This window comes from Heloderma suspectum, chromosome 2 (assembly GCF_057233095.1).
Source record: "Heloderma suspectum isolate Gila_16-S chromosome 2, 16-S_ref, whole genome shotgun sequence".
Taxonomy (NCBI): domain Eukaryota; kingdom Metazoa; phylum Chordata; class Lepidosauria; order Squamata; family Helodermatidae; genus Heloderma; species Heloderma suspectum.
In genome coordinates this window covers 211,312,030-211,383,424 of record NC_139459.1, presented here as the reverse complement: position 1 = coordinate 211,383,424, position 71,395 = coordinate 211,312,030, and the positions used below count along the sequence as shown (strand labels likewise).

Here is a 71,395-nt window from a genome sequence, read left to right as displayed (position 1 = left end):
GTCGTAGGCCAAAACATCTGGAGGACCACAAGTTGCCCACCCCTGCTTTATTGAGATCCTTTCACCTAGACCTGAGTTCCAAGAGCAGTTAAGCACCAGTCCCTCCAACATTGATCTTGGGTGGTGAGTGCTGTCAGAAATGTTGCCACTGAGAAAGAAGAAGGAGATATCAGCATGGTCAGGGAAGCCCCAAGATTTGCAGAAGGTAATTGTAAAAAAAGACCCTAAGGGTGCAGTTCTCCCCCCAACTCCCCCCACCCCAGTTCAATGAGGATTGAGTATGCTCAATAGCCACAGAATACTGAGTGTCCATTGGAGAAGAAAAATGGAAAACCTTACAGCTTATAGTATTCTGGAGGAAGGCATGAGTGGCGGAACAAGAATGCTCTTGCTAAGAGGTGAGGATACACCACAACATTTTGTTCCAAGTCCCTCCTTGGACACTAATGTCTTCCGTCATCTGGGACTAGTACTTACTAATGCACTTCCAGGGCGAGTGGGGGAATATTCTCCTGTGACCACCTCTGGCCTGGTAAGGCAACAGCAGCAACAAGATGGTTGGGCAGAGAACTTCTTATATTACAGCACCTCCCACAGCAAGCCAGGAGCTGTTGATGCCATCTGCCTGATTTTTTTAAATTTATTTTTGTTTCTATACTGCCCAATAGCGAAGCTGTTTGGGTGGTTCACAATACACAGATAAAAAAAGCATGCAATTAAAATATACAACATTTTAAACAATTTAGGGTGCAATCCTATGCAGATAGGCGGCTGTCTCTGAACTTGGAGGTGACCGCCTATCCAATGCAGGGCAGGAAAAGCACGGAGAGGATCGTTCCCTCCGCGCTCCTCCTGCCCTGCATTTTGGGCTAGACAGGGGGGGCTGAGCGGGGGAGGAGGCTGCTGTATGACACATTGGATGTGTTGTACAGGCATTTCCGCCCTCCCCCCTGGCACAACCCCCAGCATGCCCCATTTTGGCTGCTCTGCGCTCCTCTTGTGAGCGCAGAGCACAGGGCTTTTCCCTGCTGCCTGCGAGGCAGCACGGAAGTGGGGGGGGGGTCAGTTCTCCAGGAACCAATCTCAGAGTGCGGGCTCCGAGGTCAGTTCCCAGAAAACCAGATATCCTATGGCCGTCTAGCCGCTGACTAGCGGCCATAGGATTGCTCCCTCCAATAGTTAAAAACAATTACAACAGAATACTGGACATGTTCAGACACAGATGCCCCATCATATGGCATTAAATGCCGGGGAGTAGAGGACAATCTTAATTTGGTGTCAAAAAGATGACAGTGTTGGCACCAGGCCAGCCTCAATGGGGAGCTCATTCCAAAGTTGGGGGGCCACCACTGATGAGGAAACAAGACTCAAGAAATGCCCTGTTTAAAAGGAAGAGAGCCAAAGATATACTGTAGTGAAAATTTAGAGTAAACAATACTTTCGGATATTTTAACTATTGCCTGATATTACTGGGTAAACCACTTTAAGAGCTTCTTGTTGGAAAGCGGTAGATAGTCTATCCTAAAGAAAGGCTACCTAAAGCTGTGCTTAATAGCTGGACCTGCTGACTTGCTACTACTCCCATCAGCCCTACTAGTCAGAGTAGCCAATAGTGAGGGCTGATAGTAGTTGCAGTGTAACATCATCTGGAGGATCACACATTCCCCATCCCTGTTCTAGATGAAGGGCTCCTAATGCTAACACTTCAAAGGCATGGTGCAGCTTTTTTGTCTTCTCTTTCCAGGTTTTTTTATGGTTAGAAAAATATGGAAGGAACCGTGGGGAAAGCATGAGGTAGGTAACCTAGTGTCCTCTCTATGTTTTAGACTGCAGCTCCCATTATCCCCGACCATTACCCACAGGGCTGGGGCTAATGGGACTTGACCTTTTCTGGGCAAGGTCCTTGAGCACGTGGTGGCCAACCAGCTCCAGATACTCTTGGATGAGACCGATTATCTAGATCCATTTCAGCCAGGGTTCAGGCCAGGATTTGGCACAAACAACCATGACCTAAGGGATGGCAGAGGATGAGATGGCTAGATAGCATCACTGATGCAATGAATATGAACTTGAGCACGCTCTGGGAGAGAGCACAGGACAGGAAGGCCTGGCGTGCTATGGTCCATGGGGTCACGAAGAGTCGGACACGACTGAACAACAATGTCAGGAGAGAGATGGGGGAGTGTGACCTTGTTGATTATCCTTGATCTATTGGTGGCTTTTGATACCAGCGACCATGGTATCCTTATGGGGCAACTGTCTGACCTGGGAGTGGGGGGTACTGCATTGCAGTGATTCCACTCCTACTTGGATGGCTGTCTCCAGAAGGCGGTACTTGTGGAATATTGCTCAGCCCCATGGATTTTCCAGCCCAGGTTCCTCAGTGGTCGGTTTTGTCCCCCATGCTATTCAAAATCTGCATGAAATCGCTGAGTGGAGTCATCCAGAGTTTTGGAGTGCATTTATGCCGACTGTCTTGAACAGGTCTATTCCTGAAATTGTTGATTGAAATTGTTTTAGCTGTTTAAATTGTTTTAAATTTTGTACATTAAATTTTTTGTTATATTATACTGTTGCATTACGTAATGTTTGTATAATGTTGTGGTTTGTAATTTTTCTGTATTATGAACCATCCAGAGAGCTTTGGCTATTGGGCAGTATAGAAATATTATTATTATTATTATTATTATTATTATTATTATTAACAACAACAACAACAACAACAATTAATCCAAAACATCTGGAGGGCACTGGCTTGCTTAAGGATTGTCACTTTCCTGAACAGCTGCTTATAGTTGGGGACTGCTGCTCATCGCTCAGTAGCAGAACAATATTTTGTGTGCAGAAGGTCCCTGGTTGAGTTCCCAACATCTCTGGTTAAAAGGAACTCGGGTAGCGCCAGCAGATGTAAAAGATCTCTGCCTGAGGCCTTAGAGCAGGGGTGGGTAACTTGTAGGGCAAAACATCTGGAGGGCCAAATGCTGCCCATCCCTGCCTTAAGAGAGTTGCTGCCATCAGAACAAGACCATACAGCACTAGATGGCCTAATTCAGGTCACAGCAGCTCCATATATTCATCTGTGTACTGCAACAAAGGGCTTTGGATGTGTTTAGGTGTCAGCTGTTGATTTTGTCATTCTTACGGTCTGGTCGGGTGTGGAGGCTTCCTGCCATAGTGGAGACCCGTCATGGCATTTGTGGAACTCTCCTGGAATGTATAGACCAGTGCCAATAGGTTAAGTGTTAGGTGCAAGCCACGGTCAGGCTCTTAATAAATAAACCAGAGCTGTGGAAAGAAATAATCTCAAGGAAACAGCATGTGTCCTGGTTGCTTTCTGTGATGGGTCAGCATTTCTTGCTTCCAGGAGCTGCAGCCCATGGCCAGACGGCATTGCTGCTGCTGCTCAAGGTCAAATTTTCCCATAGCAGCCACTGCTGCCAAGCTGTCTGGAACCCTCTCTCAACTAAGCTTTAGCACATGGGCTGTTCTCCTGCAAAGTGCAGAATGGGGCTGTGGGGTGTGTGCATGCAGATCTAAGGCAAGTAGATTTTTTCCCATGCCCCCCAACATTTTAGATGAAAATCTGTTCCTGTAATACCCCTGTCTTCCTCTCTCTTCCTCACCCCCATACACATTGCTGGAGGACGTTCTCCCTTTGCTGTATGTCGCTTCCAATTGCTGTATGTCATTTTCCACTGACCATGTCCAGGTTGACACACTGTGGCTCCTCGTGGGCTATTTAACCCACGATGAGCTGTGGTGCCGGTGGGAGCCATGTTGTGTATCCAACCCCCATGCGTGGGTTGCTGTGTCGTGCAAATCCAGTGAGCGTGGCTGAGGCAAGTATTGGTCAAACCTCACATAACCCTAAAACAGACTGTCATATCCCATGCTCACTGGGTTCGCACGACATGACAACCTTGGAGTGGGGGTCGCATATTCAGAATGGCGGCCGCACACACCTCGCCTGTGCCACAGCCTCACTGGGGGTTAAAAAACCTACAGTGGGCTGTTGTGTTCTGAGGACAAGCCCACTGCCTTAAGGGCAAGGAGGGCGTTCCTCTTTTCAGTTGCGGGTAATTATAATTCCACTTACATTGTTGCAAATTCAAAATAAAGGTCACTGGCCATGAAATGGTAGACTACATGGGGCTTTAGTGTTTGCGCATGTGTGCTAGCTTCAGGATGCATCTCCCCACTCCACCCCGGCCTTTGGAGATTTAACTTTAAGAAAACTAGGGTAGGGTAATCGGAAGCCTGAAGGAAGGTAATCTTGCACATATATATATATGCACTAACAACATTTTTTCAAGGCGTGCCTGAAAGATGGTGATCTGCTGATTTTTCAGGGGCTGGTTCTCCTGGTAGATAGAGAGCATGTTTTTGCCCATCTTATGCTGAAGTGACTCATTTCCCACTGAGTGGATCTCTTCTCTTTCAGAAAGGTAGCCACTTAACAGTTGATTCTTGATGCATAGTCCAAAAGCTGTAGAGCTTCTCCTTTAAAGCAGGGATGGGCAACTTGTGACTCTCCAGTTGTTTTGTCCTACAACTCCCAGCAGCCTTAGACAGCATAGCCAATGGTGAGGGATCATGGGGGTTGTAGGCTGAAACAGCTGGAGTGCCACAAGTTGCCCAGCCCTGCTTTAAAGGCTCCCTACATCTCCTTTTACCAGCATTTTTAATTCACCAGGAACATCTCCCTTCATATAAGCAGTGCTTGGTCTAGAAAAATGGTAGCTTCAGAAATGGAAAATATGTGTCCATAGGTGCTTTATCTCAGGGGTGGTCAAAGTTTGGACCTCCAGATGTTGTTGGAGTAAAACTCTCATCCTCTCTCACTGTTGACTGTGCTGGCTTGGGCTGATGGGAGTTGCAGTCTGACAACATCTGGAGGGCCACATGTTCCCTAGCACTGCCTTAACTGGTTCTCTTGGGACAGGAGCTTTTGTAGGCAGCAACCTACAAACACTGGTAGATCTTTAAATCCATTCTGTATGGTTAATAGCAGAAATGGAGGAAACAGACGCTGCCATTCATTACTATCCCGATGGAAGACTTGGGCCCTATTAATGCTACAAATCAGCTTTATATCATATTAGTGGTTTCCTATCCCCCACTCCCCAATTATGGATATTACAATTTGGTGAACTGCTGTAAAAAAACACAATCCTATTACCCCCTACCCCTGCTCTTGCCTTTGAACTACAGTTCCCAAGATATCCTGGGAAGAAGAATTGAGACTGTTTTAAAGTCTGCAATGTGACTCTGCCCTTCATGACTTCGCAAGTCCTTCGAGTTGGGTTATAGCTGCCCTTTGGACCAGTTGTACACCCAAAGCAATCCCTGATCCTACGATCTCTCATGTATTTCAGGACAGCTGCCTCGTTCCCTTCTGGAACCTGCTGTCAGCCACTCATATGGGGTTTGCTATTTTGAGAGATTGAGGCACCTAGAGGGGGAGGATCCAGCTGAAATTTCAACCAAGCAGTAGCAGTTCCCAGTTCTCCCTCTGCTCCCCCACCCCCAACAAAACTAAACTCAAGCTATGGCAGCCAACTTAGAGTGGGACTTCTGTATGTGCTCCTTTCCCTACACGTGCGCCATTCTCTTGTGAGGTATATTCCACCGAAGGACTCCCCCCACCTCCACCCCAAACAGACACACAGCCAAAAGTTGTGCTCTGTTCTCCAGGAAATCTTTTAATCCTTAAGGCTGCATTAGATTGCGAAATGCTTTTTGCTCACCTGCTGTTTGCGCAATGCATTTTTAAGGCAACCTACTTTAACTTTTAAATAAAAACATGTAGTCAAGTAACCCTCAAAGCGGCCAGGTATCAAGGGTTGGGGGAAAGGTTTTATCATGGATAAATACAAGGCAAAATAGCAGACAGGCAGACTCTTAGGTAAAGATTGCGGCTAGTCACCTCATATGCAAAAGAGCCTTTCATGACCATTGTTCGTGACAAAGAGGGGAGCGCTATGGATGAAAGCACTGAGTAGCTTCTGAGGAAAAGGATAAGAATGGTGTGTGTGTGTGTGTGTGTGTGTATATATATATATATATATATGTATATATATATTGGCATTTCCAGTGCTTGCCAAATATTTCAGTAATTCTTACAACCTTGTATAGTGTTGTCTACATACTACTGGGGTGGCTGTGGAAAGCAACGGCTTGTCTAAGGCCTCCCAATGAGTTATTGACTGAAATATATTTGAAATGAGTACTTCCTGTCTCACAGCTCATGCACTTAACCACTATTTAACAACCTCCGCACACAGAAAGGGAAGGCATGTAGCAGAGGGAGGTTTCAATCTAGCAAGCTCTGCATTATGGGAAGGCTCCCACTGTGCCACTCTGCTGATTCTAGAAGCCTGCTAGGTGATTATTAGATGCTGCCTAATTTCTACAAATGACCCTTCCCAGCCAGGGAGCCCTTAGCAGGCCTATTTTCCATTGACTGCATGATCATTTGCTTTGCAGATGCAGGGTGCTTCCAGATGGAGCTGTTGTCATCCAGTTCCTCTGGCTGACTCATGAAATTTTATGGAGGGTCCAGACAATGTCAACTCCAACCTCCCACTGCATCTTCCTTTTTTTTTTTCCCTTTCCACAAAAAGTCTGCTAAGGAAAAATAAACCGAATAGTTACACAATGACTTTTGGGTGCCATCACTAGTAGCCCTCAGGAGGCTATAGAAGCACTGTCAGTAACCGAAGGAGCAGCATTTTCTTTATGTGCTTGAAAGAACATACAGGAGTTGAGGATGGGGGGCAGGTCGAAGAGAATTTTAACTTCCCTGGATTCTCTACCTCTGACGTTATGGTAATCAGTCATTTCAAAGGACAATTGTCATGAAAGGCAGCAGAACTGGGAATTATTAACTGAGCAGATTGTGTTTCTCAGCTCTTAAACAAAGCCTACAGATGATTGGTGTACTACAGAAACTAAATTGGCTTCCGTTTGGATGATTATAGTGCTTGTATATTATACATAGGGTTGATTGCCTTTTATTTTTTGGCAGGGCTCCTGTGCCTTTAACAGCTGAATGAAAAGCTAGTGCCTGTTCAGTCCAAATGGCCAGTTTCTATTGTTAATAACACAAAGGCAATACATTTTCATTTACTTTGCTAGTTACATAGATCTAAAGGCTAATATGTTGATGTTTCAGACAACAGCTGGTTAATTTCTTGCTGCATTGGGCCCAAGACAAAGGGAACCCATACCTCATCCCATTACAAGAAACTGCCCCCCACCACCACATCCACAGCCAACAGTGATCAGCCCATAAAGGCTCACATGTCACCCACCATTTGAGAACCTCTGCTCTGGAACGCTACACTTCCCAGCATTTCTTTGAACTATAACAGGGCGGTTCTGTCCACAGCGATGTGTGATCAGATACCAATCCGTGGCTTGCCAGCTCCTAATGGCATTTCTTCATTCTAGTAGAATCCTGCCTGCATGTATTTCTTTTTAGACCTGGCTTGACATTTTCCCCAGCTTATTGGCTTCTGGTTACACTCTTAAGAGCATTGTCAGATAAGAGGCATGCTCAGCAAAAACTGGCCCCTGTGAACCAAGGTGAGCCGGTGAAATGGTCCGTTCTTTTGGTTTTTTAAAGAAGGATACTCTAATATAACATGTCTGGGGAATGTGTGACCGTCCAGATGTTGTTGGACTGCAACTTCCATCAGCTTTAGCCAGAATAGCTAATAGTGAGGGATAATGGGAGTTGTAGTTCAACAACATCTGGAGTAGGGATGTACAAGAATTTTGTTCTTGTTCGCAAATCATGAGAACATGTCCCGTTTGCAACCCTGAATGTGAATGCAAGCAAAAACACAATTCTCGGGAAATTTTTGCAATTTCCCAAACTTTGCATTCATGTTTGAAAGTGAACACTTGCAGAAGTGCACACTTTCAAAAATGCTAAAATGCATTTTTGCACAGAAATGTGCAAATACACCCTCATGTCCACCTTGGGGGGAAATGTGGATTTTCAATTGAGAAAAATGTGCATTTCTTAACATATGCATTTTTCCAGTTGGGGAAAATGTGCACTTTTTGAAATGTGCATTTTTCCTGATTAAAAAAAAGAGAGAGATGCTTGCATTTGGGAATGTGAACAAGATGAACTGAGCTTTGAGGAGGAATTTGGAGAACCTTAAGCAGCTTGAAAATCACATGTTCACCCATCTTTAATCTGGAGGGATACCCTTGTAATGAATACATCCTTCCCCAACCTGGTAGTCCAAAATATCTGGAGGACACAACTCTTAGCATCTGTTGCTGACCGAGGGATGCTGGGAGTTGTATTCCAGCACATCTGGAAGGCATCAGGTTGGGGAAGGCTAGTCTAGTTGCTGGGGAACATAGGAAGGAGGGTGTTGTTGCACTCATGTCCTGCCTGTGGATTTCCCGTGGACAGCTGGTTGGCCAGTGTGTGAACAGAATGCCAGACTAGATGGGAGTCTTGGTCTGATCCAGCAGGGCTCTTCTTATGTTATGTTCTTATGTATGACACACATGACTCTTCCTTAGGATGGATTGTTGAGGTGGGAGTGGGGATTACAGATAATTAGACGTTGCTTTGCTAGGCTGGTGTTTGTTCAGCTATGTCTGCATTGCAGACTTTCAGTACCAAAGTGCAGGAAGTGGGTTAAAGCAGATATTTAATTACATTACAAAGAGATGATGTCGGGTAAAGGTTCAAGTTACACAAAAGCCAACAGAGAGAGAGAGACATTTATATATATATATATATATATATATATATATATATATATACACACACACACACACACACACACATATATACACATACACATACATATACATACACATACACACACACACACACACACACACACACTTTGGAAACAGCGAAGAATAAGCCGTGCCTGCATCACAGCTGGCATTCTGCCCCTCACAGAGCTTTTAGAAAGCAAAAACTAACAGAGCAATCATTTTGTATCAGCAAAGCTAGAGATACATGATAAAATCACTATCTTTTAAGAGTGTTGATTGAAGTAAAAAGGGACAGTATTTCCTAGTGGTTGGAGGGCTTGGTGGGTGTTATGTTCTGTTAGCAGGGTTGGCCCAGGATGTTTTGCTGCCTAAGGCAAAGGAAAAGATGGCACTGCCTCATCTGTCTCTCTCTCCCCCCCCCCCCCGCCTTTCACTATACAGAAGCAAACTGGACTGGCAGCTGAATTGTGTGTCAACACTAACGACAGGACAGTGTCCTCCATTGCATCTCTGGGCGGCAGGCTAGTTTATCAGATGGAGGACAGGCTGTGTGGCATGCACAGCTCTCTACTCTGAGAGGAACGGGCAGGGAGCTGCCATTGCGGCACCCCAGCATCTGTTCCCTGAGGCAATTGCCTCTTTCACTCTAATGGCAAGGTCAGCCCTGCCCCTTAGAAGAATGTTGCGTTCCCAAAGTTGTGCAGAATTCCGATTGCACAGCTTTCTTTCTGCTGTAGAATTCTCCCACCAGTGCTGGCTTGGCTACATTCGCTCTCATACAGTCCATGCATATTTGTCAGGGACACCAAAGCCCAGTGATCACATGATGAAGACACAAATTCCACCCCCCACATCAGGACCAGAATCTTCCATTCTAGCCATCTGTGCTGAGCTTTGGGGATCCACAAGAGTTTTATAGCAGCTCCCACTGGGATGTTGTGCTTTTTGTGCCAACTAGAGCACAGAGAACTCTTGCTTGAACTAAGAGGCAGTTGCAGAGGAACAGAGACGTTCTGCATATGAATAGTATGGTATAATTCAGTAGCACCAATGCATACACAGATTAAATTTATTCCAGTTTATAGTATTATACTGCCTTTCAGCCAGAGCCACTAAGACAGTGTATAACAATCGCAAACCTTAAAAACAGCAACCAAATAAAACGTTAAAAACAGGGGACCATCATTATGTTGTTAGTCATTTGTTAATTTGGAACATATGAACCATCAATCCTGATCCAAAGGTTTAATCAATGTGTACAAATGGGGAAGTCACTGTGGTTCATAAACATGCCCTTTTGTTCATCAGGAAACCCCTTCAGACTGGAGCAGGCTATGAGGGCCTACACCTACTGTTGAGCCAACAGGACAGAACAGAGATGTTGTTGATGTACCACGCACCCTGCCACCCAACAGTCTCCTTCACTGAACCGGCTGAGGTGGTCTCAGGCATGGTGTTGAAGAATCCCAGGAGGCTGATCCTAGGAAACTTCAACAGTTGTGCATTGGCTGCTTGACTAGGCCAGCTGAGGACCATTGCCTCATGACAACCATTGGGCGTTCTCCATTTGTCATTGGGCCAGTGCATAGGACAGGGCACACCTTCAGTTTAGTTTCTGCCTTTGGGTGTGAGGGGACTGGTCTGGATATTGGTAGGGGTGGAAGCTGTCGTGGTCAGACCACTATCTAGTGAAGTTTGGTTTCATGGCACTTGTCTCCCCCAGCAGGGGTGGGGGACCCATTAAGATGGTCCACCTCTGGAGACACATGGAATCCAATGGATTCCTGAATGCTTTGGGGGAATTTGCAGTAGCCAGAGCCGGTGAGTCTGTTGAGGCTCTGGTTATGGAATGGTGAGACATGATGGGCTGTCCACATGATGGGCTGTCCACATGATAGCTCCTGAATGCCCTCTTGGTTGATGTAGAGCGCAGGTTGCTACCTGGTTTTCTAAAGCACAAGTGCCATAAGACTCATCATGAGGCCAACTGAACATGCTGTTACTGAATGTGCTCCTCTAGACATGTGTCCTAATCTGCACACGTACTCAAGATACACATTCATTAAGGGACCTTTTAACCTTGGCAGTAGGGTGCCGAAAGAAGAGATCTAGTGATTCTCTCACTCACTCACACTCACATACACCTTCAAAATAGGGGAATTAATTAAACACACAGAAGAATTTAAAATATACCCTAATCAGTTGTGGAAATTAACTTGATAGAATGGTTACAGGCATCGAAACAATCACAGCACTCAATGTATTTGGAGTGAAAGAGGTTGTGGGGAAATTAGCTTCGTTCTCTCGGTGGCTGAGCCAAGCGCTACGGTGCATGAGCTGGACATGCATGTAACATCCAGGCAGATCTGGACTGGGCTTCTGAATGCAGAGGTGGTGGGAAGATTGGGGATAGGCAAATGGGGAGCCCTGTTGGGAGAAGTAAAGAAGGGTTTGGGGTGAACTTGCAGAGATTGGGGAAGAAAGGATTTTAAAGAGGCTTGTCTAAGCAGTGAGTGGAGCGATCAGGCTGGTCCTGGGACACAGTTGCAATTAAAAAAGGAGATGGTAGGATGGGGTTACCTATGGCCAGAACACCAAAACACCAATTTCTAGCGCCTTGTTTGCAATCGTCTTCCTCCTGTTACCTCTCGGGGAAAGGGGTGAGCATTAAGCATTAAGGCCTTTATTCCTGACCACAATCACACTCAACCAAATATTTAGGAAGGTTTGGCTAACTGATGTGGGTGTAGAGAAGAAACATGGGGAGGTGACAGGAGTCTCAGTTGCAACCCTGCCTGCTAGATGGCCAGAGAAAAAATGGCTGGGCTCCCAACTGGTATAGTCCAAAATGAGACTGAACTGTATACTTGCCCACCACACACGCGCGCACATACACAGAGGGTGCAGAGTTAGGAACCAACCCTTCATGGATGAAGGTCCTCCTGAGAATACGACAGAGTTGCAAAAGATACCTCTCCTTGGGTTTAAGTAACCTGTTCTTGAAGCTGGAGTTTGGGGTGCACTGAAACACCTAGTATCTCAGCAGAAAAAAAATAGACTTTTTGAAAAAGAGGTTGCAGCAGACCTCTGCCTTGGGAAGGTGAGAACCTAGGTGACCAGACTATAGGGAATCTGGGCAAAAAGGTGGTGGAGCAGAGTAACAGAACAGCAGTGCTTCATGCCTCTGGGCAGGTTCTATCTGAGTTATGAGGGTCAACAGAGGCAACTGGGGGTCTGTCTGGGAGATGCCGGGCCCTGGGCAGCCATGGAACTCCAGAGTTTGCCATGCTCCAAAAAACCAGATGGAATCCTGCTAACCATGGGGAGGCCAGGAGACCAAGGTGGTTTCAGTAGCATGCTTCTAGTTTGATATGCTTGGAACCAATGTAGAGAACCAGCACCTAGCGATTTCAGCAGCATGGTGGGACCAATCTAGTAAATAGGCAGCCTGAGGGTCCAGAGCACAGAGCTCTTAGCCTCTTTTGATAAAAGCTTCAAAGTCACAAAAGGGTGTCATGCCTGACATAATAAAGCCACAAAGAGGTTCCAGGAAGATTTCCAGGTTCTTAAACAGGTGGTATCAATAGCTGTCCTGGGCTGAAACAATAGGGTTGTGACAACTCTTGGCCAGAGTCATCACAAATGCAAATAAGGGTGATTTGGCATGGATAAGCCAATGAAGAAAGTGCTGAGCCTCTACCTATTTAAAAACTGACCTTTCCAAAAGTTTAGAAATTCCTGGTCTAACACCTGAACCAGTGACTGTATTATGCATGCAAATATCACTTCAGGTTTAGCATATGCTTGCATAATTATTTTGCTGTTTGCCCATCCTGGGGATTTTTGAATATGTGTAGTTTTGATAAGCTTGGTACTGTGAGATCTGACCCTGCATATATGACCTAGAGGGTTTTGCACTGTCAGTTTTCCTGCCTCTCCCTAGCTTTGCTCCTGACCCTACAGCGGCTGCCCTACCACTGAGTAGCTTGCTAACAATATGTAAGAGCATGCAGTCATGTCTACTGTGTGGCAGTGAAGAAGGCATACTTTGCTGGCTCCATGGCATCCTCAAGTAGCCTTCCAGCAGAGCTTTTCCAGGTGGTCCAGAATGTGTTGCCATCAAACCCAGTAAAGTCTATGTTAGGATTCTCAGAGGCCTGCTGTGACAATTTTGATAGGGGCTTTGAAGATAAAAGCCTTCTCCTTCATGCCAGATTGTATGCTGCTGTTAGTACAATATGTGGTGAAATGTCCATTTCAGCCTGGGTTCAGGCCTGGTGTTGGGACAGAATCAGCCTTGGTCACCCTGATGGATGACCTGTTGCAGAATAGAGACAGAGGGAGTGTGTTGATCCTGCTGGATCCCTCAGCAGCTTTTGATACTATTGACCACAGGATCCTTCTGGATCATCTCTGTGAGTTGGAAATTGGAAGCACTGTTTTAGTGTCTATGCTCCTATTTGCAGGGACAGTTCCAGAAAGTACTATTTTGTAGCTGCACCTCGGTCTGCTGGCAGCTATGCTGTGGGGCACCATTCTGTCCCCCATGCCATTTAATATCTATATGAAGCCACACTGGGAGTGGTCATTAGGAGATTTGGGGCAAGGTATCATCAGTATGCTGATGAAACCCAGCTCTATTTCTCTGTGACAAATCAGGAGAGGCCATGCATGCTCTGAACCACTGCCAACCAATGGGATGGATGAGGGCCAAGAAACTGAGACTGAATCCTGACAAGACAGAGATTCTGCGGGTGAGTAGTTCCTGGGTATGGGAACAGGGGAGTTTGCCTGTTCTAGGTGGGGTTGCTCTCTCCCAGAAAGAACAGGTACATAGTTGGGGGGGGGGGTGCTCCTGAATTCATCATTGTCAGAAGCCCAAGTGACCTCTGTGGCGAGATGCACTTATTTCCTGCTTCAGTTGGTATGTCAACTTTGCCATTTCCTGGACAGGGATAGCCTGGACACCGCAGTTCATGCATTCGTAACCTCGTGTTTAGATTACTGTAATGTGTTTTATGTGGGGCTACCCTTGTGCTTAGTCTGGAACCTATAGCTGGTGCAGAATGTGGTGGCCAAGATGCTGACTGAGATGCCTGCCCCCCCACATAATTCTGCTGGTGTTGAAGCAACTGTCCTGGCTGCCTCTTAGCTACTGAGCCAAGTTCAAGGCTTTGTTGATGGCACAGAAAGCTCTGAACAACTTGGGACCAGGCTACCCGGTGGTGGATCTCCTTCCCTGATATAGGCCCGCCTTATCGCTAAGATAGTTGGAGGAGTCCATGTTAGTTGTACCACGACTGGGACTGGGAGGCACTGAATGTGGTATGTCTTAGGCGCCTCTTAGAGACCCATTTCTTCACCCAGGCCTTCCCTGACTGATTGTGCCACCCACTTTGTGAGTTGTCGTGTATTGAGTTTCCACATTTTAAATGTTTTTACTGCTGAGGATTTGTACATATGGTCATGATATTTTGTATTTGAAGGTCTGTTTTGCTTTTTCATACTATAAACTGCTTTCAGATTTTTCTTTCTTCCAGATGTGGTAAACAGTCTATACATTGATTAAATTAAATAAATAAATGATGCAGATTAAAACGCTATTGAAATGATTGAAGAGTAATCATAGTAATGGCAATCATAGTAATAATAATATAAACGGAGGTGCGTAAACACACCTACTTCAGGGCAAAATGGTTTCAGTGGTGATCCTTTGTGTGATTGAAAGCTCCCTACCGCTTTTGCATTGAGGCAGGAGTGCATAACGTTATTTTGTTATCATATATCTAGATCTTGGGAGCCAGCCATGCTTCACATGAAGAAACACTCTACAGGAACAGGGTAGGAGTTAACTGGGTATCAGGAGCTGTCCGAGGCAGATGAAGCAGGGAGCCATGGAGTAATATAAGATCAAGGAGCCCACACTGAGAGTCTGGAGGCTGGGGGAGGAGCCACAACGGGTCTGTTCCCCCTGATGCTGTGGGGAGGGACTGCCAAGTGCTTGTGAACATGGTTACCCCTCCCAACCCAGAGGAGGAGAGGCCACCCACAGCCTTTCCACATCCAGGGGGATGAGCCACAAACTGCTCACTCCTACCCTGAGAGTAGAGATGTATGGATTGTATAAAATCCATTCTGTCTGTGTTTTGCGGATTGTCAGGCGCCTTTTGTTCCATTGTCCACCCATTGGAATCAGATTTCCCCCTGGATTTGCGCAAATTTGCATGAGTACAAATGAGCACTTGCACAACTTCGCATGTGTGAATTCACACAATTTCCCCCCAAGTGCACATTTCACGCTTTAGCCTATGGGGGAAATGAGCATTTTTGGCCAGTTTAAAAAAAAATTTTGCATATATTTCTATTAAAAAAATTTGGGAAATTTAGAAAACCAGTGTGCATGTCTGCAGAATCCACCCGACAGGGGGAAAGCAGGTCTGCTGCAGAATCCACAGGTCGGATTCATGAAAATTCAAACTCATTTGGTTCTGTTGCAGATTTCGTCGACATCCCTACCCGAGAGGAAGGGAGCCTCAGCCTACTAGCTCCCTCCAGACAGGGTGGAGGCCAGAGGCAACTCCACGCTGTGAGCAAGCCAAGCATGTTTCCCTCACAGGTGGACATTGATCCCTCTTGGAGATCCCGAGGCAGCTGAGGAGCCAGATGGCTCGGACAGACCCAGAGGATCCACTGCTGCTGCCCACCAGAGGAGCCCAGCCCTGCCCCATTCCCCAACCGGACTCTGTACCAAAGGAGCCGTCTCGTACTTAACCAGTGGGTAACCCCAGAAAAGGACTTACACATGTGACACTCCTAAAGCATTCTACCCAACCTATTTATCCACAGTGTACCATTCTTCTTTCTGCTTTTCAATTGGTGTGTAAACTTGTGCCATTTATCAGGACCGATAAAAACCTTGTCTGGAAGCACCCATGGACCACTGTATCTAATAAGCAGCAGACTGGCACATCTCACACAAAATCAACAATATTGTCAAATCTTCACCCTGTCATCCCCCCCCCCCGGACCCCACCCCAGGCTCTTTCTACACATGCAACCAATTGTGGCAAGTGCCGATGGTATTGTGCCGATGGTATGTTTTTTCTTTGAAATTACTAATTCTGATTAAGCTGGGGGGCAGACTGACACCTGTCTACCTGGTGAGCATATTCTTTCTGACAGTTGCTTTCATGCTGGTAGTAAAGGTGAGCACTTGATAAAGCCACATCTCTCCCACTTCTCCCCAGACTTCTCTCATTTTAGTATGCAGGTGGAGAGGGAGAAAGAGTTCTCATGCCTGTGAGGGGATTATTGTCTGTGTCAAAGGCTGCAATCCTAGACAGCCAGTATGGTGTAGTGGTTAGAGTACTGGACTGGGTCTTGGGAAATCTGAGTTCTAGTCTCCTCTTTGCCATAAAGCTCATTGGGTGACTTTGGGCCAGTCACTGACTCTCAGCTTAGCCTACCTCATAGGGTTGTTTTGTGTATAAAACAGAGAGGAGGAGGAACATGCAAGCCACCTTGGTAGAAAAGTTGGGATATAAATGTAACAAATAAATAAATAAATCCCGCACACACTTATCTGGGAGTAAGCCCCAGCAAACTCAATGGAGGTTACTTGTGAGTATTCAGGTACAGGATTGCACTGTAGGTGACTTGTCAGCAAGCCCAAAGAGTTCCTAATGATAGCAGAATATCAAGGAGACCCAAGGATCCGAAATGGAATCTGTGTTCAATATCAACAATAAATAAATAAATAAATGTGTAACGCTTCTCTGAGAATATGCAGTCCTCCGTCCGCACGGAATGCCCTCACCCCACGCGTTTTTTTGTTAAAATTAAGCAATCGAAGCCACCGCACGTAAATGCGGAAGAGGGTGTGAGGAATCTCCTTTAAGGTTTGTCAGTTATATGGGATTTGTTGTACCTGAACGATCGAGTACAATGAAGAAAGAGGGAAGAGGCGTAGATGAAAAAAGCAGGAGTGCCAGCCGGAAAACCAGGTCTGGAATTGCAGTGCCAGAGAACCTGGGCAGGGATGAGCCGACGAAGGCGGAACTTCGCTCTGGTGCGTAAGGCGCGCTCGGTTACTCGAGAGACACAACGATTCGGCGGGCGAGCGAGCGAGGAGGGGGCGGAGGTGATTTATTAGCCTGCAATCTGGTTGCACAGAGCTGGGCGAGGGCCTGATAAGAGCCCTGAATGGGGCTGATGTCACCGTGATGTCAGGCTCGTAGCTTCCAAGAGCAGCAAGCGAGGGAGCGCCGATCACGGAAAGAAAGAGGCTTCTCACGGCGTCTCCCCCGCCCCCCGGTCCCCAGCGCAGCAGCTCCGCCACCCGGCACGCCCCCTGCGCCTGCGGGCTGCCTCCCCGCGCCTCAACTTTCGGATCCGGATTGTGGGAGGCGCCAGGTGCTGGCCGGAGCACCATTACTTCGGCGTCCCGGGCACCCGGCGGTCGCGCCGCTTGGCTTTGTCCTCCTGGAGGAGAGAGGTTTCCTACCTAAGGCAGCAGGTAAGAGCCCAGGCTGCTCGCTCGCGGGTTTCTGGTCTCCCGTGGAGATCGTCGATGGTGGGGGAGGTGACCAACCTCCCCTCTCGACGGGTCTCTATAAAAGTTTGGAACCTTAAGCATTGCTGACCCCAGAAGATCTATGAGTGAATCAGTGCTCCTCTTCCCTGGCTAAATGGAAGAGAAGGGTGTCTAACAGAAATCCAAGACACCCCCCCCCCCCCGGTCTCCTGTTACAAATTTCCCTTCTTCAGTCTGTGCTCTGAAGGAACTCGTACATTAGTCCTTCAAACTAATATATCTATGTAGCTGTAATATTGAATTTGAGATGGCTGTTTTCCCCCAAGGTGTGTCATCATTATTATTATTTGTTAGTGGTATGCAGTCAGGTTTTGATTTTAAAGACATTCATTTTTAAAATCCAAATGTGATGTTGGAAAGTGAGGGTTTGAGGCTTCAAAACACCAAAGCCTAATGTCAAATGAAAAACGAAAAGCCCTAATATTATCTTTGAGAGTGCTGCTTGCACAGGAAGGGCATGTAGCTCCCTCTGAAACAACCAGCAAACAAGAGGTTGGTAATGTGATTTTGGGTTGGAAATTTGCAAAATAGGGACCTCTCTGTTTAGCTGCTAGTGTTACATTTCTTTTTATACACACACACACACACACACACACACACGACAAAGGGTTTAAGATTTCCAGTCAGTGCATGCTTTGCACTGATTGGACCGATTTGCACTAATTTGCATTAGACCCCCTTGGATCTAATAGTTGGAAGAATAAAAACAAAGTGGATTGTGAGTACAGTAGTGTGAGATAGTATTGAGTTTGGACCAGAAAGACCTGGATTCAAGTCCCTGCTTAACTGTCAAGTGCACTGGCTGATTTGCTGTATGGCTTTCAGTTACTATTTCCACTTCTGCCTTTTTGCTTGCAAAAAAAAGGGTAAATTAATAGGCCAATCTTATATGCACATTTACTAGGGAGTAAGTCCTGCTGAACGCCGTGGTGTTGCTGACATCCAGGTCAAGCTGTTCTCTCCTGAGAAGTCTGTTGGGGGTTTTTAGGCCCCCAAGAGAAGGGGCTGGGATTTCAGAGGAGCTGCTAAGCCGTCCCCTGACATTCCAAGCCATTCTTCTCTGGCGCAGGCCAAAATAAATAGTTGCTCACTGCTTCCTTCTCTTCTTGCCATTTAACCCCCCTCCCTCCTGCCCACACCAGACTCCTAGTTGGAACCATCCAAACCTCTTGAGACGGATCCCGTAACAGCTTCCAGCTACCTTAGTAACGCTGCCTGCTTCCTGGAGAGGGATGAATCATATAGGACAGGACAATCTGGGCCACTGTAATCTAACTGGGGGTTATCCTACGACTTGATTGTTGTTGCCCCGAGAGAGGCTTGTCTACAGTGCAGTGGATTTCCTGACCACTTTTTCTTGATCCCTGTTTTTGAAAAGGGAGCATGCAGTGGGCGCTGGGCACATATGCAAGAGACTTATTTTTGTTGTCTTCAAGTGCCGTGAAAGATGAGCCACCAAAGCCTCTTGATATGTTATCACTTAGTGCAAGAGGGACCCAAGTGGAGAAGTTAAAGCAGAAATGTTTAGTGAAAGCAAATGTTTAGTGCTTCCTGAGCTGGCAGGGAAACCAGGTGTCGGAACTGTACTTTCGCAGCAGCACCTGATCCTTCTCTGCACAAGTGGTGCCTCTGCAAGTTGTTTTTGTGTGTGTGTGTGTGTGTGTGAAAAAGCTAGATATTATTTGCAAGGAGCTCCTGAACAAGGTAGACTTATGAAGCTGTCTTGTACCGAGCCAGACTATTTGTCCATCTAGCATAAGCATTGACTGGGTTTGCACAACACACTAACCCACACTCAGTTGTTGAATGTGGGTTGTTGTTTGAGCCATGGGTTGTTTGTTGCTGAACCATGCATTAGTGTGTTGTCTGGACCCAGGACATTTTCTGCAGGGTGGCTTGTTAACTATGCAGTGTGGCTTATTTTTCTCAAACAAGCCACCTTGAGAACCCATGGTTTGTTGTTAGGTTGTTCAGGGTGGTTAAGAAGCCACACAGCACTGTTAAAAAGCACCCTGTGGAAAATGTCCTGGGTTCAGACAACACACTAGCCCACAGTTCAACAAACGACCCACACTCAACCACTGAGCATGGGTTAGCGTGTTGTGTGAACAGCCATTGTCTTTCTGATCTCTCAAGCAGAGATGTTTCCCACTCCTTCTTTTAACTGGAGATCCGTGGTATTGAACCTGGGATCCATTTCTGCAGGAAAGCATGTGCTGTTGTGCTGGCCTTTGTGCTACCCCTGGACACTAGTGCTATGTTAGAGGAAACCAAAACAAATCTCAGACATCACTGCAAGGGTAGGGAAATGCTTGATTCAGTGCTCCCACATAGAAGACACCCTCGTGGGCAAGTGGATGTATAATTTGGGGTAGCTCAAAGTTTATTGTGGGATGCAAAGCCCCAGTTCCTTATTTAGTTCTGCATTCCTTGGCTCTTATTGGCATAGGGGCACCCTGCTTGACGATGCCTTGCACCCAAACAAAATGTTGGGTCAGATGCAATTCGATGCCATCTCAGAGGACACTTTTGTGGACACTTGGGTGGATGACTTGGGGTTGTCCAAAACTTATTGTGGGGTGCACACCCCCAGCTCCTTATCCTTAAAAAAACATTTTGGCTATTATTGGCATAGGGGTGCCATGCTGGACAGTGTCCTGCAGCCAAACAAAATGTTGGATGTGATTCAGTGCTATCCTGAGGAGGGCATTTTCCTGGAGCTGTGGGTGTATTATTTGGGGTGGACCAAAGCTTATGGTATGGTGTGTACCCCCAGTCCCTTATTTGTAATTGTCATCTGGGATCACCCTGCATTACTGAACTTTGTGCAAAAGCAATGGTTTTGACTGGAGAGAATTGTTGTGGAACTTGAAAGGGACCGACCCATAGACATGGAGGTACATGACATCGGGTAGCCCAGTGCTTATTTTGGGTTGCAGTAGCATCTAACTTTAGTTCCTTATTAAGTGTACTATTGAGTTCTGCCTCAAACTTTAGTGCAAATATGGGATGGGGAATTAGTCAACTAACTTTAGCATCATTGCAAGCAACACCTGTTTTCTCCAGTTCTGGGTCTGAACTAAGGAAGGAAAGGATAAAAGAGAAGCTACCTTGCTGATCTATAGTCTGAAGAACTTTTATTAGGGTGGATTTCTAGTGAGTCAGCAGTAATGTTAACACAAATAATCCCCTAATGCCTCCTTTCCCTAATAACTCCCACTGGGGCTTCTACAGCTGGAGGCTGCATTGGCTAATGCTGATCAAATGCTGTTTGTTAGCATGAGTGGAGCAGGGCAAAAGTGCTTGCTCAAAGAATAGAGATGACAGTAGCAGCTGGGCAAGTCCATGGTGAAGTATTATTTGAGAGAGTTTCTGTCCCACCTTTCTTCCATCAAGGGACTCAAGGCAGTGTACATGGGATTCTGAGGCAGGCACTGACCAGACCCCCATCTGCTTAGCTTCAGCAAAATGGCTGAGCTTTGTACCCTCAGACCATGTCTTGGGACTCACTCACTTCTTCCTCTTGGGTGTGTGGGGAAAGGGTATCTATGGTGTCCTGTAGATACACAGATGCTCAAGGAAGCTGTTGCAGAGGGAAACACCATGGCAGGGAGTGGTGAAACAGAGCAACAAATACTCACGTTATGATTTTGGATAGGCTTTGCATGGGTTCAGCAGCGTAACAAACAAGGAATTCTTGTGATGGTATATCATAGAACAGAAGACCTCCACAGTGGTTAGAATGCACAGAGCAGGTGGCTAGGAACTGGCAGAGTCTATTCCCAACTCTCTGACTGAGGGCATGTTCATGTTATCTGGCATACAGTGGCTACAGAAAAAAGCTCCAGAAACGCCTGCACATTTTAATTTATTAATGAAACATCCGGGCTGTAGCAAGCTGGTTGTGTGTGAATGTATATCAATTGCCACATGCAGGATGCCGCTTCCAGCCCATGGTTGGAAGGATTGGGAAAATCCCACACAGAAATCCTCCTGGAGACCATCGCATGCAGGTGTTTCTCGTGCTCAGCATGAATAGTAATGATTGTGTGGATAGGCCCAAAAACTTTGGGTAGCTCATACATTTTTCTGTGGCTTTCTTCACTGAAAAGGGTGGTAAAATAAGCTTTCTCTAGAGGCAAGTGAAAGAGAGAACCAACCTGCATGTCTCCTGAAAGGATAGGCAGAGAAGAATTGAGCCTCTCCACAAATCGGTGCCTTTCCAGAGTCAAGAGCAGCTATTGTTCACTATACACAGGTATGCACTAGACAGGAAACAGTGGGTTCCATAGCCACACAGTGATCACCCCTAGTCTTCCAAATTCTGGAGTGTGGTCTTTTTCTACAAGAACAATAAGATGTGTTATAGAATCGTGCATTAAAAACCCCTCACAAAGATGCTGTCTGATCTGTAAAGGTGCGTGTGTGTGTGTTGTTTTCTTTACCAGAAGTTTGCAAGTGCTTTTGAAAAGAAGCTGAAATGTTCACTAATGTATTGTCCGTTTTTGTGGTTTTCTACTCAGTTGTGAGATTTTTTGAGAAAGAAACCACTTGAGAAAGAAAACCCCATCCAGTCAATGTGGCAGGGAACAATTTTACTTGCAACACATGTACAGAAATGAGACCCATGGGCTGACATTCAGTCACGAACTGTAACTGTGAATTTGTAGATTCACAAATGAATCTACAGTGAGTAGCTGTTCGAGCTTCCATCTAAAACAGTTGAGTTTGTCTTGCCCTCTATCCATGTATATACCGCCAGACAGAACTTTTTAACAATTTTGGGTGTGTGTTAAATCATCTCAAAGCAGGAAGGCTAATGTTCGACACCATAAGAACTATTCAAGTTTGATGACTAGAAAATGCAAATTATGTAATGTTGATTTTATGTAAGCTTGGAAGTGGGGTGGGTGGAATCGTATAAGTGTTCCATTTGACTTTCATAGAATTACAGACTTATAAAGCTGGAAAAGGATCTGTATGAAGATCTCCCAGGCCAGTGTTCTCCTCTGAAGCAAAATTATTTATATTTAAACCACCTAACAGTTCAGTTCCTATTGCATAAGGCTTGTCACCATTTCTTCAACAGCAAAGGAATATTGCAGGGGAAAAAATGGTGGCAATCATTATGTAGGCAGAAATTCAATAGGTTCATTATCTCCTGGCAGAGAGGGAGTTATGGAAAGAGGCTTGTCTGTTGCATTTTTTGCCTACTGTATAGTTGTTCAAGGTACAGGAGCTCTGCCTGAAAAAGGTGACATAGTTGCTCTCGCAGTGAAGGGATGTAAACAGTGAAATTCTACAAAGATCTGTATTAGGGCCAGTGCTTTTTAACTTATTCATAAATTATCTGGAATTGATGATCTGGAATGAGCAGTGAGGTGGCCAAGATGGCACCACATTATTTAAGGTGATTAAAACAAAAAGAGATTGTGAAGGGCTCCAAAAGAGCCTCTCCAAACTGGGAGAATGGACATTAAAATGGCAAATGTAGTTCAGTGTAAGGTAAGCAGTGCATAGTGGGTTGGGGTGGATCCCAATTTCATGTACACACTGATGGAATCTGAGCTGGCAGTGACTGACCAAGAAAGAGAGCTTGGGGTTGTGGTGGATAGTCCAATCAAAATGTCAATTCGGTGTGCTGCTGCTATGAAAAAGGCAAATTCCATGTTATGCATAATTAGAAAAGGAATTGAAAATAAAACTGCCAATATCATCCTGCCCTTATACAAATTTATGATGTGACCACAATTGGAATACTGTGTACAGTTCTAGTCACCACACTTAAAAAATGATATTGTAGAGTTTGAAAAGGTATGGAATAGGGCAGCCAAAATTGATGAAGGGTCTGGAGGAAATGCTCTATAAGGAAAGGTTACAACGTCCGGGCCTGTTTGGCTTAGAAAAAAGGCAAGTCCAGGAGAACACACTAAAGGTATACAAAATTATGCATGGTGTGGAGAAAGTGGATACAGAGAAGTTTTCCCCATTCATAATACTAGAACCTAAGGGGTTCATCCCATGAGGCTGATTGGTGGGAGATTCAGAACAGATAAAAGGAAGTGCTTCTTCACACAGAGCATAGTTAAACTATGGAATTCACTTCCACAAGTTGTAGTGATGGCCAACAATTTGGATGGCTTTGAAAGGTGATTAGACCAATTCATGGAGGAGAAGGCTATTGATGGCTACTAGTCCTGATGGCTATATGCTGCCTCCAGTATTACAGGTGGCATGCCTATGTACACTAGTTGCTGGGGAACATGAGCAGGAGGATGCTATTGCACTCATGTCCTGTTGTGGGCTTTTCATAGGCATCTGGTTGGCCACTGCATGAACAAAATGCTGGACTAGATAAACTTCTGGTCTGATCCCAGCATGGCTCTTCTTATTTCTTAGAGTATTAACACTAAGTACACTAAGCATGTAGAACAGCTTTCCCTTACCGGGTGCCCTCCAAACGGATTGGAATAAAACTCCCATAATCCCCAGCCAGCATGCCTAATGGTGACAGTGGGAATTGTAGTCCAAGCCATCTGGAGGGCACCAGGTTCAGGAAGACTGATGTAGAACATCAGTTGAACACAGGACAGGGAATTATATGGTACAATGTTGTTCAACCACTGTTCAGAGCCACCACCACCCCATTTTTTTTTAGCCATTTGCAAAGAATATCCATTTTCTGAGCCACCAACAGAGCTACAATACTTCTAAAATAAATGTAAAGCTTAAGCTCTCAGGATTTTATCCAAACCACCAGGTTTTATATTACCTGGAAACCACACAGATACTTCGGGGCTGTATCCAACATTAGTCTAGCTTATGTCTCATTCATTTGAATGGGTCTAATCTAAGTGAAATGAACATTGGATTCGACCCTAGGTGACAAGCCAGACATAGAGTTTGGACTAAGGGCTGATAATGAGATCCTTACATAAGCCAGTGAAATGGGCTTCTGCCCTAGAACATAAGAGCCCTGCTGGATGAGACCAAGGGTCCATCTAGTCCAGCATTCAGTTCACACAGTGGCCGACCAGCTGTCGACCAGGAACCCACAAGCAGGGCATGAGCGCAACAGCACCCTCCCGCCAGTGTTCCCAGCACCTGGTGCACACAGGCTTACTGCCTGTGATACTGGAGGTAGCACAGAGCCATCAGGACTCTAATCTCTCTGCTAGAAGCTGTCAGTTTAAGGTGTGACACTGATGCATTTTGCTCCTTTTAATGTTCTAGCATTTGGTGTTCAGGATTACTAAAATAGTATACAGAAGGGCTGATATGGACCGAATGTACGTGTTAATTCTTCGGCCGTTGAGTTCAGAGAACAAAAGGAATTATAAGGAGACAAGCCTGAAATATTTTGGTAGGGACAGCCACAGATTTTCTGGGGAGGAGAGGGCTTGCTTCTTGTCATTTACCCTGGGAATGGAGGGCGTCCCTGTGGAAGCAGAGCATGAGTTACATTCAGGGTATGTACAGACTCCTGTGTTTTGGAACCCAGCTAGCCCAGTGCCAGCAGATCTAAAGGTAACCCGAATGGAGCATGCCTAGAAGAATGAGTGCCGGCAGCTTGTAGAGGGAGCTGTCTTCCTAAATAAGGGCACACAGAAGGGGGTGGGGGGAGAAAGAGAGAGAGCTGAAGCAAAACCAGCTCTCACACATGAAGTATAAAGCCCCAATCCCCAGAAGCAGGGACTAGTCCATGATCCAGGCCACACAACAAGCGGATTTGGAGGGCATGTGAGAGAGACCCCCTCTTTAGCAAGTCATCTGGAATCCTCTGAGCCTGGGAACCAAGCAGCGTTGAGTGGCAGCCAAGGAGAAGACATCCGACTGAATGTGCTGCTCATGGATTCTCTCTCTGGGAGACGTGGCTGGCCTGGGAAGTGTTTTACAGTGCGGGGAAAAACACTGACCAGTTCATATCAGATCATCTTATTATTAGTGCAAATACAGTTTTTCCCCCCTCAAAGCAACTTTCCATATGAGCACCCCCCACACACACACACACACAGGTGAGCTCTGTTTTCTGTAAAGACAAGAAAGTGCCACCCAGCCTCTCCCTCTTTAGACTCCAATCCCCAGCCACTCTAGAGTAGCTTAGCAGAAAAAGGGGGAGGCACAGCAAAGCCCTTTCCATTGGCTTGCATGTCCCAGCTGGCCTCTGGTCCCTCCCCTGCCCGGACTTCACCAGTTGGCCACTCTGCGGGGGGGGGGGGACAAGGCCCCTCCCCTGGACATGGTTTGACCCATTTTTATTTTATGTTAATTTTATTTGTCACCTATAAGGGTTTCTGTTGAAAAAGAAAGCAGGGTGTAGTCATAACAGCTGAAAGTGTTAATTACACTTTTATCCTGGTCTTTCTCCAAAGAACTCAAGGTGGTACGCATGGTGTGTGTGTCAGTCTGCCCGTCCACCCCTTTATCCTTGCTCACAACAACCCTGTGAAGTAGGTTAAGTTGAGAGTCTTGACAAGCTGGAGGTGGGGAAGGTTCAGAGTTTAGTGGCAGAGCACCTGCCTTGCCTGCAAAAGGCTCCAGGTTCAATCCCAGGCATCTCCACGTAGGGCTAGGAAAAAATCCTACCTGAAATGCTGGAGAGCTGCTGCTAGTCAGTGTCGACAATACTGGGCTAGATGGACCAAGGGTCAGACTCAGATTTAGGCAGCTTCCTGTGTTCATTCAGTGATCATTGTGGCTAAGCTAGGATTTGAACCCAGGTCTCCTTGGAATGATAATACAGCTCATTTACCTTGTGCACTTTTATAATGCACTGACTTCCACCACCACTAGCAAACTGGAATGAGGTGGGGGAGGAGATGACAAAGCACTGCCTTCTCTCTAGCTAGACCACCCACCCACTAGCTACTGGAGGTAGCTCTGCCCCACAGTGAGGCATTCTCAGGATACGGTAACAGCTGCCTTGGTCTTTATGGCACTAGGTGAATACTATTTTATTTATTTTCCCAGGCTTTTAAATCTTATGCATTTTTATTGTATTTTCTAGATCTGCTGGATTGATGCTATTCTCTGCCCTTTGTTTTATTCTCTTGCTGTTTTATTCCATTTTGATTTGATCTTCATGTTGTATTTTATAGTTTTAAATGTTTTCTTGTGAATGACCCAGAAAACCTTTGTTATTGGGTAGGGGGTGTACATAAATGTTGAATAAGTTAGGATGCAGTCCAATGCATGTTTAGACAGAAGAAAATCCTACAACTGCCAGCATGCTCCAGCCAGCCCTGCTGCCTCGGGAATGCTGGGAGTTGTAGGACTTTTTAATGTCTAAAATGCATAGGATCGCATCCTTAGCCAACGGGCAAGTATATTTATGCTTCTAAGCTTAGCGTGAAGAGTGGCAGAGAACAAGTCTTGAGAGGTTTGGGTATAATGGATTGTTGCTGGGGTTCTAGGATTTCTTTCTTCCCCCTTCTTTCTTTTTTGGCTGATCTTCAACACAGTTTTTTAGATAGTGTTATATTTTGCAGCATTCACTTCAGTAATGCATTGAGTTTGTATCTATGCCGTAACTTGCACAGGTTATGCTATAATCTTTGTAAGAAGGGTGGGATAAATATATAAGGAGTTGCGCTGCACTAAGTCAGACCACTGGCCCATCTAACGCCCTGACTGGCTACCCAAATGACGTGGCATACGTCGTCCCTGTGACTGGATCTCCTGGCTTTTTATTTTTTACCCTGAAGCAATGGGCTCCACATTTGATGAAGTGGTGTTGTCTGGGGAAGGAGTGTTTAAAACTCCCCTCCCCCATTTTCCCAATCAAAACGCCTCCTAAAACTATCAGCCTCATGGAGGTGGCGTACAGGTGTTTTTATTGCCACAGGGCTATCAGCAGCTTAAGGGGAGGTGATTTAGATCTTCAGAAACAGCCCCGGGGGAAAGGGTTATGGCAGCCTTTCCCAATTTGGTACCTTCCAGATGTTTTGGACTACAACTCCCTCAGCTCCAGCCAGCATGGCCAATGGTCAAGGTGATGGGAGTTGTAGTTCAAAAACCTGCAGGGCCCCAGGTTGGAGAAGGCTCCCCCCCCCCCAGCACCATTGCGCTGATAAAAATTTGAAAAATAAAAACTCTAATCAGGGAACTCCTGCACAATGTATAGTTTGGCCCTCAAGAACAGGTCTTTCCAGATACAGCAGGTGCCATAGCAGCTGAGTCATGGTTTTCTCCTCTAAAAACCCTTCTATCGCTGCTAGTGTTACTCTGCCATCTGAACTAATTGTCAATTAATGCAGGGTAGGAGCAGTGTCCTTAGCCTTGCTAGAGCCTAGCACTATTAGTGTGGGGGGGGGGGGCGCAAACCAACCTCACTACTGGCATATAGCCAAGCATCACCATCAGAATAGGAAAACACTGAAAACCATCCAGTTCTGCCCATGAAACGCTGTCGTATGATCCTAACCTTGTATTTTCTTTCTTTTTTTTAGTGCTTTCCCAAAGTGCCAAAAAACTCTTGCCATCTTTCCATAATGGTGTCCGTGCCCAGGACACTCCTGCCATGCCTTTGGCTCCTAGCACTTCCCATCAAGGTGTGCTTAGCTCAAGTGACTCTGCCACCACCACCGCCACCAGGATGTGGTAAGGACCTGAAATCCATCTACTACAACCTCTGTGACCTGTCCGTAGCCTGGGGCATTGTGTTGGAGGCAGTGGCCAGTTTTGGGGTCGTGACCAGCTTTGTCCTCACGGTCGTCCTAGTGGCCAGTGTACCTTTTGTCCAGGACTACCGGAAGAAGAGCTTAATAGGGACTCAAGCTTTCTTGTTGCTGGGCACCCTTGGGCTGTTTTGTTTGACCTTTGCCTTCATTGTCAAACAAGATTTTTCCACGTGTGCCTCCCGCCGCTTCCTTTTTGGCATCTTCTTTGCCATATGCTTCTCTTGCCTGGCAGCCCATACCCTCAGCCTCAATTTCCTTGCCCGGCGGAATCATGGTCCCCGGGGCTGGGTCACCTTCAGTATGGCTTTGCTCCTCGTCTTGGTTGAGATCATTATCAATACCGAGTGGCTCATTATCACTGTGGTGAGGAGTGACACTGCATCAAAGGACCCCTGCAAAGTGGACAATGATGACTTTGCCATGGCACTCATCTATGTCATGTTCTTGCAAGTGGCTACCTTTCTGGCTGCTTGGCCTGTCTTGTGTGGACGTTACAAGCACTGGAGGAGACATGCCATCTGCATCCTCCTCACCACCTCCTTTTCCATGGCCATCTGGATAGTGTGGGTTGTTATGTACGTCTATGGCAACCAGCAAGAAGGGGGCTCAACATGGGATGACCCCACGTTGGCAATTGCTCTTGTTGCCAATGCCAGTGTCTTTGTTTTCTTCTACGTCATCCCTGAGATTTCTCAAGTGATCAGACCAGGACCGGAGCAGGCCTATGAGGATGATGTATACCCCACCCGGGGGGTGGGATATGAAACAATCCTCAAAGAACAGAAAACCCAGAGCATGTTTGTCGAGAACAAGGCCTTCTCAATGGATGAACCTTCTTCAGGTAGGCCTTGCCATGTGAGTTGTGCGCAGGCCATTGCCAATGGGTGTTGGGGGGCGGGGGGAAGTATCCTGCCTGAAGCAGTGTTATTGAGGGAATGGTAACCTAGGTTGTAACGGCTGAAAATCTTCCATCATGCTTTCCCATGCATATGAAAATAACAATTTAAAACATGGTTGGGTTTGCCCTTATGTTCCAAGTTATTAGAGCACAATATAACCAATGTAAAACCAGTTTTACAGGAGCACCCACTAGCTGTCTATGAGAAAGTAAAACAGACAAGTCTTTAGAGCCTGTTGGAAGGACTGGATTGATGGGGTCAAATGGATTTCAGTCAGGATAGAATTCCACAAACATGGGACCACAGCCAAAAAGGCCCTGTCTGGTGTCCTTGGCTTTACTTTCATCCTGGGCAAAGTAGTAGGAACACAGATGATACTGTGAAGTTTAGGAGGAGAAACCTAAATCCCACGCTTTTGGATTTTCAGAAGTTGGCAGTATGTGACATCTGGCATGTTTGGAGAAACAAAGCTGTTGCTTTGCAAATTTAAGATGTTTGGTTCTTCTAACAAATCTTACAATTTCAGGATTTTAGAAACTTACATTTAAATGAAAATAATTGGGACCTCCTCTAAAAAATAAGTTGTTGAATTCCTTTCCCCCAGTAGTCTTGTAACAGGATGTGTTTATGCAACCCTGGATGATATGATGGACCCAAATGGATATTTTTGAAAAGGGCTTTTTGTGTGTGTGACTGGATTAGCTTGAGCGTGCACTATTTCCAAAAATCTATGATGAGGCTTAGGGCGCAATTCTATGGGGACAATTGGCTGCCTCCGCACTCAGAGGTGGCAGACTATCCAATGCAGGGTGGATGGAGCATGGGGGGAGCCTTTCCTCCATGCTCCAACCGCCCTGCATTTGCAGCTAGACAGCTGACTTCAGCTGTCTAGCTAGGGTGTGTCAGAGCGGGGGGCGGGGGGAAGGCTGGATGGCACATAGGAAGCATAACAACGCTTCTGCAGTCTCCTCCCCGCCAGCAGGAATGCCCCCTTTTTGCGCGGTCCGCACTGCCGTTACGAGTGCAGAGACAGAGAAACGTGCTGCCTACGAGGTGGCAGGGGAAGGGGTGGGGAGTGTGGTTTCTTGGAACCGAGCTTGGAGCCAGGGCTCCAAGCTCGGTTCCCAGAAACCAAAAATTCCTATGACCATCTAGACACTCCATCTAGGATTGTGCCCTAAGTGGCCTTAACTCTTTGCCAGTAGGCTCAGAAAATGGTCCGTGGACTGTTGCAGCTCATTAAGGATCCACATGTAACCCATCCTGAGCTTTCCAAATGAAGTGTGAGATGTGAGTTACAAACCAAAGAAAAGGAGCTTTCCCAGGGTGAGGCATTTTCTGCATTGCTGCCTGCACTCAAAACCTCACTCAAACAGACTCCCTAACCTGCCTAACCTCTATTCTTGGCTGTCAACCTTACACCAAAAACTCTACCTAAATCCCTCAAAAAATGTCAGAGGTTTCACAGTGACCACCTTTACCTTCCCATATGCCACTGAAAAGAGGAACGCTTAGTTGCATGTGCACATGTGAAGAAGCAATTTTGCACACAGGTTTGCCAGCTTTTTACTTTCTTTGCTCCAGTACAAATTATTCAGGTGAATAAAGTGTTGCAGGGTGGGAAGCTTTGCTTGCTTAATTTTTTACGACAGACTGCTGCTAAAGGTGCAGGGACACAGACGGTCTCAAAGGTGGGAACCCTTGCTTACATATTCACAGGCAGTGATAATCAAAAGCTAGCTGGAGAATGACATTTGCAGCTCAAGCTTAGGCATGTTTACTCAGAAGTCAGTTCCTCTGAGTCCAATGGGTATGGACTCTCTAATATGTCTGTATAGGATTGCACCATAGGCAGCTGATAGACAAGCGTGAATGTGAAGGAAATCTCTTTAGAACAGTATACTGCTTCTTCTATTGTGGTCACTGAGCTTCAAAACCTTAGGACAGGGTGGGGAACGAGTAGCCCTTCAGATCTTGTTGGACTGCAGCTCCTGTCAGCCCCAGCCAATGGTCAGAGATTATGGGAGTTGGAGTCCGGTAACATCTGGGCCACATGTTCCCCACTACTGCTTTAGGATCTAGAGATCTTGTGAGAGATATTCCCTTGGTTTCATCATACAAGGCACTGGGCACTTTGCCTGAGGTCTCACAAGCCTTCTCAACTCACCCGATATTTCAAAAGTAGCAGATTTGCTCTCTCCATCCATCTAGCAGGGAAGAGAACACTGGGGAGCTTTCACAGAGGGTCTTCTGTGCTTTTCCAGTGAACAGATGCCATGCAGATATTTTAGAGGAAACAGCCTGAGGAAAAGCCAGCCAGTTTTGGAGGCATTATTCCAAAGGGAGCTAGAACAGCAGAGAAAGGAGGGGAAGTGGCAAAGGTGATGGGCTCTCAGAAGTGGAGGCTAAAAGGCCCCTAAGAAGATTTGATATGGGTCTTATTAGAAAAGTCAGGCTGTGTGGGCAAAATTTTGCTTCGTTAGGCAGACCACTTTTTTTGTTTAATCCTGCCATTTAGGGTTTTGGCCATGTAATATCAAATATATTATCAATATTTGATAACTTTGAGATTTAGACACATCTGATAGGTTGGCTGTGGTACCTTGATTTTTTTCTGGGGTGACTTAACAATGCACCTTTGGGCTTTCTTTCCTCTTTGTGATGCTCCCCATCACAGAGTTGTGTGTGCAAACAGGTTCTTCATCTTCTTATATTTTCTCATAACACCCCAATGAAAGAGCATACATTCTGCAGCTGCATTTCAATGCTGCTGTGAACGGAAGCATGTTAGTAAAAATAGACATGGCTGCAGTCCTAAGTACACTCACCATGAAGTCACAGTGAACTCAATGGGATTGCCACATAATAACCACAATTAGAATCAAGTTGTGGTATCTTCTCTGCACAGCAAGGAGCATCACCATAAAAGGCCCCAATATGCAGAGTTACCCGTAGTTTATTACTCTGTCACAGTGTTGTTCTGTGACTCAAAACCTTTGAGACTTGCCTAGATGGCTATGCTTCCTGTTCTTACACCTATTCACTATTACTTAAAAAAAAAAATTACATTGTCCTGTCTCTTCATGAGCTCTCTTCGCTATGTACTGTTCCTTTGTTTGATACTTCTGCATTAAAGAAAAGGAACCTCCTTTTCCATGTCTAGTTCTCGGGTTCCCACCAGCACTTCACAGACCATATACCCTTCAGACACCAGCTGCAGCAACTCGAAATTGTTTTCATTTTTGAAATCTAGCAACTTTGGGGGGACATGGAAGTATATATACTACATTGCTGCAGGAAGCCAAAGTAACAGCTTTCATTTTGTTGCTCTTCTATAGCAGAATACCGCCGCCATCAAGAGTGGGTTACAGCACAGGCAAAGTACCAGAACTGGGTGTGTGTGATTGATGACAGTACAAACCAAGATGGCTGCCTATCACAGGCAGTCCAAAACCTCAACTGGTCCACAGTCCTTTGTGGAAAACTGGATTGGCTAAAACCCATCGCTGGAATGTCACAACAACAAGCTTTGCCTCTTGAGTTCCATAAACCCTAGAGGACGCTCTTAGTTAGGGGAGGTCTCGGAGCATAGTGTGCTCATTAAAACCTACTTTGTCTATAGTTACCCACAAACAAGGTTTTGTTTTATGGCTGGCTTAAAAAACAAAGGCCCCAGCAGGCTTCTGATGGCTCTTGCAGCTGGGTACATTGATTTGTTAGTGCTTCCTGCCTTGCTTGCAGCAGCATGGAAGAAATATAGCAATCACTTCTTCTTTGTAAAGCTATCTGTGAGCAGAGGTGAAAGCTCTTGCAGTCTCCAAGTGGCATATGAAATGAAGCATAGTATATAATGGAAAGGAAATCTGACAGTTTACTCTCTCAATGATTTTTTTATGACTGATTAAAGTGTCTACATGTGTATACTTTTTGTTTTTAAGAATCAAAATGAATTCTGGGTATAAATGTGATGGTTGCCCAGTGCCCATGCAATCATTTTGGCTTACTACCAGTTTTTTGAACTGGCCCTGCTCCTGGGGCTTTAACAGTGGCCTAACACACAGAAATATAGCATGTCAGGCGTTTCTTGCCACTTTTGTCAGTGCTGAGGAAAGTGTGGTGTGCTAAATTTCTCTGTGTTGGGCTACTGCTAAAACTCCAGGAACAGGGTTGGTAGAAAGGGGGCAACCCCATAACTGTCAAAACGTGAGATAATTCTATGAATCTAAAAAAAACTAGGCAAGATTTTATGAATGCACATGGAACATGTAATTGTGTGAATGTAACATGTAATAGCATGTTACATTCACACAATTATGTACGCTTTTCTTTATTTGCCTTTTAAATATTAGTCAGATTTTCACTTCTTTTTATGCAAGTTACTCCATTTGTTTTTCTTTAACTTTCCAACCTTTGATTTAGACATTTTGAGCTGGTGTTTCTGCTTGAGAGTCAGGTATGCTTACGCCTCCTCTGAAGCCAGGTGCGTCCCTTCTGCACCCCTTTAAAAGGTGAAGGAACAATCCTGCTTGCTGTTTAAACGGGTGGGGGAAATTGGAGAAGACATACATATCTGAGGGTGCATGTTCTCTGAGAACATTTCCCACCCCCCAGCCCCTGTGGAGGCCTCACACTGAATGAAAAAAATCCAACATCCATCTCTGGTGGCACATTACTGGCTTTAGGTTTTTGTGGACCCTTGAGCAAGACACCCTAATTGGGCCCCCTCCCTCGGTGAGTCTGCCTTCTCGCCACCATTGTCACCAGCTGCTCTCGCTCCTCATCCTCTTTCTCATCATGCCTTCCGCTTGCTTGCTTGACAGGCAGAGAGCCAGCGAGCAAGCAGGCAGGGGCATCTACTGTCCCTCCTTCTCGCCTCCACCATTGCTGGGCCAGAGAGAGAGGAAGGCGAACAAGCAGGCTGGAATGCTGAAGAGGAGGAGCAACTCCAGGGGGCTCTTGTGAGTGGGTCCCTGCTGGGGTGTGGGCCCTTGGCAGGTGCCCAGCCATGCCTACCCTTGGTGCCAGCTCTGGGTGAGGACTTGCACCTCTGTGCTGGTTGCTCTCTGCTGCCAATGTTTGGCGGCAGCATGTCTGCAGCACAAAAGTGCAGCCCTCTGTCCCCAGCATTTCTGGAGGTTCTGAGGGAGGAGGACAATTTTTACACATTTTTCCCTGCATACCTCATGGTCCTTCCCATCTGTAGGGACTGCCTGTATCCCTGTCCTTTTCCCCCTCCCCCACCCCCTTTCCATGCTCCCTAGGAGTTGAGCTAGGGAGTTGGAGCTCAGGGTCACACCAGAGCCAGGAAGACTTCAGCAAGGTCCTAGCCCAAACAGGAAGCTTTTGATCATTCTTCCTGTCCAGGAGGGCCCAGTGGCCAGCTTGGGTGGGTGGTCCAGTTCAGGGCTTGAGCATATTTCATTGCCAGTCAGGACGGGGTTCAAAACTGAACTTTCGATAGTTCACTACACAATAGAGAGCAGAGTCCCCTTAACACCTTTTCTGTGTGAAAGGTCTCCATATGATTAAAGGGTAGCAGGGCCTTTATGTTGCCGACCCCATCCTCATCACGTGAAGGAGCCTCCACAAGTCCAGTTGCTTCCCCCTTCAGAGCTTTGTTCATTGCACAGAGGTCGAGGGACAGACCTGATGCTGCCCTTTTATTATATAGCGTTGCAGGTTCTAATCCTGGTGGCTCCTGGCACTATAGGCATGATGGCAGTCTTGTCCAAAAAACTTTGTTTTAATTTAGTCTTGGGCTTATTTTGTATGGGACACCTGCAGCCTTGGGAGGCACTGTTTCCCAAGAACACAATAGGAGATTCATGTGATTTAATGTTATACTATAGGTCTATTGTACAGTCTGTCCACCATTCTGCCTCTGTAAGAAGTTGTTTTACCAAAATTATTCTTTGGTTCTGGCAACTCAGTGTGTGCTGTCTGGTTACCAGCTTTGTCTCTCTAAAAGGCCTGCAGCTGTGCATTCAAATGTCATTGTCCTCTGGTTTCTCTCTCTTTCCAGCCAAAAAGCCTGTGTCCCCATACAGTGGATACAACGGGCAGCTACTGACGAGCGTGTACCAGCCCACAGAGATGGCTCTCATGCACAAAGGGCCTGTAAGTGAGTGTGTCACTGTGCTGGCGTTTCTTCTCCTACTGCCTGAATGTACCTTAGCTTCCTAGATAGCATATGACGAGCTTTTTAAAAATGACATTCTGTTAGCAGGAGAGGTTAGTACCTGTCAAGAGAGGTGAAGGCCTACCTGAAATGTGAAATCCAGAAATTCTGTGTACCTATTTCTTGATTAAGGGGGCATGAAGAACAGTGGCAATTTGTGTGTATGCATTCTGGGGACAATACCTACCATTTCAGGTCTTTTGAGTGCCGGCTCCTTCTGCCTTGAGAGGGTGGCCTAATTTTCACACACAGAGTGAAACAGGTAAACCTGTTTCTGGGTTGCACCTCTTTGGACTGCAAACCTAGGACTCTTTCCCCTGACATCTGTTTTTCTAGGTACAGGGTTTTAAATTTAATCTTATTTCATGGAGAAGCATTCGGTTATGTAAAGTCTGAGATGGTATAGCCCAGAATCAGGTTTACTACCTCATTGCTGCCTATACTAAAAGGCCTGATGTGAGCATCCATGTGGTTGTTTTTTAACCAAGGGGCTTATTTGGTCTGCTTCTTCCAGTAGACATGGGTATAACAGTGGTAGGGAAAGGGGATAGTTAGGGAGGATAATTCCATAGTTTGCTATGTTGCACAATGAAGATGCACTTAAAGATCTTGAGATTTGGGAAGGATGAGATGTTTCCAGCTCCACTAGCAAGGATTTGTGTCTCTGTAGAGAGGCCCACCTAACGTGGTGACAGCAACCAATTTCTTCTATCTTCGCATTAACACAAAGCTGGAACAACACTTCTGCTGTTTCTCAGGTTTTTGTATCATACAGTTTAGGAATGAAGTTGTACATGAACATGGGGTTGCATGCAAGCCTTCTGCTGAGGGCCCCCAAGTGAAAAAGAACCAAATGGTGCTTTCTAGCCCTGAGTTAGTGCCCAAAGAAATGGTTACTGAGTAATAGTGATTTCTTTTCTCCTAAAATGTTTCAATCTCCCTTTTGTTCTGCATGTTCCCTTCTGTCCCTCACAGATCTATTTTTTATCATTAGTAGAAAAGATACCAAAACTAGGACAAGTTTGGTATTGCTTAGAGGCACTTTAAATGTGAAAAATATTTTAGTGATCGGACATGGGAAAATTCAAGTCTCCTGAAAGCCTTTTTCACTGAATGACAAATATTTTGGCATTTAAAAAATATCCCTACATTTGAGACACACACATGAATGCGCGCGCGCGCACAGAATGATGGTTCTTTTGAACATACTGCAGTGGTTGGTTCCCTTCCTAGCCACACTTTCTGTTCAATTCTTACTGGTTTACCTCATTTTTCTTGTCGTTTTGCTTCCAGTCTGAGGGCCCCTACGATGTCATCCTCCCTCGTGCCACAGCCAACAGCCAAGTGATGGGCAGTGCTAATTCCACACTGCGTGCTGAGGATGCCTACATTTCACAGAATAAGCAGGCAGTGGCTCAGAAGGATGGAAAGAGTGGACAGGTGTGTAAAAGTATTTTGTGAAGCACCCAGAAAGCTTTGGCTATTGGGCAGTGTAGAAATGTAATAAAAAAAGATAAAGCATAGGCTAGTGCAGTTGTAATCTTAGGGGGTGACTACGCTCTACTCCGATTCCAGTCCCATTTATTGGTATGTTTAGAGAATCCCTCCTTTTTGCTTCTCTTAACTGATTTATACATTGCTGCGCCCCAACCCAGACCCCAGTTTTGTAGATGTCACAATATTGTCATGCACAGATCCCACTTACGGTTACATCTTCGCACTCTGGAATTCATTACAGTACACAGGTGTGACTGTGGGTGAGACCTGTATGTTGTTCATTTTACATCTTTTGCAGAACTATGACTTGTGCAACCGCAAAACTTAAAGTAACATTATTTGGCCTTCAGTTTCACCACTTTCGAATTACACATATCCTGCTAGACCCAAATCCCCTCTGAAGTCCATGAACAGAGCTTCCCGCTCTCTCTCGCTCTCGTCTGTCTGTCTGTCTGTCTGTCTGTCTCTCTCTCTCTCTCTCTCTCTCACACACACACACACACACACACACACGCACGCACACACACACACGCACGCTCTAGTTAGATATCCTTAAGCAAAGAACTTTCCTGCTGAAAGAAACCTAATGTTTTAATGTCCTCTTTTGCCTCAGGCTTCATCTCCATATAGCAAGAGCAGATGGTAGAAGCCCAAGTCTTGATTTCGGCAGGTCCCATTCCTTGAGGATGCCTCGCTAAATCTCCCTTCATGAAGGAGCATCTAATTGGGGTGAGGCCGCAGTTACCTGTTGAGATTTCCTCCTGAGAGCGGAGACAATGCAGTTTTTTTGTTATACATAACCCAAGTGCTCTGCTTGACCTCTGCTATAGAAATCCGGGTCACTGTGCTGGGATGCACCCGTTGTAGTTTTTTTACTCGGAATGGCAGGATGCCTGTTCTCCTTGGAACCTTCAGTCAAGTTCTTCGTGGTGCCACCTTTGCAGCACAGCACTTTGGGAGCCTCTCTTTGCTTTGTTCATTACCCCGTACCTTTGATGGACCGTGCTGGCTCTACTGTAAGTGTCTTACCCTCTCCTGCAAGCCCTCCTGTTTATGCTGTACAAACAGGCCTCTACTGGTACTGGGAAGATCTTGCCAACGCCAGTTTTGGCCCCTTGGTGGATGACTGGGTGCCCCTGCCTTTTCATCTTATTGCCAGATCCCACAGAGGAGTGCTTCAGAATTGAGAAAGGTGCTGTTCCAGTTCCCCTTAATGGAGGCCACATAGGCACCAGCCCCTCTGTGGAGAGAGACTTGTCAAGTGCAGAAAGAACTCTTGGACGTTCATCTGAGTGGTGGTAAGCGCTCTCGTAGCCTTCCTGCCTTTGGACCAAGCCCTGGAGGGCAACAGCACTCTGCTCCCAGAATCCTTATTGTCTCCTCCCGTGTTGCCCCTGCCCTCGCAACACATATTAAGGTAGCATGAAGAGGGTTAAAGTGCTTCTTGTTTTGCTCTGAACATCAACACGGGGGCTGGCTCTGCTTTACCTTGTGGGCAACAGCTCAACAGTCCCGCTGGTGCAGGCGCTGTGTTTTTGAAGTTTTGTTGAATGATTTGGTGCCCTGAACATGCAGGAGGCACCGGCTGAGCAAGAAGGGGGAAACTATAGGATGGTTGTGTAGCGTTTCTCTGGATACTCAAACAGTACTTCCTAGTCCTCATGCAGTATGAGAACTGTAGGAGAGCCATGGTGTTTGCCTGTCTGGTCTACAGCAGTTCCTTATATTGTCAAGAGGGTCCCTTCCCACTTCTCTCTGCCCCCCACCACCAGTAGCTCAGCTGGCCGCCTTGGTCAGATGCAAGAAATGTTACCTTCACTTGACAGATACGTATATATGTGGCCATGTTGCCTGAAGATGCTGGGAGTTGTAGTCCGACATATCTGGAGGGCACCAGGTTGAGGAAGGGTGGTGCAGACAGAAGGGGAGTGGGGAATGTAATTATAGAGTGAGGCCAGAGGGCCCAGCAGTGCAAAAGATGGGTGTGTCACATAACTATGCACAGAGTTACCGTACTTCAATATCAAAGAATGAAGCTGTTAAACTGGAATTCTTTTGCAGATTTGACTCTATCAGGCTTGGGCTTAAGGACAACTGGGAGTGGCTGGCTCACCACAGTAGAGTAATTGTCCCTCTTTAGGCATTATTCATCTTGCTTTACCTATTCCTCATCAGTTGGAAATGAGACACACCCACTCTGAATCTTTTACTGTATCTCTTTTATCTCTTGTGCTGCTCATAGTAATGTGACACACTTCTCTCTTGCATTCCTGGGCTTTCTGGTTCTGCTCTTGCTGTGTAATAACCCCCCCCCCCGTGTCTCTCTCTCTCTCTCTCTCTCTCCCCCCCCCACGACTTCTTGTTTCTGTACCATGTGTATATCTGCCAACTGAGGCAGCCAACATCTTACATCTGGCGCATGGCATCTAACACCACAGTAAACCTGTTAAATCTTTAAGGTGCCATCAGACTCTGCATTGCTACAGCTGTCATGGTATCGCACTTTCCCTGCACACTCTTTGTGCCACTTGTTGGGCTGTGGCCTGAGCATAGCCTTTATGCTCCTACCATCCCGATGTGCCACCATTTCTCTTCTCCTCTTGTTCTTGGAGGAGGGTGTTGTATCTCTTCTGAACAGAGGCAGGAAACAGACTTTGCTGCCGTGGGGGCCAGGCTGAAGAAAGGTTTGAAGAAGTGGGGCAAAGAAACACTGCACACTCCTAGCAATGCATTTTTATCAGTCCTCTCTTGGCCCTCGAGACTGGTGTACTCAGTGCCTTTGGCAGATGGGACAGCCTTATCTTAAGCTTTCTGTACAGCAGGTCCTATACCAGGGGTGGGCAACTTGTGGCCCTTGAGATATTATTGGGCTGCCGTTCTCATGATCTCTCACCATTGGCTGTGCTGGCTAGGCCTGATGGGAGTTGCAGCCCAACAACTCCACTAAAGAGTGTGGTGTAGTGGTTAGTGTTGGGAGTGGGACTGGGGAGACCCAGGTTCAGGTCTCCCCTTGGCCATGAAGCTCACCAGGTGGCTTTGGGCCAGTCATTGACTCTCACCCTAACCTACCTCACAGGGTTGTTGTGAGGCTAAAATGGAGTGGAGGAGGCTCATGTATGCGGCCTTGGCCCCCTTGGAGGAAAAGGCGGGATATAAATGTAACAGATTAACATCTGGAGCCGCCCCCTGTCTCCTATACAATGGGAGGGAAGGGCCATGTCCCGCCTCCGTGCTCCGCCTCAGCTCCTGTGCTCAGGAACATGCAGGGCCAATTCACACTCACCCAGGCTGCGGCTAGCCACGAAGAGGCCTGCACCAAGCCATGATTTCCGCCCACGCGTGCCGAGACGGAGGTTCTGCGCCCTGCTGTTGCATAGCGCATCTGGGTGAGACATTCTCTGTATAGATAATGAAGTGTTATGTGATCTTTTCTTTTTTATGCTGGCTGTGAATGAATGGCAGGAAGAGCTAAGGAGGAGTGTGTGCGTGTGTATGTGACTGTTGTGTTTAATCCAAGTGTTATTTAAGTGGGGTTGGGGGAAGGAAGTGTATTCTTTTAGGACTTGGCTTTTTTAGCCCAGGGTTATCTGACAAATTAAATCTGTTTTTTTTCCTAAATGGTGCTGCTCACTTCTTGCTTCCTCATATTCTTTTGTGAGTTTGGAGATGAATGTGGAGGGGGTGACAATAGAGGGGGAAAGGATTAAAGTGCTCTTATCTCTACGCTCCCTACTCCTTTTGCCAGTTTTCTAGCCCTCTTTGCTTCAGTAGATCTAGGAACTAAATCCAAAATTCCAAATTTCAGACCCTTTGCTTTAATGCAGCTCCCCCCAAGAGGCACCTTCCAGATGTTTTGTATGACAACCACCATCAGCCCCAGTAGTTGGGGCTGATGGGAGCTGTACTCCAAAACATCTGGAGGTCATCAGATTGGGGAAGGCTGCTTTAGCACATTTCCCATTTCCTAGACCAGAAACAGAACACAGCCACTCTCCTTCCCAGCCAAGCCAGCCTCTGTGTTATAAATCAGCAATGCTGCTTTGCATCCCCGTTCCCCGACATGGCACCCTCCAGATGTTTTGGAATACAAGTCCAATTAGCTCCAGGCCAGCATGGCCAAAATATTTGGAGGGCACCAGGTTGGGCAAGGCTGCTGTAGATGATCCTATTTCATTTCTTAAGTCTTGGAGAAGTAAGCCCTTTGCTCCAACATTGTCCTTTTGCAGCATGTCACCATGTTTCGATCTGCGACCAGGATTCTGAAATGAATGATTAAATGGGATTTCTGCCATATCCCATCCTGCCTCTGTCTGGTGATGATCCTAGCATTGTGGAGCTCAGACCAGGAACCCGACAGACCAGGAGCCAGTTCCCTACTACAAGGGGTGCTGAGCAGAGCATCTAAGAAGAGGTGTGCTGGATCAGACCAAGGGCCCATCTAGTCCAGCATTCTGTTCACACAGCGGCCAGCCAGCTGCCCATGGGAAACCCACAAGCAGGACAGGAGTGCAACAGCACCCTCCCACCCGTGTTCCCCAGCAACTGGTGTACATACACACAGCTTTGCAGGAACTGAAGGCCAGCAATTGCCACTGCCAGCCAGAAGCTTCCAGAGGCTGGGAGTCAGGTGATCAAGGATAGCCAGTCCCACTCAACTTCCTATAAGGCACCAAGGCAGCCTTGCCCAACCTGATGCCCTCCAGGTGCAGGATGGCTGGGGGAAGCTGGGCATTGTAGTCTAACACATCTGGAGGGCACCAGCTTGGGGAAGGCTGCACCAAGGTCTGCTACATGCCAGCAGTCTGAGAGAAACCATGGGATTCTCCCCCACCCCCAGCTATTGACGAAGCTGTGAGGGAAAGGACTGTAGTTCAGTGTTGGAGCCCATGCTTTCCATTCAGAAGATCCCCCATTCAGTCCCTGGTAACTCTAGCTAAAAGAACCACATAGGGAATGGTGGGGGAATCCTCTGCCTGGACCCCTAGGCTCACCTGGCATAAGGCAGACTCCTAGGTACTGTGCTCCTCGGCTTGCCTCCCTGATACCTCTGGTTCCCATGCTTGCTCTCTCGCTTGTTCATGGACCTTTTGAGTCCAGCTCTGTCCCACCTCCACCTTCTGAGTTGCAGCCTTGGATTTGGTTCCTTGCCTGTCCTAAGAACTCGACACCTGCCTGCTTCCTCTGTTCACATGACCAGAGCTGAACGAGATGACTCAAGGGTGCTGTTGCTCTTGTGCCCTGCTTGTGGGCTTCCCAGAGGCATCTGACTGGCCACTGTGGAAACACAATGCAAGACTAGATAGGCCTATGGCTGCTCTTATGGCTAGCTGGCATCATGGCCTACACAGAAATCTGCGGTGCAGTGGACTAGAGCAAAGAACACAGATACAGAGGGTTAAGGTGGATAGGAGTTACTCATGGGCCTCAAAGTCACAAATAAGTTCCCAAGCATGTTGGTTTTAATATCCATATCCCTGCAGCCCATGCATAAATGTCTGTATACATACAGTAACATTTGTTTCTTATGAAAGCTTTGCCTGGTTTCTTAGCAGTCCCAGGCTAAAACTGTATTCTGGCCCTTGGCATAAGAGTCATGTTGGTTTCTCTTCAGGACACTTTAGTTGCACTAAAAGCACTTTTGTTTACATTTCCTGCATCTGTAATGCAAATATATTTATGTTAAACGATTACACCCTGCCTTTTTTCTAAAAACCACAGTAGCTAAATATTTAAAATGCACAACAAGGGGGGTGGGGGATCCATAACTCGCTCCATCACAATGAAAACAAACATTAGCCGCAATATGCCGACAGCAACAGCAATAACATGATTCTCAGATGACCAACCAACAGAGTGTGGCGAGCCTTTAAAAAAAAAAAAAAAAGTGCTACAAAAAGCGCTCCAGAAAAGTGTATTATGCCTGATGTGTTTCGAGCAGAAGACATGGAATGTCCATTGCATGTGGTGAAGTGTGATGTTATTCTAAAAATGTGTCGGGCATAATAACCAACTTTCCTGGGCTTATATCCAGTGGGTTGAATCCACTGTTAGTCTAACAGGTCCCATTTCAGTGGGTCTACTTGAAGTGGGACAAACATGGGATGCAACCTCTAGAGTGCTTCAAGCGTTAAATCCTGGGCTGGAGGTTGTATTGAGGTCAGATGGTGCATCTCCTGGCCAGATAGCCTTTCCTTTCTGCAGCAGTTTTCCCCTTGCCTCTCAGGAAATGGCAGTCTGAGCAAACAGAAACCCCATGAATTATTGAGTGCCTGAAGTGCCTCACTCTGTGGCCAGTGGAAGCTCGGTGACCTCTGTTCCTCCTTGAGGCTGGCCGATGAGCACAGCAAAGCTCTCAGGAGATGAAGCTCTGGTTCTTCCTTACTGCCTTGGCTACCAAGCCCCATTCATCTTTTGATGGCCCCACTGGAAATATCTTTTCTTTCTCCAGGCAACAGGGGTGAATCCTATCTGAACTACCATCAAATGGCAGTTTGGGTCATGTGGTCACACCCCTGGGAACAAGCTGGTCTTTCCCAGCTAAGAAGGGGCAAAACTACTGCTGCTGTAAATTCCTCTTGGTTTGAACCATCACTGCCCCGAGGTCCCTGTTTCAGGGCCTCTCTGCACAAAAACCGCTTGTCAAGTGACCTTGTCCTGGTTACACAATAACTATTTCATGAGGGACTTGCTGGCAGGTCCTAGATAAAAGAGCCAAGATTTGCTCCAATTCAGCTTTCCCCAACTTGGTGCCCTCCAGAAGTTTTGGACTATATCTTCCAGCATGCCTAACCATTGTCCATGTTGGCTGGGGTTGATGGGAGCTGAAATCCAAATCATCTGGAGGGCACCAGGTTGGGGAAGGTTGCTTGTCACCCATTTTTCCAGATCTGCTCCTTTTGCTTTAAGAGCAGCCTGTGAAATAAGCAGGTCCAGTTTTCTCTTGCCACCATGACAGAAATGGCTTCAACTGTTACATTTCTAGATGTTTCAGGGTGCTGTAAAAGAAACAGGAGCAGCTCCTGATAAGTCAGGGTGATTCAAACCGTAACACCTTCCTTGGCTCCACCTACACAAAGCTCCTCTTGCTTGCTCCACACATTTAAACCCTTCCTAGCCGCCATAATTCCTAAATGAAACATAGGAAGCTTACACTGAGTCAAACCCTAGGTCCATCTAGCTCAGTATTGTTGACACTGACTGGAAGTGGCTCTCTGGGGTTTCAGGCAGGGTTCCTTCGTAGCCGTACCTGGAGAAACCAGGGATTGAACCTCGAACCTTCTGCATGCAAAGCAGGTGCTCTGCCACTGAGCTACAGCCCGTCCCAAGAATCCATTTTGAGAGGCTGACTAGCAAATAGTCATACATGGACGTTCTGTTTTGACTGCGGACACTCCCAGGAACCACAGGATTGGAGCCTTCTTCTTCTGAATTAACACACATCCTCAAATCTCCATTTGGCTTCTCTACCATTGTTGTTCAGTCGTGTCCGACTCTTCGTGACCCCATGGACCACAGCACGCCAGGCCTTCCTGTCCTGCGCTCTCTCCCGGATCGTGCTCAAGTCCATATTCATTGCATCGGTGATGCTATCTAGCCATCTCATCCTCTGCCGTCCCCTTCTCCTTTTGCCTTCAGTCTTTCCCAGTATTTTATATATATCAGCTATAGCTGAAGTGACGAAAAATGCTCTATGAGTCCATCTTCCAGCATGTCCATTCACTTCTCCTTCAGAGTCAGTTGCTATGCCAGGGGGATAGGTATGGAGTCCCTGGGTTCAGCACAATTGGATCACAGAGTTGCAAAATGACCTTAGAGGTCATCTAGTCCACCCTCTTGCTCAGTGCAGGTTTGATGTTGCACGTTAGTCTCATAAATCCTAAGTTCTGGTTTGTTTTTTGGGCTTCTTGAAACTACTACCACCAGTGCTTCCTTAAAGAAATAAACTTGATGAAATTACTCCAAGTCTCTCTCTTTCACACACGCACGCTGCTAGAATATGGCTTAACTTCCAGATCTTTCTCAGCAAGCTGATAACATACAGAACACTAAGTAAGCAGCAAGTACCTAATGCAGAACTACATACCCAATCATTACAATGTATTTTCCTGCTTCACCTGGTAAATTTCTGCACATCAAGATGCTCTGAAAAAGACACGAGGACTGGTGTTGTTTTTTTTAAAAAAGAGTGGAAACCCTATCAAGTTTCATGCCCCCAAATTATTTCTTTGATTCCTAAGAACTCAAGGTATAAGTTTGTGTAACTACGTTTTGCCACAAACTGTTTTGTGCTTCTTGCTAAACATTACACTGATTCTTGGAGCCTCTGCAAATATTTAACCAGTTGGGCTGTTGTCAGGTCAAACAGACTCCAGGCCAAACCCCATTTAATCATTATTTTCTTGCTGGCTTTGTTGCTTGAACAGATGGATCCCAAGGCAAAATGAAGGGAACTGGGCACTGAGAACAAAGAGCATGCAATTCCCTTTTTGACCATGCTGTCCTTTCAACTATTGCTACTCCAAAAACTATCATCCTCTTCTCCTGCATTTATAATTTACATTATAAATGTAATTTATAATGGGGGGAGAGGACTAAATAGCCAAGTAAGGACCCAGATAACTGGAATGCTGACGGTTGGCGGAGAGAACCAGATATCTAGGTTGAAGGAGGAATGGCATGGAGTATCCTAGAAGAGGTACTGGCTGGCTGGCTAGCTAGCTAGCAGCCTGAACAGGAGCACACCACACTGCTACATTGTGTTACAGACCCCACTTTAATAACTAAGGAAAGACAGCCAAGACAACAGCTGCAGTTCGCATATATACAGTATAATTAAGAAACCTGTACTCCTTTTTCATGCAGAAATGTAACTCTCCTATAAATAGCGAGACGTTCTAAAAAATGTGTACCCATTTTACACACAGAAACACACTCCTATAATATACAGCATGGCCACAGGAAACATGTAGGGACACAGAGTAGCATTCTCTTCACTCTCTCATATACAATAAGAGAGAGAGAGAGAGAGAGGAAGGAAACACACAAAGATGCCTCTTTCGGGCTCATACATGCCATGCAGAGAGACAGGACACATGATAGGCACAGCACAGACATAGTCTGACAGACAGACAGATGAGAAGGAAGAGAGCTGGCCTGTCTAACCTCGGTCTCCACATGCATCTCTGTTTCGGAGGGAGGGAGGACAACCTGCAGCCTGCTACCTCCACCGTCAGCTTGGGCCTGAACTCAGCTTGCCGCTAATTTGGGCCAGCTACTGCAGGTTTTCCTCCTTGCTGGGCCAGCAATCACAGCCCCTTTTTGCTGCCAGTTGTTGTCTAGGTTTCCTACCACCGGCTCCAACTACACTTGCAGCTACAGCTGTGGCAGCACCTGCTGCTGCTTCTTTCCTCCCCACCACCTGCCACTATGGGGATTGGGCCCAGACGGAAAGGGCAAGCAACTTAGCTACCTGGCAGCAGCCATTTTAAGTTTTGCAAGCAACCTTCCTGTCTGATGGGTGGAGGGGGTGCAACATAGCAGCAACAAGGACATCAGCAGGCAGGGCCAAAGAATCTGCTAGCTTTCTTCCGAGGGTGTATAGTCTTGCATAAGAACACAAGAAGTTGCCTTAAACTAGGGTGGCCACTTATGCACCCCCCCCCCCATAGTAGTCCTTGTCATGGACTTGAACAGAATTTGCATAACCTAATTTATATGTATAGATGCAAATTTAGAAACAATTGCTATAATTTAAATAGAAGCACAATATTCTTACCATAGTGGGGAAGACTGTGACCCGGTGATCTATGTGCCTGCTAAGCCTGTTACTCAGTTGACAGGCAACTCCAAGGCTCCTGCTGCTCTCCCTTCCCACGGCTCTTCATCTTTCAAGCAGACTTGAACTGGACAGCCCTTCCAATAGGGGTCACCTATTCAAACAGAGGACGGTCCTCTGGCAACCCTTGAAATAGAGGAGCGTCCTCTGTAAAGTAGGCCACATGACCACCCTTCTTTAAACCAGGTCCGTCTGTCCATCTAGCGCAGTATTGTCCACTCGGATTGGCAGTGGCTTTCCAAGACCTCAGGCAGGCGTTGTCTTTTGTCATCATCCACTTGCTAACAGTTTACCTGTTCTTCCAAATGGTGATTTCAAGAATTGCATCTGAGACCTTCCATACATAAAGCTTGTAGCTGTAGTGATGGCCACCAATTTGGATGGCTTTAAAAGGGCAAATTCCAGGAGGAGGAGGCTATCAGTAGCTACTAGTCCTGATGGCTATGGGCTACCTCCCACATCAGAAGCAGTATGCCTATGTACACCAGTTGCTGGGGAACATGGGTGGGAGGGTGCTGTTGCACTCATGTCATGCTTATGGGCTTCCCATGGGCAGCTGGTTGGCCACTGGGCCCTTGGTCTGATCCAGCAGGGCTCTCCTTAAGAATGTAAGAACATAAGAAGAGCCCTGCTGGATCAGACCAAGGGCCCATCTAGTCCCAGCATTCTGTTCACACAGTGACCGACCAGCTGCCGACCAATCAGCTTCATGGGATGACCCCGGGTTCTAGTATTTTGAGAGAGCCCTTATGCCCTCCTTATGTCCTTATGTTCACTCTACCACTGAGCTCTTGTCCTTCCCTATGTTGAGGGCATGCACAGAGGACTATGCAAGATAGTGACATTCAGAAGCAATTTGGGGGGCTCTGGTCAGCAGTGGGGCCTCTGCTGATGCATGGGATTGACCATGCTGACTGATAACATCTGCCTCTTGAGACCCAGCGTAGGTTCAGTAAATAAACCCCTGGACATGCTCAAATCCTAACTAAGATGGCGTCGTTGGCAGGTACACCTGAGCGGTGCCTTTATAGCACTAGCAGTGGAGAGTATCTGTCCCCTGCTAAGACATGAGAGAAGTTAACACTTTTGTCATGGATTTCATTGCCGGCAGATATGTGGAAAGAGAGCATTATTGTACTATGTTCCCATATTAAGGCTGAAGTCCTATATGCACTAAGTCCTGTTGAACTTACTTCTGAGTAGACAGGCATAGGATTGCACCATTAAGGCAAATGGGGCCCCCTTCACAGCCAACCACGTGGGACCCACTTTCCCATGTGCCTCTGGTGTGTGGGAGTGAATATCGCAGCCACGTGGGGAGAGCCACACAGGGAGCCTTTCTCCCTCCCTCGGCTGATAGCACTCTCCCTCCTGGGTTGGAGAGACCTGTACAGCTGGCTCTCATGCATCTGGGTGAGTGTGTGAAGGGGGCCTGATTCTGTGAAAGTGATGGTGGGTCACTGAATTCTATTTTAAAGTGAACGCAGGCAGGTTTTCAGGTTTGCTGTTGCAGCTCTCTGGGCAAGCTCTGGGCAAAATGTCCGACAGCTGCTCATCACGCTTGCTTGGCTAAGCCACTGTCCCTTACCATCTGTAAATTGGGAACAAGAGTAACCTACCACCCAGGAACACCATGAGAATGAAGGAAGAGATCATTCTTCCTTTTGCCAGGCAAGCAGGTCTGCCCAGCCTCCCTGTAAGTAAATAAATATATCTAACAAGGCCTCTCTCTGTAGGGTTGCCAACTCTTGAACTGAAAACTTATGGGACTGGTCGGGGCCCCGAGAGGGTCTGGTGATGGAGCTTGGGGACCGATCCCAGTAGTCTTTGATGGGCCTCAAGGCAGGCCCTGGAGCAGCAAAGCTCAGTGGTTTTGTTGGATCAGCTGTTTGTTCATTACGGTGTTTAACTAATAACAGAACAACACATAGCTGGGCGGGGGGACAGCCTTGCCCCATGGTTTTCTGACTATCCACTCCAAAGGAGGTGGGGTGGACAATGGTCAGGTTGTTTTTCTTTCTTTCTTCTGGTTGGTGGCAACCCTATCTCTTAGCGACAGACAGATTGTGGCTAGCCAGCTATTTGTCCTGTTTGACACTGAGCTCTGGCAAAGGAGGTGGCAGGCACGTGCAACAGGAGAGGCGGTGGGAAGGATGCCCTTCCTTTATTCCTTGGCAAGCAGAGAATGCCGCTCATTCTTTGAGCTGAAGGAATTCTCACCCTGGCCTTGTCACCTGGGGCAACCCACACTGCCTTGGCTGTTTGATCCCAGCAAAGGAATTCGAGTGGCAGTACTAGGGGGAACAAATAGCTGCGTGTGTGTGTGGGGGGTGTATGTTGGGGCAGGGGGGGTAAAGTAGATTCCGAGGGGGCACTCTCTGTTTTGCATGTGTCTTCTGTTAAGGAGCAAATGTGCTATGTTTATTTGCTAAGTCAGCAGCAGTGGCAATTCCAGCTGCAACGTTACCAGTGGTCTACGGGCATCTCTACACCAGCCTAAAATCCTGCATTTAAAACCGGGCTTTCTGCTTCCGTTTTAAATGCAGGATCACAACCGACTCCTTTTACATCCACTTCCTCTGCCCTTCCCCCCCCCCCCCCGTATCTGAGTCTTCCATTATCTTTCATTGATCTCACTCCTCTTCTTGCCGCTTTTACTCTTTTCATGGAGGAAACTGAAGCAGAACACAACTGGGTAATTTGATAGCTCATTATCTACAATCTATTTAAAAACAGAACAAAGGGTGTTTTTAGTGCAGGAGATGCCTTGAATGATCACTGTCATATAAAGATCCTGCAAGCTTCTGTGAAGGAGCAATCTCAATCCCAGGATAAAAGCTCAGTATGAAGGAGCCCTATCAGGTGTTAGGGGAGAAACAAAGAGGGGTCATTTGGTGTATGGATGTGTACATTCACTCTGCAGTACTTGGTCAGCTTAGCACAAGCCAGGTCAGTGTCTCCACTTAGTAATGCACATTGAATTGTGCGTAGCTAAACCTTGGAGGCTGTAGACTTTGGGGGAGGTTTGGGTGTGTGTGTGTGTGTTTAATGTTTGAAGGGGGATACTACACCTCCAGGGCTGGCTCCAAGAGTTAGGCATGGTTGGGCATTTGCGGAGGGCCAACAGGCCAGAAGGGGCCACTGACAAGATGTCCTTGGAGTTGGAGGATGAGGAGCCAGAGCAGTTGGTGACAATGGTGGTGAGAAGGTGGACTCACTGAGAGAGGGGGTCCATGGAGGGTGTCTTGCCCAAGGGTCCACAAAAACATGGAGCTGGCACTGTACATCTCTGCGTTAACTAGAGTGCAGGGATGGGAGGGAGAACGTTCTTTCTGAAACCTTACAGCCTGTTCTATGCAGAATGAGGAGGTAGATGGACAACAGGTGTAGAACTTTGAATGGTGTTACTTCAGACTGTGGGTGGGAGGAGCCCTGCTTTTGAATGCCTCCTGCAGATGGAAAGGCTTCATCCATCTGTGAGGGGCTTCTGATCTGGTGGGGGAATCACGCTGGTGGAAGGAGGAGAGCCAACCTTCCCTGATTCTCCCCTCCTCCTGCAGTCTCCTGTGCCCCCTGAAAATATGCTATGGGGGACCCTCTAGAACAGTAGGGGAGGTGGTGCTGAGGGCTGGGGAGAGAGGAGGGAATCGGCAAAGATCGCCTCCCCCATCTTCCACCAGCAGGAACTTCCCTCAGCAGCTGCTCCTGCTGGTGAAATATAAGCGGGATCCAACCTATAATTTCGGAGTATTAAATATGCCCCCCACCTGCAATCTGAAGTAGTACAATCCTGAATTCTGCAACCTAATTTTGCATTATGTGCATATCAGCTCTTGGAGCTTTCCTACAGGAAGCTGCTAACTGGCTGTTAATATGACAAAAGTGCTGGTTAGACACAGAAGCTAAACTGGAGGGTCAGGACATCATCTAAAGAAGCCATAAATAACCGTGAGTAGGGAATGCCACGCGCATGATGTGTGGAAAAGCCCTTAGGGCCTCTTTTCATCTTACCTATGTGGTGCAGGAGCTGCAGGAGTTCAGCTTCTTCCTGTGCCACGAAGGTAACATCCTGTTTCCAGGAGGCGAACTTTTCTTGTGCTTTTGCATTATCTTTGACTAGCTTGCAAGATGCCTGGAGAGCTTTAAAAGCAGAAAACTGGGCACAACATATTGTAAATAAATAAAACTTGCTGCTGCTTAAAACAAAACAAAACAGAGGGCACATTCTTTGAATGGAGTTCCACCCGCTCGGTGCAAAACGTGGGGGTGTGCGTGCGTGTGCATGCATGTGCGGGTGCACATAGCGTCTGCCAGAACTGCAGTTGTCATCTTTCACCAACACTGTGTGTTCGTATGTTGGTGGTGGGAGGCGAGGCTCCCCTGTGAGCATGGCCATCAAACCCAGCAAGCAAGTGCCCGAGGACACATCAACAACGCACTAATAGGAAACCCTTTGTTCAAACAGAGCAGATGAAGTCAAACTGACACTTCGAGTGCAGCCAGCAACAGGCATGCCTTTGTCCCTGCTTGCCGGATGAATCTGATCAGCCCGAACGACTCAAGTGCTCATGGGAAGAAGGGGGAGGGTGGCTAATAGGGGCAGCCCCCCACTAGCTCAGGTCTTTTAAAAATCAGAGTAACAGCCCAGCCCAGATGATGAAGAACGCTCAGTGAACAGATTAAGCCACTAGTGCAGGGCAATGAATGTAAAGAGGACTTGTTTTCTCTCTTATTGGGCCACCCTCTGTTTAGCGGGCAGAGCTGCTGCTCACTCAGCAGAGCACCTGCTTGGTGTGCAAAAGGTGCCAGGTTCCATCCGGGAGGTCTCCTCTCTGAAACCCTGGAGAGTAGCTGCCGGCCAGTGTAGACCAGCCTTCTCCAGCCTGGTGCCCTCCAGACGTTTTGGGCTACAACTCCCATCATGACCCAGCATGGCCAGTGGTCAGGAATGCTGGGAGGTACAATCCAAATCATCTGGAGGGCACCAAATTAAGGAAGGCTCATGTAGACCATACCGAGATAGATGGACTCCTTAGAAGGCAGCTTCCTATATTCACATACGGCAGAAGGGATGATCCTGAGTGACACCAAAGTCTTCCTCATGTAGGGTTGCCAGATGCTTTCCCCCAGCCTGGCAAAAGAGAGGCTCTGATCCAGGGTGGCGGCTGTTGCTTGAAAGAATCCTAAGGAAGTCCCAGACGATATGTATGGACTGGCATGGCCTTTTGTCCGGGTACCTGTTGTTGTGTTCCTTCCAATCCCACAACATTCCTCTGCTCACCTGTCAAAACTGCCTAGTTAATCAAAGGGGTGGCACAGCTCGCTTCTGGAACTGTGCCTGGAATTTAGCAAATGCAGCTACTTTTGGTAAGCAGGAGTTTAACATCTGCCAACAGATGCTAACAGCAGCCAGAAGAAATGAAGCATGATCTTAAAAGTACAGAGGTGTAGTTGTGCAATAAAAACAGTTCTATCCCAAAAGCTCCTGTGAGGCAGAGAGTTCTCTGATAAGGCACTTTGTCCAGACTGGGAGAATTTGACAAAATGTCTTCATGAGGTGAGTTGCCATCTGCCTTCACAAGACCTTTCAGGACAACTGTTTCTATCACACTAGGAATGTGCCGTCATCACTGTTCACTTGTTATGGGGGATCTAAACATCCCCTCCTCTGCAATTACATTGATTATGGGGAAGATTTATTTATTTATTTATTTATTTATTTATTTTTAAAGACTCCCACCTCCCAAAGTGGCTTACAACGACGTGTGTGTGTGTGTATATTTATATAATCTCACACATATGTACATATTCACACAATTTATTTCATGCAGAGGCCCATTATCAAAATTCATGGGCCATGAGTAAGTCTCAAAGAGCACAATCCTAGAAATGTCTGCTCAGAGGTAACTGCCATTGAGTTCAGACTCACTGCCAGGAAAGTGGTATAGGATTGTGCTGTATGGAGAGCAGAGTATGAGCAGTTACAGTGAATTATTTGAAAAGCAAATGAAGTTTTGATCCTTTCCCTACCACTGTACATTAGAATCCCTGTTCCATCTCTCCATTTCTTCATTCTATAACAAAGTAGGTTTTCTTTGACCGCAGCCCAGATTCATTATGAATTCAATTTTTCAATTATTTAAATGGTTCAGAATGTAGTTGCATTTTCCTGGCATTATTAAACAGTAATATTTTGTTCCTGAAAAAGGCAATTCCCCACCCCTTACCTTGAGCACTTGTTGTAGTTTGCAGTGCCATGCTTACTGTAGTTGCATAACTGTTGTGGGCAGCTATGGGGACAAACCATAGAACTCCCCTCTCCTCCCGGTGTCTGCACCATTTTGAAAACCTTCTAAAAAGCTGAAAACAAGAAGAAGCAGCCATTGATTGCTTCCTCTGTTAGTAGTTGTATGTTTTCCCTTGTTCAATTCTAGAAAAATAATTCATGTTCAGATCTGGACTGGGCTCACACTGTCCGGTGCTGGAATGCATATTTAGCAAATGGCGTTTTTTTTAAAAGGAAAAGTGAATAGGCAGTCAAGAGTACCCAGTAAGGCTACTCATCATTTACTGCTTGTGGGCTCCACATAAGCATCTGGCTAGCTACTGTGGAAAACAGAATACTGAACTAGCAGGCCTTTAGTCTGATCCAGCAGGGTTGTTCTTATGCTCTTACGCACTGTGTGGGGATATAATATTGCACTAGTAGCCCACATTGTGTTAGCTAGCACTGCTTTAGCGCTAACCTTAATGCTATGAATAAAATCTAGGTGTGTTTTTTTCTTCAAAGGGTTACCAAGAAAGCATTTCTGTGGACAGAAATGTTACACTGGTGGAATATAAGCATATGATGTGTGTGTGTCAACATAAGCAATGATACAAGTAGTTACATGCATAGCTGACATGACTGTGAAATGGCAAAGTAGATCCTTCCCTCAAGTTCCAACACCCAGTTGAAGCACAAATTCTCTTGGAAAACCTCCTCCCTCCCTCCCTCCCTCCCTCCCTCCCTCCTGCTTTCTCCTCCTCTCTCTTTTTCTAAAGAGAAAGGCTTAACAGTTTCCCAAAAGATGCAAATTCCTCCCCCCCTCCCTTTTCTTGTTATGCTTTGCATGATGAGAGCCACCAAAATAGCCTTCTGGTGAAAAACACACCCAGGCAAAGCCACCAGGTCATAAAAGCACTGCTAAGAAAAACAGACAGCCACCAGCCCCTGCCCTCCCCTCCAAAGGCCATTTCTTGAGTCAAGTTAATTCAGCAAGGACTCTGGGACCCCTTGAAAATCAGGCGACTAATTACAATTCTGTATTTATTTTTTTAAACCCACAAATAAAAACAGTACAATCATTGCAAGCTTGGATTTATTTATGTTATTTAAAGTTGTGATCCAGTTTTTACAGCTATCTTCAGCAGCCAGGCATAAAGGCAACCCTTAACTGAGGAGTAGGTCCCCTGGCCCCCACCCATCCCCGCTTCTGCTTCTAACAAAAAAAACAAAACAAGGACTTGTGGAAAATGACTGTGAATCTCAAGATATTATTTATCAAGCCTGTTGCTCTTCTAGACTTCACTTCTACCCTTTCCTGACTCTGTCTCTTCCGCCCTCTCATGGTGGCAGAGAGAACCCAGACTAGTGACATTGCGGATGAGTTTTAGGATGGCTGTGCAAATGTCTCAGATGAGGCATGAATATCCTCATGCTGGAGATGTTCAGATTACCTCCAAATACACGGTGATTTGTGTCTGAAGCAGTCCGAAGTGAAGCAGGCTGGTCTCAAGGCTTCAGACCTGCCTTGGAGGGGATCTGGGTCCAATGTGATACATTTGGAATCTCCTGCAACCTCTTCAAGCTTTCCATAAGTAAGAAGGTAAGAGCCATGCTGGATCAGTTCAGCCAGTGAAGGCCCCAGGTTTTTGAGGCCCCTTGGGCAAGATGCCCTCAATGAGCCCCATCCCTCAGTGAGTCTGCATTGTCAACAGCTGCTCTTGCTCTGCATTCTCTTCCTCATCACTGCTGGCACTTGCTTGCTTGACAGGCAGAGAGCCGGTGAGCAAATAGGCAGTGGCATTTACTGTTCCTCCTTCTCACCACCGCTGCTGTCTGGGCCACAGTGACAGGCCGATCAACAAGCAGGTTGCAATGCTGAAGAGGAGCAGCAAGTCCTGGACTCTTGTCGGTGGGCCCGCTGCTGGGCTGTGGGCCCTTGGCAGGTGCCTGACCATGCCTAACCTTGACACTGGCACTGTGTCCAGCATTTTGTTCTCACAGTGGCCAACCAGGTGCCCATGAGAAGCCCATAAGCAGGATATGAACACAATAGCACCCTCCCACTCATGTTTCCCAGCATATACTACCTCTGATATTGGAGATAGCATATAGCTATCACAACAAGTAGCCATTGATAGCCATATAATCTTAGATTATAAGATTTTATAATCTTCGGGGGCCGGACATGAAAATCTTAGGGGGTTCAAAGCTGCCCATCTTGGTGGCCATCACTATATCTTGTGGTAGTGAGGTCCATAGTTTAGCTATGTGCTGTGTGAAGAAATACTTCCTTTTATCTGTCCCGAATCTTGCATCAATCCTTTCCTAAAACCCACTCCCTTGCATCCTAATTTATTTCCTTTACTGTTGTTGCCAGTGCCTATCTTGAATATGTTGTTGTTGTTGTTCAGTCGTTCAGTCGTGTCCGACTCTTCGTGACCCCATGGACCACAGCACGCCAGGCCCTCCTGTCCTGCGCTCTCTCCCGGAGTGCGCTCAAGTCCATATTCATTGCATCGGTGATGCTATCCAGCCATCTCATCCTCTGCTGTCCCCTTCTCCTTTTGCCTTCGATCTTTCCCAGCATCAGGGCCTTTTCCAGGGAGTGAATATGTTGTTACTGTTTTTTTATTCGTAATTCCCTGCACCTACTGTTCCGACAGTTTTCAGGGATCGGTACTTGATTGAAGGGTGCTCCCCTACTAACAGTGCTTCAGGCTGAGATGGAATGTGTGGAGAAAGGCAGAGGAACAGGCACCATCCAGACCACTTTCTCATAGGGGTGGTAAACCTGTGTCTTGGCTCTACTATTTCAGCCTGCAACTGGGGGGCTTACAGGAGGGAATGCTCTTCCATAAAATTAAAGAAATCCCTGCACATAGAAAACTAGCATGCCAGGGAGATAGCTAGGCTAGAAACGTCCCACCTGACATCCAGTTCTCGACGTGCAGGAATGTTTTTTGGACGAAGGAGCATTCCACAGAGAGGGACCAGAGTTCGGTGACAGAGCACATAATTTGCAGGCAGAAGGTCCATGCATGGTATCGGCATGGCTTAATGTATAAATGAGCATGGCAGGACAAAGCCAGCCTTTCTCTCAGGCAGCGGTGCTTGGAGCTACTTGGGATGCAGCCAGATCAGTCAGGTCCTCAGAACGGGTGTGAAAGGAGCTTTTCAGAAAGAGAGAGAGAGAGAGAAACCCAGAGAAACCCACCCAAAGGCAAATATTATGGGAGCAAAAGCAGGGGGTGGGGTGCGAAGCATGTCCGTACTCTTGAAAGTGTGGAACGGATTGTCCTGGCTCAGGCATTTATTGGGCAAGTTCATGGCTCACTCAAAACTGTGCTGCCAGTTCTCCTGTATCTTGGCCAGCAGCCCCTGTTCTCCATGGTGCTCTGTTCCCCCTTAAGCTCTATTGTGGCCTCCTAGCCTATCAATTCCCTGCTTTCCCCCTCTGGACAGATGCTTAGTTTCCATCCCCAGAGTTTATCCTGTAAAAAGTGCCCCAGTTGTGAGTGCTGGGTAGTTTATAGGTGTGCGAGTACTGTGCCCCTCTACTGGAGAGTACCTGTGGAAAGCTGAAGCTCAAATATTTTGGCCACATAATGTGAAGAGAAAACTCTCTGGAAAAGACCCTGATGCTGGGAAAGACTGAAGGCAAAAGGAGAAGGGGACGGCAGAGGATGAGACGGCTAGATAGCATCACTGATGCAATGAATATGGACTTGAGCACGCTCCGGGAGAGAGCGCAGGACAGGAAGGCCTGGCGTGCTATGGTCCATGGGGTCACGAAGAGTCGGACACGACTGAACGACTGAACAATAATAACAATCTCTCCCTACAGGCCTTTCAAAAAAATTATATTGTTTTTTTTTTTTTTAAGTTCTTTAAGGTGCAATCCTATGCAAGTTTATAGGGAAACAAGTTCTTCAATTCCCCGCATGGCTAGCTGGGGAATGCTGGGAGTTGTAGGACTTTTTTCTGTCTAAACTTGCATAGGACTGTGCTTTCAGAGGCTATGTGCTTTCTTGATATAATAGGCAACAGTAGGCACGCTCATGTAACCCTTCGGAGACAAAAAAAGTGGTAAACGCACAACTAAGGTGTCAAACGTTCCCTGCAGCAATGCCCTACCAGTTCATAAACATTTTACTTTAATTTCTAAACTGTAATTACTGGAGATGGTATGATACCGCCTCCCCCCACAATTCCCAGTCCTCTTTCTGATTTTTAAAAGGTGAACATAACCTGCGTTGTTTCCCTATAGCAAAGCTGTCCCACTTGCAGAAAGGGTGTACCTATCCCTTCAGTGGAGGCAAGATATGATGCTATGGGTACTGGATCAGGGCTAGTGTAAATAAATAGGGGCTAAAGGAAATGCCCCTAAAGCAGCCTTTTCCCAACCTGGTGCCCTCCAGATTGGTTGGCGTGCTGGCCAGGGATGATGGGAGTTGTAGTCCAACACATCTGGTTGTGAAAGGGCCCCCCAAAGCATATCACATGCTTTGTTCCACTTCTCAACTCACCAACATTTCATAACACTGGCATTACCAGTCTGTCTGCTTCTCCCAGCATCCAGCTTCTTCAAGACTGCCTAATATTTTGCCTTCACCTACAGTAATATGGCATGCACACAGCCACATATATTCAACATCCCATTCTGTCCCTAATTTTTGCCTACAATGCCTTGATTGTTTAAGAAACAGATACCCAGAGATATTTGATCACAAATGGAATATTTATTGGGAACATGAGCTGTGGAAGCCTGAAGTTTTGCTCTTTTGCTGCTCACAAAAGCATTTCCTTTCCATCAGGGCAGAGAGCCTCCCCCTTAAGATGTCTTGGCTGTACTTGGGATAGCAGCATGTCTGTCAGTGTCGCTCATGTATGGCTCCACCCCACACATCAGCCATGATATTTACAACACCTCACAGCAACTGGAGGATGAATTGCTTCCCCTTTCTCCCTGCCCCCCTCCTCCCAAAATACTAGGGCAGAAAAGTTTGGCTTCTTTCAGGATGAAGCCCCATTATTACTTATTTGATTACAGTTGTTATCTCAGCCTTGTTCTTCCAAGGAGCTCAGGACAGCAAAGGTGGCAGTTACTCCACTTCATCCTCACGACAACCCCATGAGGTAGGTTAGGCTGAGAGATAGTGATAGGCCTGAGGTCACCCAAAGGTCTTTGTGGGGATTTGAACCCAGGTTCAAGACCAATAGTCTATCTACTATTGGGGATAAGGGCAAAGGTTCCCTAGCTAGTGCGAAGTCTGATCTGAGATGAGAGAGGTGTTTCCCTTGCCAGATGTCTTGTGGGAGGGAGACACTGCACGTGTGCCCCTGACTGTGTGAAGAACCAGTCATCTGAAGCCTGCAGCCGCATGGCAAAATAAGCATTCCCTGGCTGCCTCCTTCCTTTGATTTCTGTGGTTGGAGCAGGCAGCTCATTGTGTAGTCAGCAGCGGTAGGAGCTAACGCTTTACCCACCCGCTTGGCGGGATGTGCCAGATGACCCATGTAGATATATGGGCAGCTTCCATTTTGTAAACAGCTATCTGCGTTCATCCAAATCTGTTTTGTACACACACACACACAAAACACATATGTAAACATACATGCATATAAATATACACATATGTAAGCACACATAGACAGATGTGCATGCACTCACACGCATGCATGCCCAGCAGATGCTTCAGTGCTCTTGCCTAATGCTCCCAGTGCAGATCCGTGCTACTACACTAAGCCTATCTGTACCAGAAAGCCAGTGACCTATTGGGCTGTGCGGAATCTTTCAGCAAGGTTGGAGCTGGCTGCAGAAGGAAGGCGATCTCCCTAGTCCCATCCAAGACCCCCAGTGGTTTCAGGGCTGGATCTGAGGGGCCATTCTTCCTCGGTGCCTGGGCGCATTGGAGCCTGTAAGACACCAGCACCTCCCGGACGGTGCACCGGAATGTCTTGCAGACAAAACAGTAGAGGAAGAAGTTAAGGGAGGTGTTGAGCATGGCTACCATGTTGGCAACGTCAAGGGCCAGATGCACTCGCCAGTCCTGATTGACCGAGGTCACGTAGAGGTGGTAGATAATGACGAATGTCCGTGGAGCCCAGAGGAAAATGAAGACTGTGGTGATGGCCAGCAGAATTGCTGTGGATTTGCTGAGGCGCCGGTTGGGTCCACCTGTGCGCTTGAGCTTGCAGATGATCACAGAATTGGTCACCAAGAAGATGCTACAGGGAATGAAGTAGATGAGGAAGCAGTGAAGCCACTTTAGGACCTGGTCCATGGTGGTGGGTGGGTAGACATCATGCCAAACATCGAGCCACCAATAGAAGGGGATTCCAGTGGCCAATGACATGGCAAACACAGCGCCAATTATCTTCCGGGTGCGCTCCGGGTAGGAGACAGACCTGTACTGCAGTGGGTGGCAGAGAGCCACGTAACGGTCCACAGTCAGCAAGACGGTCACCCAGATGGAGGCATGATTGGCTGTAAACTGCAACACGTTGACGGTGTGGGCAAAGGCACCAGGGACCTCACGGGCCAAGATGGCTGCCTGCACAATGAACCCCGCAAAGACGACAAAGACCTGAGTCAGGATGTCGGAAGCAGTGAGGGCCAGGAGGTACCAGTAGGAGGATTTTTGGGTGCGGACAGCCAGGCGGGATAGTGCAATGGCTGTCAAAATGTTAACTGGAACAAGGAAGAGAGGGAAGCAAAGCAATCAGAGAGTGAGCATCAATGGGGTATGAATTTGATAGCAGAAAAACAACAAGTAAGACACAGGAGCAAAATCCATCTGGTCAAGTAAAAGCTGGCTTTAGTTCTTGCCATCACATGTCAAATAAATAAATACATACATACATACATACATACATACTGAGACGTGGTAGTGGTAATTTCAAATGACACTGAAATTACCAATGACATTGGTAAGAGTGCTGGCATGGTAAGAAAGCCAGGACTAGGATTGGGGAGATCTGGGTTCAAATCCTCCATTCTTCACTCAGCTAGGAAGCTCAGTGGGTAATCTTGGACCACTTGTCATCTTCTAGCCTAACCTACCTTACAGGGTTGCTGGGGTGCAGCCAGGGCTAGACCTCAGGGCCAAAGTCCATGACCCCACAACCCTGCTTCTCCCCCCCGCCCCAAATGACTACCCAGAGAGTGACGGGTGCTCAGGGCAGCAGAAACAGGCTCGGCATCAGCACCCGGGCTGGCATGGGCATCTTAAAATGGCATGGGGATTAAAAAAAAATAAAAATCCTATAGTCAGGAGGTGGCTGGCTGGGCGTGTACATGGTGACAACTGCTCATTTTATTATTTTTACTTAAAATAATATCATTTTCTACAACGGTGGCACTTATTCCCATGTAAATGTGTTTCACATCAGGGCAGCAGAAGCAAACTCAATTTTTTCCCCTGTAGTCATGATGGTGCTTCGATTCAAGTGACTTTAAAATGCAAAACTGCACATCCTCAGAGTCTATTTTCTCAGCGTTAACAAGTCGCTGTGTTGTTTTCGTTTGCCCTAACATGTCAGGAATGTAGAAGCAGTTGCAAGTAGTGTGTGCGGGGAGAAATGTTAGTTGTTATTCCACAGCAGGAGTAATTACTCATGGCTACCTAAAATGGGGGCAGGGGGAGACATAAGACCATTAAGTGCAGTATCTAAAATTAACTAGTTGCACCACTGCAGGATTGTTGCCAGGATAAAAGGGCAGCGGGGAGGGAAAAATAACCATCTATGCTACCATATGCTCCTTGGAGGAAGGGTGGCATATAAATGTATGGCTCCGAGGGATTTTAGGGGCTTAAATGCTCTAAAAACTGAGATTTTGGATATTATGTCTGTGTTTTACATTGCCATATTTATTTCTGTGCTGCTGGTTGCTGTTTTTTAATTACACTTTATTCTTCTCTTTTGTATTACATGTTATTATTTTAATTATTTGTAATCCACCCAGAGAACATTTGTTATTGGGCCGATTCACAATATAACAAATAAACAAAATAGAACAAGTGCATAAATAATCCTGGTTGGTATAGCTTGCAGCTGCTTTAACCCAGGTCCAGGACAAACGAGCTACTCAGTGGATCACACTGTCTTCACTCCGTTGAGGCTGCCTGATGTGGGAACCGTCATTTAGGCCTGGCTGGCTCTGCATCTTCTGCCCCCCGCAGCGGGGCTCCGATCCGCTTCCACGCCTTCTCTCAGGGCAACCGGCCTAATTTCCCTCAGCACAGAACCACGGAGCTGCGCGCCTGCGAAACTGCCCTGCTGGAGGTGCGACTAGGAGGTTGTTCTCCACAGCTACGTGAGATCATGGCTCCCTCTAGTGCTCAGCTCTGGAATTAACACCCTAGATTACATTACACGGACATCTGTCCTTCTTAATCATCTTTCCCTGCCTAGGCCAGTCATTTTTTTTTTTTAAGTTTGTTTCCTAAGGGTATGTTACAGCTATTACAGTGTGTTGGAATTTTCAGGTAATAAAATGTCTCCCTTACCACTGCAGGAAACAGTGGTGGGCTCTCCTTCGCTGGAGGTATTTTATTTATTTATTACATTTTTATAGCGCCCAATAGCTGAAGCTCTGCTATTTAAGCAGAGGCTGGACAGCCATCTGTCAGGGATGCTGTAGTTGCATCCTACATTGTAGATCCCACATGGAGAAGAGGGTTGGACTAGATGACCTCCAAGGTCCCTTCCAACTCTTAAATTCTATTATTCTATGAAGGCTTTTTCAGTGGTGGCTCCCCATCTCTGCAATGCTCACCCAAGGAATGCTCGCCTGGCACCCACACTGCTATCTTTTTGGCACCAGGATATTTGTTGTGTGAAGAAGTACTTCCTTTCATCTGTCCTGAATCTCCAAGCAATCAGCTTCATGGGATGACCCAACTGGGTTCGAGTGTTATGAGAAAGGGGGAAAAATGCCTCCCCATCCACTTTCTCCACTCCATGCATAATTTTGTGCACCTCTCTCTCTCCTCGTACTTGCCATTTTTCTAAGCTAGACAGTCCCAGATGTTGTAACCTTTCCACATAGCGCAGTTCCTCCAGCCCTAAAGACTTTTCCATTCTACCAGGCCTTTGTGTGACTCTGTTGCTAGTTCTTAATTTGTTTTATCTTGTTTCTTAGTCATTGCGTGATGTGTTTTTTATTGTGTTGTTTTACTGTACGCTGCCTTGGGAGGGCTTGTCTTGCAAGGTGGCTTAGGCAGAAAGGTAAACAAATAAATAATTAAAGAAGAAAGCAAGCCAAATACCTCAGCTGTGAGCTGTTGCTGCTGCTTGCCCCCTCCCTGTTCTGGGTGCCACTCAGGCTTCTCTCTGACACACCTACAGAGATGGCCTACTTCTCAGCATTTTCTTACCTGGCAGACCGACACACAAGAGGATGCAATAGTAGATGATGGCGCCAACACCAACCACGCAGGGTGATCTTTCCTCCTGATCTGGGTCTTTGGCACTGTTTGCCCATGCCAGGTCAGTCCTGTTCATCTTTCAGTGCCTTCCAGCTACAAGGGTGGGGTGGGGATCAGGAGAATGGATTAAGAATACTATAGAATCACTGCTTAGAATATCACTTCTCCTACCAACCCCGAACACTTGCATTGACTCTTTCCCTTCACTGAACATGGGGGCACAAAGAGTGGAACAAGAGGAGGGATCAATATGGCAACTTGTGTAGCAGCTTCAAGCAAGGGATTATTATGTTTTAGCAACCCCACCCCATCCCCCCAGTGTATTTTGCATATCCTTAGACCAGGAATGGGGAAGGTTCTCCATCCTGTCTGAAAGCTTCTTTCCCTGTTATCTCCACCACTGATCGGAGATAAGAGAGTATTGAAAGGCAATTAACCTTTACATGACTTGCAAAGAATCCAGCTGCTGCAAAGGTTTTGAGAGGCACATTTTGCTTGCGGGAGAGCTGTAGCATAGAACGGAGGCATGCATTTTGCAGGCAGGAGACCTGCATGCTCATGAGCAGACATGCATAGGCTTGGTATTTGGGATGCTCTTTGGAAGTGATGCTGAGTGATTCCTGCTTACTTCTGAGCAGACACACAGAAGCCTTGTCCTGCTTACTTCTGAGTAGGCTTAAAATGGTAATAATCATAGGTGGCCCCACTGACAGATGGAATGTGGCCCCCAAGACCTTTCTCATTCTGCAATTTGGCTCTTGGGCTCCTTGATCAATGGAGCAAGCTCTCTGTGCAGGTAAATGGAGGTGCTCTTGCACTGCCTGCAAAGTGTCCTGTCTGAGATGAAACTACGGATGGAGAAGTTTGAGGCAGATCTCTATTCTTCCCCTGGGTAAGTCAGGTGAAGACCTTTTTATTTTCCCAGGCATTTTGGCATTTTAGCTTTCTAGACTTTTAGCTTTGCTGTTTTAAATCTGTATTTTAAATCTCTGCATTGCTGCTAGGTTTTATTCTGGTTGTATTGTTATACTGTGGTTTTAATGTTTCATATATTTTATATTGTTTTGTTGTGTGCTCTTTGGTTTTAATTTTTGTGAACTGCCCAGAGAGCTTCGGCTATTGGGTGGTATAGAAATGAAATAAATATATATATATTTTTTAAAAAACTCCAACCTCTGCTCCTTCTTCTATCAATATACTCAGCTGGTTACGCGTTGTGAGAGATGCATGTCACACTACACACACAAACACAAAAGTAATGAAGGACATCTAGACATGTAAAGCTTTCAGAACTGTGCAACCCCCCCCCCCCCCAATCTAGGGTAGGGAGCCACCACCAGTGAGTTGCTGAAGCCTTGTAGATAGCTTGCTAGGCAGTTCGTAGTGTGTCCAAAGATATAAGCCACTGTAAAAGTTCCTGTTCAGGGCAGGGGTAGTGACAGAATGGATGCAAGTTTAAATGAGGGATCCACGTAGCAAACTCCCCTGAGATAGGATCTATGTAGATGGTATATGTAGTTGGAAGACATCTATCTATTGATCAGAGGCTGAGTGGCCACTTATCAGGGATACTGTAGAAGCAGATTTCCTGCATTTGGAGTTGGGGGTTGGACTAGATGAACTTTGGGTTCCCTTCCAGCTTTATGAGTCTATCTATCTATCTCATAAAGTCTATCTTTATGAGTCTATCTATTAGACTCTCTCTGAGCAGAGAGGTGGAGAGACAGATGGGAGCATCTTGGGTATCAGACAGGCAGCTCCATAGAGAGATTCTGCATGCACCATCACCTTTGTAATGGAGTCTAGTTATTTGTTTGACCCTTTCCTAGTAAGTTGGAACCTCCACTCCACCTGTCTCCTGGGTCTCCTGAAACTGAACAAGGTCACATTCTGCCTGAAGTTTATTCCCAGGTATGTGCCTCCCCACCTTCTTTGCAGATCACACAGCCCAGTTCACATTGCCAGACGGACAGATGATTCACAACTTCCCAACTGATGGATCCTGGCTGGTGGAATCTTACCTTGATGGCTCCGCTGCAGAAATTGCTCTCCTGTATTGATGCCGTCCTTGGCAATCCTTCCTTGATCAGATGATGGCAAAATAGTGCATCTCCTCCACTGTGCAGCGAATCTGCAAGCCTGTTGTTGATAGCCAGGGGTGCGTGAGAAAGAGAAGAGGCAGCAGGGTGAAGGATGTCATAGGCTGAGGGAGCTGCTAGAGACTAGGAAAGAGGGAGGAGCGGCAGGTGTGTGCTTGAGGCAGATAGACCTGGAGTCAGTGGAGAGTGTCACTGGGTTAGCTCAGCACAGAGGGAGACTTGGCCACAGGACACCGTTGTCAGTCATGCACCCAAGCTTCTGTTTACAGGGCCTACCTGTAAGTGTGAAGAAACAGAGCCTCAGAAATGGAGGGTCCATGTGTGTCCATGCTTTTAGCGAGGGTACATAAGAAGACCTGTGCTGGATCAGACTAAAGGCCTATCCTGCATCCTGTTTCCTGCAGCGGCCAACCAGATGCCCCAATGGGAAGCCCACAAGCGGGTCATGAGGGCAGTAGCACCTTCCCCACTGTTGTTTCCCAGCAACTGGTACTCAGAGGCCTGCTGCTTCTGATCCTAACTACATGATTTTATATGCCACTATGTGTTAACGAAAGCCTGACAACGAACTTTGTCCTAAGGTGAAGGGAGGGGGATTTGGGGTGGAGAAAAAGCAGAAATGGCATGTGTGCCTAACCCATTTCCTGCCTGCCACTTCTTTACTCCAGGTGGCTTCTCCCTTAAGCTGTTTCCCCCCATGGGATGTCAAACGTGGATGTGCTTCTCTTGCCCCTTCTGCATCTCTGTTCGCAGTTCCCCCTCCTGAACAGCTTTTTCCCTAAAGCAAAATGTTCGTGTTGCACTCCTCCAATTAAACTCAGCATGCAGTATGCCAGGCCATAGGTTACAATGCCAGCTAGGCCCCATTCAATTAATATCACTCCAACCTAGTTTAAAAGGAAAGATGGAGGAGTTCTAAATCTGCATTCCAAAAATGGAATTGCTTCTACTTGGAGCTCCCTGCTTGTGCTCAGGTGACTCTTGTTCAAATTGTCTCCCGACTGCTGGTTCATCTCAGAAGGTCCACCAACCGCTGCACCTGGAGCTTCAAACCAGGGTTGCTATTCTACCGGGCTAGAGGTCTTTCTCTTCCTGCACAGAACTGATCAGCCTATGTGAGTGGAGGACACAGACATTCCCCTCATTTCCCAAAGAATAGAGAAAGCAACTGCTCTCTTTCAGGTTACCCTCTCTGTCCAAGGTTGGAGAGAGACAGTCCGGCCCATGGAAGCGGCAGGGAGCCACAGCCTCCACAACTGACCGATGAGCAGTTTGACCGCCTGACTCTTGCTGTGACTGTATGGCTGGCCGTGGCGCACAACCTGCAGCCAGTACATGGTCTGGAGGCAACTATTGCCAACGTTCTGTCTGATGCAGTAATTTGGTGATGAGAAACCAAAAGTTGGCATGCAACAGGCACGTGTCCTTATCCACCCCCAAGCATGTAGTCAGGAGTGGGATGCTGCTACCCGATAGTATTGCAAGCAAGATCGTCTCACTTAACTAAGGGTCAAACTAGGCATGATGTTAAATGTATCTTTGCAGTCAACATGTATGTTTTTAAAAATGGCTCTTTGATGCTGCTGTTTGGATTGGGAGGAACATTCCCCACCCCTGGCGCAACTTCAGAGGAGTCATTTTCATTAGGACCAAAGCAGGGGAGGAAAGGGTTGAACTCCCCTCCCTTGCCTTCTGCAATCCCATCAGCCAGACACCCCCAACAGCTGCTACTTGGATAAACAAACAAACAAACATGGTTGTCAAATGTAAGGACACAATTAACGTCATCTCCAGTTTGGCCTTAAGGCTTCTTGAATGGGAAGACAGCCCCCCAAAGAACTGACCAATGCACAAAGGCTTTCCACAGTGAGTGAACTAGGAAGGCCAATAGTTGTCCTTGTACCTGGTTACAACATTTTAAGTAAAGCATCCTGAAGGAAAACTCTCTGGCTGGAACTCATAAAACGGATGGTTCAATGTGTGCAGTTTTGTTTTTCAGGGGTGGGAAATTAATGTGTCATTCCAATATTTTGACCACAACTTGGGCCACTTCTCACACAGGCCACTAACCAGTGCAGTTAATTGCACTTTACGTCCATGGGAATCACTGATGTGTGCCTGACTCTGTGGAGAATTGTGACTATGTATGTCTTACACTCCCCTTCATGGATCACTGCCTTGTTGTGGCAAAGGGGCTTGCGTAACTCAGTGAAGCCATAAGCTATGCCGTGTGGGGCCACCCAAGATGGACAGGTCATGGCGGAGAGTTCTGACAAAGTGTGGTCCACTGGAGAAGGAAATGGCAACCCACTCCAGTATTCTTGCCAAGAAAACCCCATGGAACGTATCACAAGGCTAAAAGATATGACGCCGGAAGATGAGCCCCTCAGGTCAGAAGGTGCCCAATATACCACTGGGGAAGAACAGAGGGTATTTCCAAGTAGCGCCAGAAAGAGTGAAGCGGCTGGGCCAAAGCCGAAAGGACACTCAGCTGTGGATGTGTCTGGTGGTGAAAAGGAAGTCCGATGCTGTAAAGAACAATATTGTTTAGGAACCTGGAATGTAAGAGCAATTCATCAAGGTAAGCTGGGGGTGGTCAAACATGATGGCAAGATTGAACATTGAGATCTTGGGAATCAGCAAACTAAAATGGACAAGCATGGGCAAATTTAATTCAGGTGACCATTATATTTACTACTGTGGGCAAGAATTCCTTAGAAGAAATGGAGTAGCACTCATAGTCAACAAAAGGGTGGGAAAAGCAGTACTGGGGTACAATCTCAAAAACGATAGAATGATCTCAGTACGAATCCAAGGCAAACCATTCAACATCACAGTAATTCAAGTCTATGCCCCAACCGCTGATGCCTAAGTAGCTGAGGTTGATCGGTTCTGTGAAGACCTGCAACACCTTCTAGAACCAACACCAAAAAAAGATGTCCTCTTCATCATAGGGGATTGGAATGCTAAAGTAGGAAGTCAAGAAATAACCGGGATAACAGGCAAGCATGGCCTTGGTGTACAAAATGAAGCAGGACAAAGGCTAATAGAGTTTTGCCACGAGAACACGCTGATCATAGCAAACACCCTTTTCCAACAGCACAAGAGGTGACTCTACACATGGACATCACCAAATGGTCAATATCAAAATCAGATTGACTATGTACTTTGCAGCCAAAGATGGAGAAGCTCTATACAGTCAGTAAAAACAAGACCTGGGGCTGACTGTGGCTCAGATCATGAGCTGCTTCTTGCAAAATTTCGGCTGAAATTGAAGAACGTAGGGAAAACCACTAAACCATTCAGGTATGACCTAAATCATATCCCTTACGAATATACAGTGGAGGTGAGGAATAGATTTCAGGGATTAGACCTGATAGACAGAGTGCCTGAGGAACTATGGACGGAGGTCCGTAACATTGTTTAGGAGGCAGCAACTCAATCCATCCCAAAGAAAAAGAAATGCCAGAAAGCAAAGTGGCTGTCTGAGGAGGCTTTACAAGTAGCTGAGGAAAGATGGGAAGCGAAAAGCAAGGGAGAAAGGGGAAGATATAGCCAACTGAATGCAGAGTTCCAGAGAATAGCAAGGAGAGACAAGAAGGCCTTCTTAAATGAACAATGCAAAGAAATTGAGGAAAAGAATAGAATGGGAAAGACTAGAGATCTTTTCAAGAAAACTGGAGATCTCAAGGGAACGTTTTGTGCAAAGACGGGCATGATAAAGGACAAAGAAGGCAGGGACCTAACAGAAGCAGATGAGATTAAGAAGAGGTGGAAAGAATACACAGAAGAACTATACAGGAAAGATCTTAATGTCTCTGATAGCCATGATAGTGCGGTCACTGAACTTGAGCTGGACATCCTAGAGAGTGAAGTCAAGTGGGCCTTAGGAAGCATTAGTAACAACAAAGCTAGCGGAGATGACAGTATTCCAGCTGAGCTATTTAAGATCCTAAAAGATGATGCTGTTAAAGTGCTGCACTCAATATGCCAACAAATTTGGAACACTCAACAATGGCCACAAGACTGGAAAAGGTCAGTTTACATTCCAATTCCAAAGAAGGGCAATGCCAAAGAGTGTTCAAACTACTGTACAGTTGCGCTCATTTCACATGCCAGCAAGGTTATGCTCAAATTCCTACAAGCTAGGCTTCAGCAGTATGTGAACCAAGAACTACCAGAAGTACAAGCTGGGTTTTGAAGAGGCAGAACTAGAGATCAAATCGCCAACATTCGCTGGATCATGGAGAAAGCAAGAGAATTCCAGAAAAACGTCTATTTCTGCTTCATTGACTACGATAAAGCCTTTGATTGTGTGGATCACAACAAACTGTGGCAAATTCTTAAAGAGATGGGAGTACCAGACCACCTTACCTGTCTCCTGAGAAACCTGTACCAGGGTCAAGGAGCAACAGTAAGAACCGGACATAGAACAACTGATTGGTTCAAAATTGGGAAAGGAGTATGACAAGGCTGTATATTGTCGCCCTGCTTATTTAATTTATATGCAGAGTACCTCATGAGAAACGCCAAGTTGGATGAATCACAGGTTGGAATTAAGATTGCCCGAGGAATGATCAACAACCTCAGATACACAGTCAGTACCACCCTAATGGCAGAAAGCGAAGAGGATCTAAAGAGCCTCTTGTTGAGGGTGAAGTGCAGAGTGCAAAAGCTGGTTTGAAACTCAACATTAACAAAACTAAGGTCACGGCATCTGGCCCCATCACTTCCTGGCATATAGAAGGGGAAGAAATGGAAGCAGTGACAGATTTTACTTTCTTGGGCTCCAAGGTTCACTGCAGACGGTGACTGTAGCCATGAAATTAAAAGACGCTTGCTCCTTGGGAGGAAAGCTATGGCAAACCTAGACAGCACAGTAAGAAGCAGAGACATCACCTTGCTGACAAAGGTCTGCATAATCAAAGTTATGGTTTTCCCAGTAGTAATGTATGGCTGTGAGAGCTGGACTGTAAGGAAGGCTGAGCACCGAAGAATTGATGCTTTCGAACTGTGGTGCTGGAGAAGACTCTTACGAGTCCCCTGGACTGCAAGGAGGTCAAATCAGTCAATCCTAAAGGAAATCAACCCTGAGTGCTCATTGGAAGGACAGATACTGAAGCTGAAGCTCAAATATTTTGGCCACCTAATGCGAAGAGAAAACTCTCTGGAAAAGACCCTGATGCTGGGAAAGACTGAAGGCAAAAGGAGAAGGGGACGGCAGAGGATGAGATGGCTAGATAGCATCACTGATGCAATGAATATGGACTTGAGCACACTCCGGGAGAGAGCGCAGGACAGGAAGGCCTGGCGTGCTATGGTCCATGGGGTCACGAAGAGTTGGACATGACTGAAGGACTGAACAACAACAATGCCTTACACTGAGATTGTCAGAGGGGCAATCTACATTACAACTTTAAACTGGTTTCAAACCTGTTTTTAGCGATTACGGCTACCAAATACAGGAATTCTGGGAATTGCAGCTCTAGGAAGAGGGGCCACTTGGGCAGGGGACAGGGGTCTCTAGCAAAGAATTCTCAGTACCTTCATGAAACTGCAGGATCCCTTTAAATAAACCGGTTTGAAACCAGTTTAAAGTTGTAATGTAGATTGCCCCTCTGCGTATGAAAGAAATGTGTCTCACTTCTCAAGCCCAACAGAAACATGCATTTTGCAGAAAGCACGCTGCTTGGGGAAATCCGACATATGGCACGCAATGTATGGAGTTATCCCCACTGCACTGATAAACTATGCCACGTGTGTATGGGTATATCCATCTCTAAAGCAGTTGCTTGGAGAGCTCACCGCAAGCGCAGGGCTCACGGTCACTGGCTTAGTGGGGGTCCAGTTTCGAGTCATGCCACCTGCTCTAGCTGCTCACACAGTCCACTGCTTCTTGCCAAGGACTGCCGTATGTAAATATTACTAGGTGCTCAGCAGTGATCGGAGGGGCTGATATGGTAGTTTTGCACTCACCGTATCAAAGCAAACAAGAAGCTGCCACTCGGGCAGCGAGGGCTGGAAAAACACCAGCAAAGAAAGACGTGCCTCTCTTGGCCCTGCGATAAGGGCAGCTTCCTCCTGGCTTACAGTGCAATCCTATACATGTCTACTCAGAAGGAAGTCTCATTGAGTTCAATGGGGCTGACTCCTAGGTAAGCAGTTAGAGGACTGCAGCCTTAACAACTAAAATAATAGATGTGTGCATACTAGCAAATGAGCTGTTGGTCTTACTCATCTCTTCTCCATGCTTCAGACAGGCTGTTCACCTTTTAATTTTTAAAATTGCCATGTCTTTATTTATTTGTCACTTTATTCACATAAAAAAGGAGTTATTTTTAAAGAAGAAGTGCAAAACCACTCAGGGAATTGGGAAGGGGCTGGAAAATCAACTGTGCATACTTAAAACTTGCAGAATCCTACCCCAAAATCTTGAACCTGGGGAGGAAAGATACATTTGAACTACAGGGAGTGAGCATGCTTCCGGAGCAGTTCTGCTGCTCTAAACATGTTCTAAACATGCTTCAAGCAAATATATTGTGGTGTGGGGGGAGGCATTGGTCTGAGAACATAGGTGCAAGTCTGCACATTCAACATTATCATTTAGAAATAGAAAATTTTTAAAAATGAAGCCTGCAGGAGGAAGCACACATGAATGGAAACACACACAGAGATAAGTACAGGGTCAGTGAAGGACAAATCTAACTGACGTGTAATGAAGAGTGCAGCCTGTGAAGTGGGGATGGGAAAACAAACCTCCTGGGTTCTTCCCTATGGAGAGACTTTTTCAGGGCCTTGCTACTCCTAGGGGCTGTGTGCAAGTTGAACATGACCATCACATTAAGAGCTGGCACCCCCGCTGGCAGCATTGTTCTGGCCTGTACATTTGAAGGTGTGTGGTCTCTGGATTCCATCAGGCTGCTGAGCTTATAGGCCAGGCTTGCACCTGGAATAAGAAGAAGAGCTGAAGCAGAACAGGAGAGCTCCTACCTGAGGTCTCTGGCATGTGGACACTTGGAGTAGTGTAGCCACATGTCCTACTTTGCAGTGAACAGTCCTCTGTTTGAAGGCTTCCTCTCTTTGGCTGTCAAGTCCAAGTCCAGTTTAAAGAAAAAGAACCATCAGAAAGGAGAGAGCACAGGGCCTTGGCGTTGCTGAATGA

At 46.6% G+C, this 71,395-nt stretch overlaps 2 protein-coding genes across 2 annotated transcripts; one reads left to right on the top strand and one right to left on the bottom strand.

The window, feature by feature from the left end:
• The first annotated feature begins 16,585 nt into the window (after positions 1 to 16,585).
• GPRC5C (G protein-coupled receptor class C group 5 member C) lies at positions 16,586 to 42,382 on the top strand. The gene is made up of 5 exons (XM_084837581.1): positions 16,586 to 17,269; positions 27,796 to 28,867; positions 34,948 to 35,042; positions 36,397 to 36,543; positions 37,214 to 42,382. Exons 2-5 carry the CDS (start codon positions 27,838 to 27,840, stop codon positions 37,244 to 37,246), a joined length of 1,305 nt encoding a protein of 434 aa, XP_084693707.1. The 5' UTR covers positions 16,586 to 17,269; positions 27,796 to 27,837; the 3' UTR covers positions 37,247 to 42,382.
• Positions 42,383 to 57,756: 15,374 nt separating this feature from the next.
• On the bottom strand, positions 57,757 to 62,210 carry GPR142 (G protein-coupled receptor 142). The gene is made up of 3 exons (XM_084829774.1): positions 62,084 to 62,210; positions 58,556 to 59,394; positions 57,757 to 57,783 (listed from the first exon to the last, which is right to left on the bottom strand). The coding sequence occupies exons 1-3, from the start codon at positions 62,208 to 62,210 to the stop codon at positions 57,757 to 57,759; spliced, it is 993 nt and encodes a 330-aa protein (XP_084685900.1).
• Between the last annotated feature and the right edge of the window lie 9,185 nt (positions 62,211 to 71,395).

Excerpts from the sequence above, each read along its gene's own strand:
- GPRC5C (XM_084837581.1), top strand. The coding sequence starts at position 27,838 with ATGGTGTCCGTGCCCAGGACACTCCTGCCATGCCTTTGGCTCCTAGCA. Across the intron at positions 28,868-34,947 it reads AATGGATGAACCTTCTTCAG|CCAAAAAGCCTGTGTCCCCA; the intron begins GTAGGCCTTGCC and ends CTCTCTTTCCAG. Across the intron at positions 35,043-36,396 it reads CTCTCATGCACAAAGGGCCT|TCTGAGGGCCCCTACGATGT; the intron begins GTAAGTGAGTGT and ends TTTTGCTTCCAG.
- GPR142 (XM_084829774.1), bottom strand. The coding sequence starts at position 62,210 with ATGAACAGGACTGACCTGGCATGGGCAAACAGTGCCAAAGACCCAGAT. Across the intron at positions 59,395-62,083 it reads CTTGTGTGTCGGTCTGCCAG|TTAACATTTTGACAGCCATT; the intron begins GTAAGAAAATGC and ends TCCTTGTTCCAG. Across the intron at positions 57,784-58,555 it reads CAGCCCTGAAACCACTGGGG|CTCCTTGGAAGAACAAGGCT; the intron begins GTCTTGGATGGG and ends TGCTGTCCTGAG.